General features: G+C 42.4%; 3 protein-coding genes across 3 annotated transcripts in view; 1 reads left to right on the forward strand and 2 right to left on the reverse strand.

Moving 5' to 3' along the window:
- Positions 1-470: 470 nt before the first annotated feature.
- plscr3a (phospholipid scramblase 3a) lies at positions 471-3,346 on the forward strand. The gene is made up of 7 exons (XM_029668774.1): positions 471-578; positions 999-1,078; positions 1,305-1,347; positions 1,450-1,670; positions 2,078-2,239; positions 2,457-2,618; positions 3,107-3,346. The coding sequence occupies exons 2-7, from the start codon at positions 1,022-1,024 to the stop codon at positions 3,164-3,166; spliced, it is 705 nt and encodes a 234-aa protein (XP_029524634.1). The 5' UTR covers positions 471-578; positions 999-1,021; the 3' UTR covers positions 3,167-3,346.
- A 37,762-nt stretch (positions 3,347-41,108) lies between these two features.
- LOC115134816 (transcription factor Sox-19a-like) lies at positions 41,109-43,245 on the reverse strand. The gene is made up of 2 exons (XM_029669004.2): positions 42,313-43,245; positions 41,109-42,025 (listed from the first exon to the last, which is right to left on the reverse strand). Exons 1-2 carry the CDS (start codon positions 42,966-42,968, stop codon positions 41,746-41,748), a joined length of 936 nt encoding a protein of 311 aa, XP_029524864.1. The 5' UTR covers positions 42,969-43,245; the 3' UTR covers positions 41,109-41,745.
- Positions 43,246-47,407: 4,162 nt separating this feature from the next.
- LOC115134608 (eukaryotic initiation factor 4A-I-like) overlaps positions 47,408-72,089 on the reverse strand; it is a 26,007-nt gene continuing 1,325 nt past the window's right edge. The window contains exons 2-11 of the mRNA XM_029668775.1: positions 72,000-72,057; positions 71,606-71,738; positions 70,990-71,129; positions 65,796-65,964; positions 65,519-65,628; positions 56,179-56,322; positions 55,126-55,263; positions 49,252-49,341; positions 48,762-48,841; positions 47,408-48,442 (exon numbers count right to left, since the gene is read on the reverse strand). Of these exons, the coding sequence (XP_029524635.1) occupies positions 48,298-48,442; positions 48,762-48,841; positions 49,252-49,341; positions 55,126-55,263; positions 56,179-56,322; positions 65,519-65,628; positions 65,796-65,964; positions 70,990-71,129; positions 71,606-71,738; positions 72,000-72,057 (1,207 nt within the window). The 3' untranslated portion in view covers positions 47,408-48,297. The remainder of the gene's footprint in view (positions 48,443-48,761; positions 48,842-49,251; positions 49,342-55,125; positions 55,264-56,178; positions 56,323-65,518; positions 65,629-65,795; positions 65,965-70,989; positions 71,130-71,605; positions 71,739-71,999; positions 72,058-72,089) is intronic.

Raw genomic sequence — 72,089 nt, forward strand, 5'->3', positions numbered from 1 at the left:
CTTGACAACGACAAAACAATTCTGTTTGTTTTGTCTTGAGAGACACTATTTTTGTTTTGAAAGGGCTCTTTGTGTAATTTGAGCTATGCACTAAATCACATAAGCAAATCTGGGGCTTTTGGGGCTTTTTGTCCCCCCCCAGGCAGTGTTTTACAGAAAATGTTTTCCAAAGGGTGCATTCAGATTTAGAAATATAAGTTGTCACTTGTTGCGACAGAGGAAGGCTGGTGCTTTTCTTTTGACTTTTTGGTTTGTTGAGTTATACGTCAAGCAGGTAACTGTACTCTTTTACAAAATGTTCTAACCTCACGTATACTGTATATGCATTTCTCCTGAAGCTCTTTCTGTAAATATATGTGTGTGTAAATCAAAGAGGGAAAAAGAGCTTTCAATGTGGGTGCTATTGATCTTGGACTGAAAATACTTTTTCCATCTCTCACAGTCATGTCAATAAAACACACCTTACACGCATGAATCACTTATGATTGCGTCGATTACTTAGCACATACAGAGAACAACACCAACACAGAGAGCAACACCTTCAGAAGCTCTGGCAACAGATAGCAAGGAATTTGGATGTAAGTTGATTCTCAGTACCGTTCATTGGTATTCTAAAATTGTTGTTCCATTGTAAGTTCTTACAATATATATAGTACTATTATATGCTGCATGTATTACTTTGATCGGAGCTCTGTAAAATTGCCATGACACCAAAAAAGTGGATGTAAGATCAGGGATATCTTAGCTCTAAGAGTCCATCTTCCAATATTGTTTGTTTTGGTATAGCATTTACGTAAAATACAAGGAATAGTACTAAGGAATAGTACACATGAATTGGAAAGCAACTTTGAATGGTGCTATTGACTGAGCAGTGTAATGATTAACCAGGTAGCTCAGTCCTATGGTTGTAAACTGAGCATGTAAACCACATTTCACCTAACTTTATTATCCATCCATCCACCATGGTCAATTTGTCTGATTAATGTGGGTGTGCTCAGGCTGCTACTGATCCTACCACGCCATGGAAAATAACTTTCGATCAACAGGAGTGCCCCCTGGCCTGGAGTACCTAACACAGGTAAGACAGTGAAGTCAATAGTCTTATTTACATTTACATTTAAGTCATTTAGCAGACGCTCTTATCCAGAGCGACTTACAAATCTTATATTTTGTTTATGGAACTGTGACCTCAAAAAAGTCAAATGTTAACTTTTATGGGATAAGATAATTGGTTAGGAGACGGGAGAGAGCTGGCCACGGTAGGGAACTCTGTACCCAATCCTATCTTTATCTGTTTGCTACAGATCGATCAAATCTTGATCCATCAGAAAATGGAACTGCTGGAGGGTAAGTCATGTTAATACACAGCATGCCATTAATTACTCCGACGCGATCTCTCACCTCCACCCACATCCCCCGTGACCCCTTTCTTCCTATGCTCCTCTCTAGCCATCACTTCCTTTGAGACTAAAAACCGGTACGTAATCAAGAACAGTTTGGGACAGGAAATCTACACGGCCAAGGAGGATAGTGACTGCTGCACCCGGAACTGCTGCGGTCCCAACCGCATGTTTGAGATGAAGATCAAAGACCACAGTGGCCAGGAGGTCATGCACCTGGTCAAGCCCTTCCGCTGTACCTCCTGCTTCTGGCCCTGCTGCCTGCAAGAGGTATTATAACTGTTCATAACACACATAAACATCTTATAAAACATCTTATAACACCCTTAGAACAGACACCTCCTGCTACTTCCTCTACTGTCTGTAAGATGTATTTGAACTGCTTATAATGCAGCTTATAACCTCAATCACATCACATGTATAACAGACACCTGCTACTTTCTTAGCTGCCTGAAATCGCTTATAATATACATATTATAACAGACACCTCCTGCTACTTCCCCTGTTGCTCGCAAGTGGCCACTTATAACACAGCTTCTAAATAACACCATTATAACAGAGACTGGCTGCTCAATTTTATCATTGCAAGATACTGTTTCAAGGATACTCTAACGTCTGAATTAATGTTTCTCCCTTGACCATTTTCCTCTGTATCTGTGAATGCTTGTCTGTCATAGATGGAGGTCCAATCCCCTCCTAGCACCACCATAGGTTATGTGGTTCAGAACTGGCATCCCTTCAAGCCAAAACTGTCCATCCTAGGAGCTGCCAAAGAGACTCTCCTGACGATTGAAGGTCCTTTCTGTGCCTGTAGCTGCTGTGGAGATGTTGATTTTGAGGTAAGGCTGTTAGGGAGGGGACTGTGGTCTATCTCTATTTGTGAGTGTTCAAGTTGCTCTGAGTCTGTTAAACCCTAGGTTGTCCTCATTAGGGCACACTGTAGCAAAACGGGGGGGAATGGAGTCCAGGTAACCCCTCACTATTTCAATTTGTTTTCTTCCATTTGCTGCCTAATAAACGTCACCCTGATTAGAGTCCTTTGTGTTTCTATAACAGGTGATGGGTAAGGACAGCGACCAGCCCATTGGGAGAATAAGTAAGCAGTGGAGTGGGCTGATAAAGGAGGCCTTCACTGACTCAGACAACTTTGGGATCCAGTTCCCCATGGACCTGGATGTCAAGATGAAGGCTGTGCTGATGGGGGCCTGCATCCTTATTGTAAGTGTTGCCACACGCTGTGACTTACCCAGGCAACCCAATTATGATCTGTGGCCCCATTATTGGCAAAAGATCCGAATTGGGCTGCCTGTGTAAACCCAGCCATATCTATAGAGCTAAGTCAGATTCAAGTTCATTTGGCATTTGTAGTTATTAAGAAGACATAGCCTACATTGGAATTCTTTGTAGGAGCTCTCTTATATAGTACATTACACACATATACAGTACACAGGCTATAATCCATAAGCGAATTTCTCAATCATTGTGTCAGTGACCTAGTGAAGCAGCCATTGCTGAAAATTTACCGGCAAATCAATCAATTAGTCAGTACTGACACTCCTATTGTAGTGCATCAATATAAAGCCATTATAAATCCTGTCTATTAAGATGAATCAAACAATTACGCATTTATGATAGTGTGATGATCTCCATCATGCCTATTCATTGTGTATCCATTTTCTCTTTCTTTATTCTTTGTCTCCAAACAGGATTTCATGTTCTTTGAAAGCAGTGGTGACGGTGATCAACGGTGTTCTGTATTTGGATAAGAGAGAGAGTTTTTGATCATGTACAAATTACATGATACTATAGTTGATAATGACATGGCTATTGGATGCATATGAATCACATAACATGACATTTAAGACAAAACAAACATGTGTTCTTTATTAATTCAATATATTAATCTGTATTTTGGTTGTCTGAATACAATATTCAAACATTTGTAACACTGTGTGCTTTTTCTTTTGAGAATATTGAAATGTCATGTAATAATATTGGGTATCTCATGTAAAGGATGAAGTACATTCTCAAATATAGCTGCGAGCAGCAATGAATGGGGTTCACTGGATGACAGAAAGGACACAAGATCAGTTGAATAACAAAGCAAGAACTCGATCATGTATGAATTATCATCATTCAGTAAAAGCATTACCATGTTTATCTCTCAATACCACAGAGATGATAACATAATAATACAAATATTTTACATTACATGTAAAAATCTGTTTCTGTAAATTATTTAAATCTCAGTTGGTACACTCCACATTAGCTTTCCAACGTAATTCAACACACTCTCGCAGCAGTAATATGCTGACTGCGCAAATGGCAGTTTCAAATGTTCCCGAATAAACACATGTGACCATCTTTTCACTATGTTTCTCAATGCCTTCAGAAGGTTGTCACTCCACTACTTTTTCCACATTTTGTTGTGCTACAAACTGTGATTAAAATGCATTTAATTGTGATTTTTGGTCAACAATTTACACAAAATACTCTGTAATGTTAATGTGGAAAGAAATGTGAATATTTGTAAAAAAGAAATATCAAAAATAAAACATTAATATATTTTTATTAGATACACTGAACAAAAATATAAATGCAATAGACAAAGATTTTACTGAGTTACATTTCATATAAGGAAATCATCAGGGACTGTAACGTTCTTTGCTTCACGGAAACATGGCTCACTCGATAGACGCTACCGGAGTCGGTGCAGCCAGCTGGTTTCTCCACGCATCGCTCCGACAGAAACAAACATCTTTCTGGTAAGAAGAGGGGCGGGGGCGTATGCTTTATGGTTAACGAGACGTGGTGTGGTCACAACAACATACAGGAACTCAAGTCCTTCTGTTCACCTGATTTAGAATTCCTCACAATCAAATGTCGACCGCATTATCTACCAAGGGAATTCTCTTAGATTATAATCACAGCCATATATATATTCCCCCCCAAGCAGACACATTGATGGCTCTGAACAAACTTTATTTGACTCTTTGCTAATGGGAATCCATATATCCTGAGGCTGCATTCATTGTAGCTGGGGATTTTAACAAGGCTAATCTGAAAACAAGACTCCCTAAATTGTATCAGCATATCAGCATACCGTGCCACTGACACGGCCCGCAACCAAAACATGCGGACTCTCCTTCACTGCAGCCGAGGTGAGTAAAACATGTAAACGTGTTAACCCTCGCAAGGCTGCAGGCCCAGACGGCATCCCCAGCCTCGCCCTCAGACACAACAGTGGTAGGCTTGATTACCAACAATGACGAGACGGCCCACAGGGAGGAGGTGAGGGCCCTCGGAGTGTGGTGTCAGGAAAATAACCTCACACTCAACGGCAACAAAACTAAGGAGATGATTGTGGACTTCAGGAAACAGCAGAGGGAACACCCCCCTATCCACATCGATGGAACAGTAGTGGAGAGGGTAGTAAGTTTTAAGTTCCTCGGCGTACACATCACAGACAAACTGAATTGGTCCACCCACACAGACAGCATCGTGAAGAAGGCGCAGTAGCGCCTCTTCAACCTCAGGAGGCTGAAGAAATTCGGCTTGTCACCAAAAGCACTCACAAACTTCTACAGATGCACAATCGAGAGCATCCTGTCGGGCTGTATCACCGCCTGGTACGGCAACTGCTCCGCCCACAACCGTAAGGCTCTCCAGAGGGTAGTGAGGTCTGCACAATGCATCACCGGGGGCAAACTACCTGCCCTCCAGGACACCTACACCACCCGATGTCACAGGAAGGCCATAAAGATCATCATGGACAACAACCACCCGAGCCACTGCCTGTTCACCCCGCTATCATCCAGAAGGCGAGGTCAGTACAGGTGCATCAAAGCTGGGACCGAGAGACTGAAAAACAGCTTCTATCTCAAGGCCATCAGACTGTTAAACAGCCACCACTAACATTGTGGCTGCTGCCAACACACTGTCATTGACACTGACCCAACTCCAGCCACTTTAATAATGGGAATTGATGGGAAATGATGTAAATATATCACTAGCCACTTTAAACAATGCTACCTTATATAATGTTACTTACCCTACATTATTCATCTCATATGCATACGTATATACTGTACTCTACATCATCGACTGCATCCTTATGTAATACATGTATCACTAGCCACTTTAACTATGCCACTTTGTTTACTTTGTCTACATACTCATCTCATATGTATATACTGTACTCGATACCATCTACTGTATGCTGCTCTGTACCATCACTCATTCATATATCCTTATGTACATATTCCTTATCCCCTTACACTGGGTATAAGACAGTAGTTTTGGAATTGTTAGTTAGATTACTTGTTGGTTATCGCTGCATTGTCGGAACTAGAAGCACAAGCATTTCGCTACACTCGCATTAACATCTGCTAACCATGTGTATGTGACAAATAAAATTTGATTTGATGATTTGATTTGATTTGGGTCTAGTAGAAAGCCCCTTGGTAATAACCAGGTCCAGAGTATGGCTGTGGTTATGGGTGGGCCCAGTAGAAAGCCCCTTGGTAATAACCAGGTCCAGAGTATGGCTGTGGTTATGGGTGGGCCCAGTAGAAAGCCCCTTGGTAATAACCAGGTCCAAAGTATGGCTGTGGTTATGGGTGGGCCCAGGAGAAAGACCCTTGGTAATAACCAGGTCCAGAGTATGGCTGCGGTTATGGGTGGACCCAGATGAAAGCCCCTTGGTAATAACCAGGTCCAGAGTATGGCTGTGGTTATGGGTGGGCCCAGTAGAAAGCCCCTTGGTAATAACCAGGTCCAGAGTATGGCTGTGGTTATGGGTGGGCCCAGTCGAAAGCCCCTTGGTAATAACCAGGTCCAGAGTATGGATGTGGTTATGGGTGGGCCCAGTAGAAAGCCCCTTGGTAATAACCAGGTCCAGAGAATGGCTGTGGTTATGGGTGGGCCCAGTAAAAAGCCCCTTGGTAATAACCAGGTCCAGAGTATGGCTGTGGTAATGGGTGGGCCTAGTAGAAAGCCCCTTCGTACTAACCAGGTCTAGAGTATGGCTTATGGTTATGGGTGAGCCCAGTAGAAAGCCCCTTGGTAATAACCAGGTCCAGAGTATGGCCGCGGTTATGGGTGGGCCCAGTAACATTTTGGATAAAGTCCATATTTCTCAAAAGATTCATAATTTCAATGGCCTTGGAGTCAGTCTCTTTGTCAACATTAATATTACAATCTCCCAACACAATGATTTTACCATAGTTCTCAAGGACAATAGATAAAAGTTCATAGAAGTTAGTAAAGAAAGTGGGTCAGTGGTTTGGTGGCCTATACAGGGTTATGGCCAGCACTGGTGGCTGACTTTTAAACAGTATAGCATAACAGATGCCCAATGTCGCCAAACAAAATGTCCTTACAGCTATTAGCATTAGTAAAAATAGAGGTTGTCACCCCAACTTTTTCCCCTTTTCTGATATATGAAAAGCTTTAGTCCAGGGGGGGGCTTCAATAAGAGCGGCACTACACTCTCAATACAGACATGTTTAAGTGAGAAACATGCAATCAACTTTGATTCACTGGAAAGGTTTTCACTTGTGATTGCTCTAACATTTAAAAGTGCCATATTTAATGTCTGTGGGCATCTGCCTCGAGGTAACCAATGGAATAACAACCAAATGATTAACGTTACAACCACGTTTTCTGACCGTCTCCAATCTATCAGAATGGTAAGAGAACAGTTTGTATAATTTCTTGCAACAAAAGTCTTTAAAGATATTTTCACCCTGGTTGGTATTGTCATCGGAACAAATTAGTCCTTTTTGAACAGACTACGGGTGATTTTTCTATTTGACACACAGTCTGTATAATAGAAATAAGGGACAGATAGCAATTTCCATGTGGTTAATTTTATTATAAACTGGGTGGTACGAGCCCTGAATGCTGATTGGCTGACAGCCGTGGTATATCAGACTATGGGTATGACAAAACATTTATTTTTACTGCTTTAATTATGTTGGTAACCAGTTTATAATACCAAAAATGTACCTCAGGGGGTTGTATTCAGGGGTTTGTATTCAGTATTCAGACCCCTTGACTTTTTCCAAATTCGTGAGCTGTTTCAGGAAACTAGACATATGTCGTGGGTCACTACTTCATTTGAACGTAAACTTTTTTTTTTATGCGTTTCTTTTTTTTTTGCCCCTACTGAACTAGCAAGCAAAGACAATCAGGATGCATTACAGATTTGATTTTGGCTCAACAAGTAAGCAACATCTCCTCCTTTATAGTGATTAAGGAGATAGATAGATAGATAGATAGATAGATAGATAGATAGATAGATAGATAGATAGATAGATAGATAGATAGATAGATAGATAGATAGATAGATAGAACAAAAAGGCAGGCAATTGCCTTTCACTGAGCTGTGTAAAGACAGACTGACAGGGGTGAGACATTTTAATTGATCTTAATGTTATTTTTGTTGTTCGCAGATGTACTATCCTTCTGACCATATGCAGCCAGGTCCCATCTACTTTTTAACTCCTCACATGTGTGGCTTGTTTGGTGTCTGCTGTGAAGGAATACCACAACAAGTCAACTACTTGATTGATGAAGGCAAGTCATCCAGCAAAGGCAGTTGCTCCTTTGCACCCCAGTCTCTCTACTTGCACATTCATCTTCTGCACATCTATCACTCCAGTATTTAATTTCTATATTGTAATTATTTCGTCACTATGGCCTATTTGTTGCCTTTACCTCCCTAATCTTAGCTCATTTGCACACACTGTATATAGATTTTTCTATTGTGTTATTGACTGTACCGTTGTTTATCCCATGTGTAACTCTGTGTTGTTTGTGTCGCACTGCTTTGCATCATCTTGACCAGGTCACAGATGTAAATGAGAACTTGTTCTCAACTGGCCTACCTGTTTAAATAAAGGCGAAATAAAATAAAAAATAAAATAAATATATGGCTGGCAACAACACCTGATTCAGTACTTCAGGCTGCTGCCACAGTACCAGCACTTCAGGTGAATATCATTTTCATTGAATTGTAGGAGGTTACTCTTCTTATCTAAACTTGGGGATGAATTGATGTTGTGCAAGGTTGTAATGTCTTCTCAAATGTTTTTGTTATTTCGAAGCTCTGGAGCCTGTTGTTGTTGTTGCCAAGGAGCGTTCGGACTCAGTCGGGACCAGGTTTCAGCTGCTGCGCATCGCTGACGTCCATCCTCCCATAGATGGTCTGCCTGGACAAGCACCACCTGGACTGGACACAGCTAGACAAACTTATGTTTTTGAGAAGATCAAGGGGTTTTGCGACGAAGAGGCTATGGACATCACATGCCCTGCACCAAAGTCAAGGGCAGGACAGAAACAGGCTCTCCGAATATAGATTCCCTTGTTCATGCGTGGTTCAGACAAACCAGTCATCAGCACTATCTGCAGTGCCTCTATTCAAATGACTCTCTGCTAACACACACGCCATACATTGCTGTTACTATTTATTTGTTTATCCTGCTGCTCAGCCACTTTACCCCTGATTGTATGCATATAACTACCTCATCTATCACTGATCACTTATTGACATTGTTCTTGTACATACTGGATATTATTATAAATATATATATCTATTTCTGATATTGCTACTATGCAAGTAACTATTTCGCTGTAGCGTTTACACCTTCTGTCGAGACCCATCCACTTAGCAAGATGTGGCTGGGGGTTATGGCATTTCTTTCACATGACCCATCAATTTAGTGTGTCGGGGTAAACGTCATCTAATATTGATCTAATATTTTAATCTGGACACTTTCTCTTTACCTGGAATTCTTCCTTATTGTAGGCTACTACTTTTATCACTTTTAGTCTTAATCTTTACTACACAACTCACTGTTTCGTGCATGACCTTACATGTGAATCCTTAAAGAGATGGTTGGTGGGTGTGGACAAAGGAGAGCCCTCCAGTAGTAGTACCATTCAAAGGAGAGCCCTCCGGTAGTAGTACCATTCAAAGGAGAGCCCTCCAGTAGTAGTACCATTCAAAGGAGAGCCCTCCGGTAGTAGTACCATTCAAAGGAGAGCCCTCCGGTAGTAGTACCATTCAAAGGAGAGCCCTCCAGTAGTAGTACCATTCAAAGGAGAGCCCTTCGGTAGTAGTACCATTCAAAGGAGAACCCTCCAGTAGTAGTACCATTCAAAGGAGAACCCTCCAGTAGTAGTACCATTCAAAGGAGAACCCTCCAGAAGTAGTACCATTCAAAGGAGAGCCCTTCGGTAGTAGTACCATTCAAAGGAGAACCCTCCAGTAGAAGTACCATTCAAAGGAGAACCCTCCAGTAGTAGTACCATTCAAAGGAGAGCCCTCCAGTAGTAGTGCCATTCAAAGGAGAACCCTCCAGTAGTAGTACCATTCAAAGGAGAGCCCTCCAGTTGTAGTACCATTCAAAGGAGAGCCCTCCAGAAGTAGTACCATTCAAAGGAGAACCCTCCAGTAGTAGTATCATTCAAAGGAGAACCCTCCAGTAGTAGTACCAAAACATTCAAAGGCCATTTTGTCAAAATTGAGTTTACAAGTTTATCAACTTTCAATGCAGAATTACTTTTCCATTTTCCTCAAAAATGTAGTGTATGATATACCACTTTGCAGCTCTGTGTCTCTGCTTTCATCCAATGTAAAAAAAAAAAATTTGAATTGAATATTTTGCTACATAAGACTGAATAAAGGCTGTCGGTCACATTTTTCTACATTACAGACTCTTTCTAAAATGATTAAATAAATAAATATCCTAAGCAAGCTTCACACAATACCTCATAATGACAAAGAGAACACCGGTTTTTGGAAATGTTTGGAAATTTAGCACAAAAAAACCCCTGAAATACCTTATTTACAAAAGCAGACCCTTTGCTATGAAACTCGAAATTGAGTTCAGGTGCATCCTGTTTCCCTTGATCACCCTTGAGATGTTTCTACAACTTGATTGGAGTCCAGCTATGGTGAATTCAATTAATTGGACATGATTTGGAAAGGCACTGTCTATAAAAGGTCCCACAGTTGACAATCAATATCAGAGCAAAAACCAAAGCCATGAGGTCGAAGGAATTGTCTGTAGAGCTCCGAGACAGGATTGTGTCGAGGCACAGATCTTGGAAAGGGCACTAAACCATTTATACAGCATTGAAGGTCCCCAATAACACATGCCCTCCATCATTCTTAAATGGAAGAGATTTGGAACCACAGAGACTCTTCCTAGAGCTGGCCACCCAGCCAAACTGAGCAATCGGTGGGAGAAGGGCCTTGGTCTGGAAAGTTAACAAGAACCTGATGGTCACTCTGACAGAGCTCTAGAGATCCTCTGTGGAGATTGGAGAACCTTCCAGAATGATAACCATCTCTGCAGCACTCCACCAATCAGGCCTATAATTGTAGTGGCCAGATGGAAGCCACTCCTCAATTAAAGTCACATGACAGCCCGCTTGGAGTTTGCCAAAAGTCACCTCAAGACTCTCAGGCCATGAGAAACAAGATGATCTGGTCTGATGAAACCAAGATTGAACCCTTTGGCCTGAATGCCAAGTGTCACATCTTTAGGAAATCTGGCACCATCCCTACTGTGAAGCATGTTGGTGGCAGCATCATGCTGTGGGGATGTTTTTCAGTGGCAGGGACTGAGAGACAAGTCAGGATCAAGGCAAAGATGAACAGAGCTAAGTACAGAGAGTTGTCATTGCAGGCAATCTCAACACTGTGCGTTACAGGGAAGACATCATCCTCCCTCATGTGGTACCCTTCCTGCAGGCTCATCCTGACATGACCCTCCAGCATGACAATACCACCAGCTATACTGCTTGTTCTGTGCGTGATTTCCTGCAAGACAGGAATGTCAGTGTTCTGCCATGGTCAGCGAAGAGCCCGGGATCTCAATCCCATTGACCACGCCTGGGACCTGTTGGATCAGAGGGTGAGGGCTAAGGCCATTACCCCCAGAAATGTCCGGGAACTTGCAGGTGCCTTGGTGGAAGAGTGGGGTAACATCTCACAACAAGAACTGGAAAATCTGGTGCAGTCCATGCGGAGGAGATGCACTGCAGTACTTAACGCAGCTGGTGGCCACACCAGATACTAACTGTTACTTATGATTTTGATCCCCCCTTTGTTCAGGGACACATTGTTCCATTTCTGTTAGTCACATGTCTTTGGAACTTGTTCAGTTTATGTCTCAGTTGTTGAATCTTGTTATGTTCATACAAATATTTACACATGTTAAGTTTGCTGAAAATAAACGCAGTTGACAGTGAGAGGACGTTTATTTTTTTGGCTGAGTTGTTTACTGAATGTTTACTGTTTGCTAAGGAGGGAAAGGGGGGGAGTCCTATGTGTGGAAGACATTTGACTTAGTTGTGGAAGCTTACAATACCCCCCAAAACCGGACAGTTTGGAAATGACACTAAATAAATTCTAAGTGTACTAGAGTGAATTGTAAAGCCTTTATTCCTGCAAAGACTGAAAACAGTTGCATGCAATTCCTGAATGCAATTGCCAATATGTTTCAGTTTATTTATTGACCCTTTTGTTAATTTCATTTTAAAACTAAAATGCTTGATTATTTCAAAGCATGTGCTGTGTGATGATTGATTGATGCCGTAGCCCATAGGCTGTATTGAATTATATGCCTAAGTAAGTCATGGTATTAAGACAGTTAAACAGGACTACAGCTCGATGGTGGTTATACTACATACTAAGCCTACTTGTAACGATGTGCGCTGAGTCGCAAAGCAAGTTCAGGGAGTGAGTATTATAATTAAATAAACGGAACATAATACAAAACAAGAAACACTAACAGCACACAGATATGAAACAGAAACAGAAACAATAACACCTGGGGAAGGAACCACAGGGAGTGACATACATAGGGAAGGTAAAATGACGAACAGAAGCGGACCGGTCACCTCTGCAGAGGCGCAGGAAACCTGTCAATCTGGCGGAGATGCAGGAACGTGGCGACCTAGAGCGCCGGAAAGAGAGCATAACTGACGATACCCCCTCCCCGGCGCGTTCGGCTCCAGCCGCAGAACGCCAACCCGAGGGACGATCCCGGGGATCAGGAAAAGACCGGTCACCCTCGCTGATGTGCGGGAACCTGACAGACCGGCTGAGGCATGAGAGCCTGACAAGCCAGTGGAAGCAGGGGAGCCTGTTGATCCGGCCGAGGCACGAGAGCCTGTAGCGGCTCCCAGACCCGACGTCATTCCCACCTAACCAACAACAACAAAAAAACACTCCCTGATGCTTCCCTTAGGTAAGGCAACATTCTGTAACGATGTGCACTGAGAGTCGCAAAGCAAGTTCAAGGGGTGAGTGTTTTAATAAATAAACACAACATAATACAAAACAAGAAACACGAACAACACACAGACATGAAACAGAAACAATGACGCCTGGGGAAGGAACCACAGGGAGTGACATATATAGGGAAGCTAATCAGGGAGGTGATGGAGTCCAGGTGAGTCTGATGACACGCAGCATTGTGTAACGATGGTGACAGGTGTGCGCCATAACGAGCAGCCTGGTGACCTAGAGGCCGAGGAGGTAGCACATGTGACACTACTAATGATAATGACATTACAAGTATTAGAATGGTGATCATAATAATAATTGTAATAATAACAATAAGAAAGAGATCAAGAAAAAGGAGGGTATAGGAGTGAGAGCTTCGCAGCCACGTGCGTAGCCTATTAGATTTGTGTGTGACAAACAGGTGCTGTTAGACTACAATATTATTTCTGCCTGTTTGGAACAGTGTAAACAACATGAATTATAAGTAACACCAGAGACTGTTCTAAAACATTGTAAGGCCTTTATTACAGCATAGACTAAAAACAGACAAGATTGTGAAATTGCTTTATCTGACATGTTGCATGAGGCTAAGATATCAAGGAATCAGTAAGCCATTAAACAAACTCTCAAATAGGCAACAGTATGATTTATAATGCCAGGTACAGGTACGGCTATTGAATATAAACCTAATGAAGTTGGTTTCCTCTTTCCTCACTTTTCCTGTTTTCTCATCTCCTCACTCCGCTGCTGCCTCCGCCACATTGTTCTCAACACCAATATGCTGTGTAAGAACCGACGCTGGAGTAGAGAAGCAGGTAAGGAGACTGAACATTTAATTTTGCACAGACATGGAACAGGACAGGAACAGCGTCAGAACCAGGTAACAAAACGACAAACAATTAATGCTGAAGGGGGGAACAGACAGATATAGGGGAAGTAATGACACAGGTGATTAAGTCCAGGTGAGTGCAATAAATCGCTGATGTGTGTGACGAGGGAAGCAGGTGTGCGTAATGAATGATAGTACCCCCCGGCGTCCCACCTGGACGAGCATGACTGGCCGGCCGAGGCATTGGCGGTGAACCAGCCGGCGGGGGCGTAGTAGCCCGACGAACCGGCAGAGGCGCCTGACGATCCGGCTGAGGCCTGACGTGGGATGGGCGCCCGCCAAGCCAACCGGGGCAAGGAAACCTCTCGAGCCAGCTAGGGCTTTGAAACTCGAGGAGCCAGCTAAGGCACCCCCGGTTCCATCGGCGGCGGCCCCCGGAGCCGACGTCACCACCAACCGTCACCACCAACACCCTCTGATGCTTCAAATGATTATGCTAACATAATTGCAAAAGGGTTTTCTAATGATCAATTAGCCTTTAAAATGATAAACTTGGATTAACTAACACAACGTGCCATTGGAACACAGGAGTGATGGTTGCTGATAATGGGCTTCTGTACGACTATCTAGATACTCCACAAAAAAATCCGCCGTTTCCAGCTACAAGTCATTTACAACATTAATGTCTACACTGTATTTCTGATCAATTTTATGTTATTTTAATGGACAAAAAAACGTGCTTTTCTTTCAAAAACAAGGACATTTCTAAGTGACCGCAAGCTTTTGAACAAACACAGATATATATATATATATATATATGTATGTATGTGTGTGTATTATAATCTGCACAACTAGATAACTATTGCATGTCACTGAAGGGTTTACTGGGGAATTCTGAAATCACACCAATCCACGTTATTTTCTGTTACTTTACGAGTAAAAAAACACATTCTACATTTGCATCCAGCTTTACACACAAATGCTAATTTGATTTGCAAAAATATGTATCCTTCTGATCCGGATTGTTCTCTGTTGGTCCATACCAGAGTGGAGAGTATGGTAAGTGAGAACTGTATGTCAAACTGCTAACATATCAAACTACTTTTTTAAGGAAAGTTTTACTTGCAATTGCTTTGATATGTGGTTGTCTTTGTGACAATACAGAGGCGGATGCAAGATGCAAGCAACGATGGTTTAATGAATACAGTTTACAGCAGCAACAGGACAGACAGACTGTACTCAGACGGAATCCGACCCAGGGACTAGGGCGCATCTTCCGATGATAGCGTGCTGAGAAATCCAGGGGAGTATGTCCGGATGGGTAGGAAGGAGCACAGCAGATAATCCACACAAGGGCGGCGAGAGATGAGCACGGACACACGACACAACCTCAGGGAAGTAACAACGATCTGACAACAAGAAACACTGGTTACAGAACATATAAAGGGAAGATAAGTGATTCCAGCTGGCGCAGACAATCAGGCCGAGATTGGGAACCACGCCCACACAAACACGGGAGAGAGAGAGAGAGAGAGAGAGAAAGAGAGAGAAGGAGGCAGTGGATTCATGAACCGTGACAATACCCCCCCCCTAGGAACGCCTCTTGGCGTTCCCAGGCGAATTTACCTGTCGATTGAAATCATCGATAAGGGAGTGATCCAGAATGTCCCTAGCAGGTACCCAACTTCTCTCCTCCGGGCCGTAACCCTCCCAGTCCACCAGGTACTGGAATCCGCGTCCCCTCCTTCTAGAGTCCAAAATACGATTGACAGAAAAGGTGGGTTCCCCATCAACAAGTCGTGGTGGCGGGGGAACCGGGACCGGCGGGTTAATGCGTGCCTGAAACACAGGTTTTATTTTAGACACATGAAAGGTAGGATGAATTCTCCTATACGCCGGAGGAAGCTTGAGCCGGACCGCCACCGGACTAATGATCCTGGTGACTTTGAACGGGACGATAAATTTGGGGGCAAGCTTGTTCGAAACGGATCGGAGTGGAATGTTCTTAGTAGAAAGCCACACTCTTTGGCCAACGACGTATACCGGAGGCTTCGACCGGTGGCGATCGGCCTTAGCCTTGGTGCGCGCCCCCACCCGGAGAAGAGTCTCACGGGCTCTGCTCCATGCGTGACGGCACCTCTGGATGAAAGCGTGAGCGGAGGGAACAGTGACCTCGGACTCCGTACTGGGAAAGATAGGTGGCTGGTAACCTAAACTACACTCAAACGGAGAGAGACCCGTGGCTGCCACTGGCAACGAATTGTGAGCGTACTCAACCATAGAGAGTTGTTGACTCCAGGAAGAGGGATTCTTAGAAACCAAACATCGCAACACTCTCTCCAAATCTTGGTTGGCCCTCTCCGTTTGACCGTTGCGCTGGGGATGAAACCCTGAAGACAGGCTGACACTCGCTCCCAGTAACCTACAAAACTCTTGCCAAAACTTGGACACAAATTGGGGCCCCCTGTCAGAAACTACGTCCATCGGCAGGCCATGTAAGCGAAAGACGTGATCCACGACAGTTACCGCTGTCTCCTTGGCAGATGGTAATTTAGGCAAGGGAATAAAATGAGCCGCCTTCGAGAACCGGTCCACCACGGTCAAAACAACCGTCTTGCCCTGGGAGGGCGGGAGGGCGGTAACAAAATCTAGCGCGATGTGGGACCAGGGTCTCGAAGGGACCGACAGCGGTTGGAGTAACCCATCTGGGGGTCGATTAGAAGTCTTCCCAGTGGCACAAACCGAGCAAGCCAAGACAAAACTGTGAATGTCACGAGCCATCAGTGGCCACCAAAAGCGTTGCTTAACCAAAAAGCTAGTGCGGCTGACTCCTGGATGACACGCTACGTTGGAGCAATGCCCCCACCGAATAACATCAGACCGACACCCCTCCGGCACAAACAACCGATTAGGCGGGCAACCGGGCGGAGGCGTTACCCCTTCTAAGGCCGTTTTCACCCTCGATTCAACCTCCCATGTGAGTGTGGAGACCACTAGGGTCCCGGGTAGGATGCACTCGGGAGTGGATGGGCGTTCGGAATGGTCAAAAATGCGAGAAAGGGAATCGGGTTTGACATTCTTGGAACCCGGGCGATACGAGAGAGAGAAGTCAAAACGTCCGAAAAGAGTGCCCACCGCGCCTGCCTGGAGTTGAGTCGCTTGGCGGTTCTGATATATTCCAAATTTTTGTGATCGGTCCAAACTATAAAAGGTACCCCGAACCCTCTAACCAATGGCGCCACTCCTCCAGTGCTAACTTCACTGCCAACAACTCTCTGTTGCCAATGTCGTAGTTGCGTTCCGCAGGTGATAACCGATGGGAAAGGAACGCGCAAGGGTGCATCTTGTCGTCAGAAGAGGAACGTTGGGAAAGTACCGCACCTACCCCCACCTCTGAAGCGTCCACCTCCACCACGAACTGACACGAGGGATCGGGAGCTATGAGGATGGGAGCCGAAACAAAGCGGCTCTTGAGTTTGGCGAATGCAGCCTCGGCTGTATCGGACCACCTGAACGTCACTCTGGGGGAGGTTAAGGCGGTAAGAGGAGCGACTATCTGGCTAAAGTTGCGAACGAAACGCCGGTAGAAATTGGCGAATCCCAGAAACCTCTGTAAGGCGTTACGGGAATCTGGGCTTGGCCAATCCACCACAGCCTTAACCTTGTCAGGATCCATGCGAATACCTTCAGTCGAGACGATGTAACCTAGGAATGGAACGGATTGTGCATGAAAAATGCATTTCTCCGCCTTGACAAAAAGTCCATTCTCCAACAACCTCTGAAGCACTCGTCTGACGTGCTGAACGTGTTCCTGGAGAGAAGAAGAAAAAATCAGTATGTCATCCAGGTAAACATATATGAACTGATCAATCATATCTCTCAGCACGTCATTGACGAGTGCCTGGAAAACCGCTGGGGAGTTGGATAGCCCAAAAGGCATGACCAAATATTCGAAGTGCCCTCTGGGGGTGTTAAACGCGGTCTTCCATTCACCCCCCCCCTTATGCGAACCAAATGATATGCATTACGTAAATCCAACTTAGTGAACACGGATGCTCCCTGTAACCTTTCAAAGGCTGAGGACATCAACGGTAAGGGATAAGTATTCTTCACTGTGATGTTATTCAACCCACGGTAATCAATGCAAGGACGCAGAGATCCGTCCTTCTTCCCCACAAAGAAGAACCCCGCCCCCGCTGGAGAAGAGGAAGGACGAATGAATCCAGATGCCAGAGAATCAGAGATGTATCTCTCCATAGCCTCCCTCTCAGGAACAGAGAGTGAATATAACTTGCCTTTAGGCGGAGACTCACCTGGCACTAATTCTATTGCACAGTCATAGGGACGATGCGGAGGAAGAGAAGCAGCACGGGACTTACTGAACACCTCCTTCAGGTCGAGGTATTCAACGGGCACGTTAAACAAATCCACTGCCTCTTCTAGAAACACAGAATCAGACACAGACGAACAAGCAGACACTAAACAGGACTCAAGACACTTGTTACTCCACATGGATATAGAGTTATGACCCCAGTCAACTCTGGGGTTGTGTTGGGTGAGCCAAGGGTGGCCGAGAACTAATGGTGCAAGGGGTGAGTCCATGAGTAGAAATGATAGTGTCTCAGTGTGATTGCCAGAAGTGATGAGTGTGATAGGTTCAGTGGTGTGAGAAATGTTGGGGAGTTCTTGACCATTGAGAGCGTTGACGGATATCTTGTGCGTGAGTGAGGTGATAGGAATCTGGAGTTTGTGAGCGAGCTTGAAGTCCATGAAATTACCCTCTGCTCCTGAGTCCAGTAAGGCTTGGATGTCGTGCGTGTGGGTGGCCCATCTTAGTCTTACCGGGAGGAGAGTAGATGATGAGGTCTTCTCTGTGGTGACACCACCCGATAGTAGCCTCATGCTTACTACCGGGCCTAATCTTTTACCGGGCAGGAGTGGATAAAGTGGCCCGCTCTACCACAGTAGAGACAGAGTCCTTGGGATCTCCGCCTCTCCCTCTCTTCCCGGGAGAGGCGAGCTCTCCCCAGCTGCATGGGTTCGTGAGCGGAGGCTGAACTGGCCATGTTCCCGCCGCTGGCATGCCAGCCCTCCGTGTCGTTATACGGTATGTTAGGGCATGCTCGGCGGCCAACACGACTCAGACGAGCGTCGACCCTCAAGGCTAGTTCCACTAGTCCATTTAAACTCCTGGGAAGGTCCAGAACATAAATCTCCTTCTGGATCCGGTCCTCCAGCCCATGCAGGAACATGTCCCACTGCGCCTCCTCGTTCCACTGACACTCTGCGGCCAGAGTGCGGAATTGGATGGAGTATTCCGATACTGAACGGTCTCCTTGGCGAAGGTCAGCGAGTAGTCTGGCCGCCTCCCTACCCGCCACGGCCCGATCGAAGACCCTTCTCATCTCCTCGGAGAGTGTCTGGAAAGAGGTGCAGCATGGGTCCTGGTTCGCCCACACCGCCGTTCCCCAAAGAGCCGCTTTGCCTGATAGCAGTGTGAGTACGAATGCTACCTTAGACTGTTCACGGTTGAAGGTCCGTGGCTGCAACGAGAAATGCATGGAACATCTCGTAAGAAAAGCTCTGCAATAGTCAGGATCACCTGAATAACCCTCTGGTGTCGGTAGCCGTGGCTCTAGCTGGGAATCCGGCTCTGGCGGGGCGGGTTGAACTGCCGGTGTAGGTGGCGCAGCGAGACCCCTCAGATGTTGTAATTGTTGGGTCAGCTGGGATACCTGCGTCGCAATGGCTTGTACTGCCCGACCTGTGCTGGAGATGTTCTCCTCTTGTTGATCCATTCTCTTGATACTGCGGGAAATGAATTCGGTCAGACTCGTTGAACTCGCTGCATCCATGGTCTGGTCAGATCGTTCTGTGACAATACAGAGGCGGATGCAAGATGCAAGCAACAATGGTTTAATGAATACAGGTTACAGCAGCAACAGGACAGACAGACTGTACTCAGACGGAATCCGACCCAGGGACTAGGGCGCATCTTCCGATGATAGCGTGCTGAGAAATCCAGGGGAGTGTGTCCGGATGGGTAGGAAGGAGCACAGCAGATAATCCACACAAGGGCGGCGAGAGATGAGCACGGACACACGACACAACCTCAGGGAAGTAACAACGATCTGACAACAAGAAACACTGGTTACAGAACATATAAAGGGAAGATAAGTGATTCCAGCTGGCGCAGACAATCAGGCCGAGATTGGGAACCACGCCCACACAAACACGGGAGAGAGAGAGAGAGAGAGAGAGAAAGAGAGAGAGAGAGAGAAAGAGAGAAGGAGGCAGTGGATTCATGAACCGTGACAGTCTTACCTGCTTCCGTTGAATGCACTGACTGTAACTCAGTCTGAATAAGAGAGTCGGTTAAATGACTTAAAATGTACATCTAGAAGGGCATTTCATATTGAAAAAACTATGTGCGTGTATCACATTACAAACAAATTGACCTACAGTAAGTGAGAAGGGTGTGTTTAGAGGTAGGTGAAGGAGTCAGGCGCAGGACAGCAGAGATGTCCGAGATGCATAATTTTAATGGGCAAGTCCACCAACATACAGGTAATGTCACGTTCGTCGGACGGAGGAGACCAAAGCGCAGCGTGATTAGAATACATACTTTTTAATGAAGACGAAGAACACTTAACAAACTATACAAAAACAACTAAATCGACCGAGACGCTATATAAAACTATTGCAGACACAGGCAACTAGACATAGATAATAACCCACGAAATACCCAAAGAAGATGGCTGCCTAAATATGGTTCCCAATCAGAGACAACGATAAACACCTGCCTCTAATTGAGAACCAATCTAGGCAACCATAGACATATATAAACACCTAGATGAAAAACAACCCCATAAACCTACAAAACCCCATAGACAGTACAAAAACACATAAATCACCCATGTCACACCCTGACCTAACCAAAACAATAAAGTAAACAAAGAATACTCAGGTCAGGGCGTGACAGGTAAGGTACAATCACAAAATCAAACGCCCTCGACTACAGAGAAACCCTTTACTCACGAAAGGAGGAACAAACACAGCTCCTAATATTATACACACTCAGTATAAAATATGTAAAGCAACATGGGTACAACCTAAACGAGCAACATCACAATAAATAATCCCACACAAACCTAGGCAGGCAACAGGGTTAATTACACACACAGAAATGAAGACAAATGAAACCAGGTGTGAAAGAACCAAAGACAAGTCAAACAGAAAAGGAAAAAAGGATCGCTGATGGCTAGTAGGTGACGCCGACCGCCAGCCGATCAGGGAGAGGAACCACCTTCAGTGGAAGTCGTGACAGTGCTTCACACTGCAGAAAGGCCACATCCAAACAGATGAGTGAGGAAAAAATCAATTAAAGAGAAATTGCAGAAAAGTAGAGCAGCAGTGGAGAAAGTAGAAGTTGCAGGTCTATTAGGATATCTGAGAGAGCAACTTGGCTTATAAAACAAGGCAATTAAAAATGCCAGACGGGCTCATTTTTCTAACTTGATCACCAATAATCAGAATAATTTGAGGGTGCTCTTCTCAACCATTAATGACCTACAGAATCCTGCCTCTGCAAACCTATGTGAACTTTCCTCCACATCTAAATGTGATATGTTTGTGGCATATTTCAGAGATAAGATAATCAACATAAGGCTGGGTATCAGTCAAGCAAGACCTGATGATAAGTTTGATGATATGTGCCCTAGCCTGTCATTCAAAGCCACTGTGGATTTATTTTCCCTGGTTGACACAGACATACTCAGGAAAGTGATTTCACAATTTAAGCCTTCTACCTGCCTTCTTGATCCTATCCCCACCACCTTCTTCAAAACAGTTTTTAATGGCACACCTGAAGAAGCGCAAGCTATTGTTAATCACTCAATATTCACAGGCACTTTCCCCACAGCACTAAAAACTGCTAATTTTCAGCCATTCTCCAACCTTTGATGCTTAAGCAAAATTCTGGAGAAATTGGTGTTCAAAAAGCTAAATTAATTGTTAAGTGCCAACTGTATTTCTGAAAAATTCCAATCTGTTTTTCGGGCCCACCACAGCACAGAGACAGCCTTAGTTAAAGAGGTAAATTATTTTAGAGCCAACACAGATGCCAAACAGCTCTCTGTCCTTGTTCTTTTGGATTAAACCTTTTCATACATGATTTCCAAATATCTCTAATGCCCCAGTGTGAGTTGTTTTATGCACGTGATGTCAGAATGCACTCACTGTTCCAAAATGTGATTATTACGCACAGGACAGTTAACACGTGCTGCCTGCTAATTATCTATAGGCTATAGATAATTTGTCAATTTCAAATGATTTTCTAACAGGTTGTATTTTCTAACAACACTTTGATTTGAGGTGTGTTGCACCTCCTCATTAATTGAGTGAATGATCGTAGCCGGCACACCCCCTCCAACAGACCAAACGCATCTTGTCTCCTCTTATTATCTTTGGGTGACGGGAAAAATAAACATGACGGCGCAAATTCCTACCCATCGACCGATTACTTTCGATTTCTAGAAAGTGTTTTACTCAATTATTTCGATCAATGTTGAGCTCACCCGTGAATGTGATTAATTACAAATAGTCATTGCTATTAGCTAATTCATATTGTGGTTTCTGTCAGCCTAGAGTTATCTAAATATGACCGCTTGTGTTACGTCAATCTTTCCTCAGTTAGCGCTAAAACTAATGTACAGTATCTACATTTTCCGGTATGGATGATTGTGTATGCTGTTGCTACTTCTCTGAATGTCTGAACATTGCATCCACAAATGAACTGGTCACATTCAGGACGTAACTTTGTATGGACTGTATTTGTGCAAAAGTTTTATGTGAAAAAACTGTCTAGCTGAAATGCTGACTCTTGCGTCAATCGAAAATGGACGTTCTAAATAGGCATTCTAATCAAACCAGTTTGAGCTTACGCTGCAGGGACCACTGTAGAATGATCACACCCGTTTGTTGGTATGTATGAAAAGGTTAAGTGCTGCATTCGACACTGTTGACCATGATGTCCTTCTGGACAGACTGGAAAGGTGGGTTGGACTCTCAGGTCCAGTTCTAAATTGGTTTAAGACTTATTTAACCTGTCAAGAATTTGTCACCCTTTGTGAACATAACTCAGAGAAAATACATCTGTTCCACAAGTTTCAATTTTGGGTCCAATACTGTTAAGTTTATATATGTTAGCCCTTGGCAACGTGATCAGAAAGCACAGAATTGATTTTCACAACTTTACATTTGTGTCACCAGAGGATTTATCTCCACGGATAAATTATTAGATTCTAATAGTGATTTAAATACTTAGATGGCTTCCTCATGCTAAATCAAGACAATACTGAGGTACTTATTTTTGGAGTCAAACCATAGAGAGAGAGAATCTGGCCGCACATTTTAATTCATAGGTAATAAAGATAAACACCGGGTAAAAAAACAAGGTACAATTTTAGATTCTAACGCAATTTCGAGTCACATATTAGGAATGTGACCAAAATAGCTTTTTATTATCTGAGGAACATTGCTAAGGTGCAGCCGTTTCTCTCTCAGGCTGATACTGTCACACCCTGATCTGTTTCTCATGTCTTTGTGCTTGTCTCCACACCCTCCAGGTGTCTCCCATCTCCCCCCATTATCCCCTGTGTATTTATACCTGCATTTTCTGTTTGTCTGTTGCCAGTTTGTCTTGTTTCGTTATGTCCTACCAGCACGTTCCCGTGTTTCCTGTGCTGGGAGAACACCATGACCAAGTATTTGATACATTGCTGAAACAATTCCCCAAATTCCCAACTAGGCAGCAAGCCACAAAAGTAATCTTCCAGACTCTAAGCAACCCCGCCACCAGTGGCACTTCTTCCCAGCTTATCCCGGTGCCTCATGAACCTTGCTTACCTCCTCCGGAGCTCTACGCTGTGGATTCTGGAACCTGTCGGGCGTATCTCTCCCAGTGCGCCCTCATCTTCGAGCTGTAGCTTTCTTCGTTCCCCTCGGACCACTTGAAGATAACTTATTTGATAACTCTGATCCACGGAGAACACTCCCTGGGCTACGGCGGTGTGGGAGCAACAGTCCACCGTTATCCTCAGTCTGGAGGGGTTTGTGGCGGACGTACGTGAAGTGTAAGATCCTCAGTTGTCCGGGAGAAAGGCTGCTCATAAGCTGCTCCAACTTTGTCTAGACTCCCGTAGAGTGGCAAACGATACAGTGGATTTTCGCACGTTGCTGGCTGAGAGTGCCTGGAACCCGGAAGCCCTATTCGAAGCGTTCCTTTGCGGATTATTGAAGGTGATTTAAAGACAAGCTCGCAGCCCAGGAGCTGCGCAAGGACCTCAACTCTCTCACAGCATTGACCATCCGGATTGATGGGCAGCTGAAGGAACGTAGGAGGGAGAGGGAGACTGTTCCCTGTCGCCCACGCTGTTCTCTGTCACCCAGAAGGCTCCATTTCCGAGTGAAGCCGATGTTTCCAGAGTTCTCTCGGAAAACACCAAGGGCTGTCGACTCGTCTCCTCCAGAGCCCAAGCTACTGCGAAGAGCCAGACTGTCTCCAGATGAAAGTTTACGCAGGTTGAGCAGGACTACAGATTCTATCATGAGTTGGAGCCCATTCTGCCATGGACAGTGTCTTAAGTCGTCACAGCCACACCCGTGACGTCTGCCTGCAGGCTTTGGAGAAGCCTCGGATCTCTCCGCCATTCCCGCGTAGTACTTGGACCTCCGTGAGGTCTTCAACAAGCATTGGAAAACCTCCCTGATCTTTGTGGTTGAATCTGTGTTTGAAATTCACTGCTCGACTGAGGGACCTTACAGATAATTGTATGTGTGTGGTACATAGATAAGGTAATTATTCAGAAATCATGTGTAACACTTATTGCACACAGAGTGAGTCCATGCAACTTATTATGTGACTTGTTAAGTACATTTTTACTCCTGAACTTATTTAGGCTTGCCATAAGAAAGGGGTTGATTATTTATTGACTCAAGACATTTGAGCTTTTCATTTGAATTAATTCATAAAAACAAAATTCCACTTTGCCATTATGAGGTGTTGTGTAGGCCAGTGACACAAATCTAAATGTAATTGATTTTAAATTTGGGCTGCAATACAAGAAAATGTGGAAAAACTCCAGGGCTATGAATTCTTTCTCAAGGCACTTTAACTACCTCCATTACCTCGTATCCCTGCACATCGACTCGGGACTGGTACTCCCTGTATAAAGCCAGGTTATTTTTTACTCGTCATTCTTATTGGTTATTCACTGTGTATTTATTTGTTGTGTCAATATTTCTTTATATTTTTTTATCTTTATCTTTACCTCTGTATTGTTGGAAAATTACCCTAAGTAAGCCTTTCACTCTGCGTCTACACCTGTTGTTCATGTAGCATGTGACAAATATGTATACAGAATCTTTTTATTTTTTGATCTACTGGCCCGAACAGAATTTCTACAAGTCCGGACATGGTGTGGATTTTAAATGCATTGGGGTATTGCAGCTTTTAGGTTCTATTTGTCGATATGTATTAGAAAACTGTTTAACAAACTATAGTTTTTGCAAGTCGACTTGCAAGAAAAACAATTGCTCACAGACAGATTATTTCACTTATAATTCCAGTGGGTCAGAAGTTTACATACATCAAATAGACTGTGCCTTTAAACAGCATGGAAAATTCTAGAAAATTATGTCATGGCTTTAGAAGCTTCTGATAGGATAATTGACATCGTTTGAGACAATTGGAGGTGTACCTGTGGATGTATTGCAAGGCCTACCTTCAAACTCAGTGCCTCTTTGCTTGACATAATGGGAATATCAAAATAAATCTAAATCAAAAATCAGCCAAGACTTCAGAAAAAAAATGTGTAGACCTCCACAAGTCTGGTTCATCCTTAGGAGGAATTTCCAAATGCTTAAAGGTACCACGTTCATCTGTACAAACAATAGTACGCAAGGATAAACACCATGGAACGACACAGCCATCATACCGCTCAGGAAGGAGACGCGTTCTGTCTCCTAGAGATGAACGTACTTTGGTGCGAAAAGTGCAAATCAATCACAGAACAACCGCAAGGGACTTTGTGAAGATGCTGGAGGAAACAGGTACAAAATTATCTATATCCACAGTAAAACGAGTCCTACATCGACCTAACCTGAAAGGCCGCTCAGCAAGGAAGAAGCCACTGCTCCAAAATCGCCATAAAAAAAAGCCAGACTACGATTTGCAACTGCACAGGGGACAAAGATTGTACTTTTTGGAGAAATGCACTCTGGTCTGATGAAACAAAAACAGAACTGTTTGGCCATAATGACCATTGTTGTGTTTGGAGGATGGCACACTCTTTCTAGTAGGCTTGTTTACTTTAAATTATAATTTTAAAAAGTATATTGTCCTGCCACTTACATGGGATTTCCTCAACATTCTAAAGCTCCACATTGTGACATCATCACTTCCAACACTCAGTTTACTATGAATGCAACAATACACCTTTTGACACAAATCGGCTTCTTTGACCCCTTTGTTAAAACTTAGACAAAAAGTTAGAGCATATGACATCTTGGTCAACTTCTCTGCTTTTAAATCTGAAAGACGAAACAAAAATATATTTTTCTGATCAAAAGTTAAAGCTGTTTTATTTACCGCATCAACATTTTCTGTAACGTTTTCGTAAACACCTGCAATTTTAACCAAAAAAGTTAAACAATAAGTTATAGGGTATGACATCTTTGTCTACTTCTCTGCTATTTAATTCTGGGATGGAACCAAAATACTGTATATTTTACGGTTCTAGTGAATAAATTTAAAAAATGTTTTCCTAACAACTGCCATTTTGACCACTCACCCAACAAGTCAGACAAAAACTTAGTGTATATGAAATCTTGCTCTCTATTTCTCTGTTTTTCAAAGCAAAAACCAACAAAAAGTTAGCTGTTTGTCAGAGTTTAGAGTGACAAAAAGTATGTAGCTAACGTCAGCTAGCTAGTGTCTGTCTCATCATTGAGCAGCTCAAATGAAGGCGTTGCTATGGATACTCACAGACACAAAGGGCAAGCATTATTACAAGGGTGAAGAGAGTGACCAAACTTACTGATCACAACCACACAACTACAGACCACACCTACTTACTACAACCACACAGCTAATGACCACAACTACTCAACAACTAACAATAACTACTGACCAACATTACTGACCACAACAACAACTACAGATCACTGTGCTTCTTGAATGTCCTTACCTATAAGCGTGCTGAAAGTCTGTTGTCAATTTATTTACTGTAAAATAGCCTTGTATCTGGTCAAACAGATAGTTTACTAAGGGTTGGTAACAGGCTGATTGGTCAGCTATTTGAGCCAGTAAAGGGGGCTTTACTATTCTTAGGTAGGGGAATAACTTTTGCTTCCCTCCAGGCCTGATGGCACACTCTTTCTAGTAGGCTTAAATTGAAGATGTAGCAAATAGTAGTAGCAATATCGTCTGCTATTATCATCAGTAATTTTCCGTCCAGATTGTCAGACCCCGGTGACTTGTCATTGTTGTTAGACAACAATACTTTTATCACCTCTTCCACACTGACTTTACGGAATTCATAAGTACAGTTCGTGTCTTTCATAATTTGGTCAGATATACTTGGATGTGTAGTGTCAGCGTTTGTTGCTGGCATGTCATGTCTAAGTTTGCTAATCTTCGCAAGGAAATGACGAAGGAGCCATCTGGTTCAATGAATGGTGGAGCGGTTATTGCCTTTTTGCCTCAAATTTTATTTAAGGTGCCCCAAAGATTTTTGCTATCATACTTTGTCATTTATCTTTGTTTCATGGTGTCATTTCTTCTTCTTTTTATTCAGTTTAGTCACATTATTTCTCAAATTGCAGCTTGCCAATCGATATTAAAGCCAGACCTATTTGCCATTTATTTTGCCTCATCCCTCTCTACCATACCACTTTTTAATTCCTCATCAATCCACAGGGATTTAACAGTTTCTAGAGCCATTTACTTAATGGGTGCATGCTTATTAGTAACTGGGATAAGCAACTTCATAAATGTGTCAAGTGCAGCATTTGGATGCTCCTCAAATATTGACCATACAACTAAAGAACCACACTACTGACCACAACAACACAAATCCTGACCACAACTCCTGATCACAAATCCTGACCACAACTACTGATCACAACCACACAACTATTGACCACAACTACTGACCATAACCACATCACTACTGACCACAATTACTGACCACAACTCTCAATTACTGAACACAACTACTGAACCACAACTGTTGACCACAACCACTATCCAACTACTATCCACAATCAGAACTTTTTCCATTACCACAAAAATACTTTATAAAGTTAAACCAAGCCTCACAACTCTTCTTGTAAAGTTAGCATTTAGTAATATGTATTATTATTTAGCACGGTGCTCCTCTTACGAAGTTTAAGATAGAAACGCTGCTCAAACTTTGAAATATGTAAATGGATCAGCACCAGAGTGCCTACATATAACTTTTTGATATCTTTAATACTTTTCAGTTATACATTTTGAGTTCTTCTTTTTGTCCTCCATCTACTTTCATGGCATTTAGTCAATATTCTAATGCTCCCCATTGTGGCATCATCACAGCCAACAGTTTATTTACTGTAAATACAATAATACAACGTTTGACAAAAATGGGCTACTTTGAGATATTTGGTAATAACTTAGACAAAAGTCTTCCTCTACTTCTCTGCATTTCAAATATGACAGCGGAACAACATCTTATTCTGATAAACGTTTACAGCCGTTTTAGTAACTTCATCAACAACATTTTCTGTAACTTTTTTGTAAGCAACTGACATTTTTACCACTTCCCCAACAAGTTCGACAAAAAGATTAACATCTTCGTCTACTTCTATGCTATTTAAATCTGGCAAAGGAATCCAAATATATTTTATGGTTCTAAAGATACAGCTGTTTTAGTAATTTATCATTTTAAAAATCCCAATTTCTTTCCAAACAACTGCGGTTTTGACCACTCCCCCAACAAGTCAGACACAATCTTAGAGTGTATGACAAAAAATAGTTTGAGGCTAGGACATCTTTGTCTACTTCTGTGCTATTCAAATCTGGCAAAGGAATCAATAGCTTCTACGGTTCTAACGATACAGCTGTTTTAGTAAATACTTTAATAAATGTTTTCCCACCTTTTGCAAACAACTGGCATTTTTAACACACCCCAATAAGTCGGACAAAACCTTGGTGTATGAAATCTCCCTCTACTTCTCTGCTTTTCAAAGCAAAAATGCAAACAGAAATATCTTCAACCAATTAAATGTTAAAGCTGTTTGTTGTAGTTTAGAGTGACAAAAAGTATGTAGCTAACGTCAGCTAACCCCTGTATGTCTCATCAATTAGAAGCCTAAACAGACCATTGAAAAACTTTGAGGGTGACCACAACCACACAATTATTGACCACAACCACACAACTAATGACCACAACCCAACTATTGACCACACCTACATAAATATTGACCACACAAGTAAAGAACCACACAAATACTGACCACAACCACTCTACTGACCACAATTACTGACCACAAATACTGACCATAACTATTGACCACAACACTACTGAATCACACAACTATTGAGCACAACCACAAAAATACTGACCACAACTACTGACCACACAGCTATTTACCCACACAACTACTGACCACAACCACAAAACGACTGACCACACAGCTATTTACCCACACAACTACTGACCACAGCCGCAAAACTACTGACATCACAACTACTGACCAGATCCACTGACCATAACTAATGACCACAACCAATCAACTACTGACCAACACTATTGACCATGACTACTGACCACAACCCCACAACTACTGACCACAACCATGCAAACTACTGTCCACACAACTACTTACCACAACCACATAACTACTGAACACAACCACACAGCTACTGACCAAAGTTATTATTAGTAAGGAAAACAACTACCAAGGCAATGCGGGCGGCAGCCGGAAAATGTGCCAGGGGGAAATGCTTTACGCAGAACTTTAAGTTCTGTTCTGACTGGAGATGCATAGATGTCTGTGTACATGATCTGGGAAACACTGGGGAAGTGCTTGAGCTCTCAACGAAGAGAGAAGTTTCTCCGGCTCAGTAATGCCTCAAACGTAAATTGTCCGCAACAATGAAATTGTTTACTTCTATGTGTATTAATGAGGAGGCGGAACACACCTCAATTCAAACTGCTGTTGAAAAATACAACTTTGAATAATTAGAAATTGACCAATTGAAACATTGCCTAGAGATAATTAGCATACAGCGTGTCTTGGTTTGAGGGCAGTGTGGGTTAACTATCCTGTTGCTTAAAAATCACATTTTGGAACACTGAGTGCATTCTGACATCAGGCAGCTTCATTAAATAGCAGAGTTGCAAAGAAAAAGCCATATCTCAGACTGGCCAATTAAAATAAAAGATTAAGATGGGCAAAATAATAAAAACACTGGACAGAGGAACTCTGCCCAGAAGGCAAGCATCTTCACTGTTCACTGTTGCGGGTACTATTTAATAATGAAGCTGCCAGTTGAGGACTTGTGAGGCGTCTGTTTTTGAATCTAGACACTCTAATGTACTTGTCCTCTTTCTCAGTTGTGCTTTCTCAGTTGTGCACCGGGGCCTCCCACTCCTCTTTCTATTCTGGTTAGAGACCGTTTGCACTGTTCTGTGAAGGGGGTAGTGCACAGCATTGTACGAGATCTTCAGTTTCTTGGCAATTTCGCAATTTCGCATGGAATAGCCTTAATTTCTCAGAGCAAGAATAGACTGATGAGTTTCAGAAGAAAGTTTTGTTTCTAGCCATTTTGAGCCTGTAATCGAACCCACAAATGCTGATGCTCCAGATACTCAACTAGTCTAAAGAAGGCCAGTTGTATTGCTTCTTTAATCAAGACAACAGTTTTCAGCTGTGCTAGCATCATTGCAAAAGGGTTTTCTAATGATCAATTAGCCTTTTAAAATTATAAACTTTGATTAGCTAACACAACGTGCCATTGGAACACAGGAGTGATGGTTGCTGAAAATGGGCCTCTGTACTCCTATGTAGATATTCCATTAAAAATCTGCCGTTTCCAGCTACAATAGTCATTTACAGTATTAACAATGTCTACACTGTATTTGTGATCAATTTGATGTTATTTTAATGGACAAAACATTTACTTTTATTTCAAAAACAAGGACATTTCTAAGTGACCCCAAACTTTTCAACGGTAGTGTACATTTCAACCATTTGCATAAAAGAACCCACCAGCATTAACTCTTGAACAGTTCAACCTAGATACATCAAATCTACTTTCAAATGTTCAGGCTATCCTAACTTTTCATCTAACTAATTCTCTGTAACCAGTCACCACCATGACTACAGCAGACATTACCACTACCATAATATATTTCCAAACCATACATACTTTAACCCTTGTGTGGTGTTCATGTTTTTGTTATTCACCCAATGTTCGCGGGTCTGATGGACCCACAACATTTGGGTTTTTAATGTAAATCATCAGAGCCCTCTTCCTTCAATCCTGTCTCTCCTGAGAACCATGTAGCCAGGCACAATCAAAGCAGCAGATGGAGAGTTTTTATGGAGCCATGTCTCTGAGAGGCAGAGGAAGTCAAGGTTGGAGTCTGTGAGTAGATGTTGAATTTGATCACTTTTTGGAATGACACTGCGAATGTTCAAGTGCCCCCCTAGTAGTTCCCTGGGCTTAGATGACTCGATAGTGACTGACACATTAACAAAATAAACATTTTCTGATGGTTTAGTTCATGACGTTTTGTTTAGTTTTGATTAGGGGCAGTTCGGTTGTGCAATTAACTGTCCCTTCCCTCTTGCTCTGGATGCGGGGAACAAATTCTAAAACGCTTGCGTGCCAGAAGCAGAGTCTGAGATTGCGTATAGCGACTTGGATATGTTTGGAGAGTCAAATCTATTCTTGGAGCTGGGTGACTCGAGAGAAATCATGGGACCATAGACAATATTCCGAACATTATGGTATGCCGTGTACTGTCCTCTCCCGTGGAACGGTGAACCAATGTGTTTGTCTGGGATGTTGGTTGATTCCCCAACAGTAAATTGATTGCGTCATGCCTACAAGGACGCACTAAGGTTATCAGTAGAGCAGCTACATAACTGACAATAATGGCAAAGTACTGGAGATAAAACACATAATTGTGTTTTAAATCTTTGCATGAGTTACTTAGCTGGGGTCGGCGTACACCTGATGTTTTAGATAAAATAACAGCATCTGGAGGAGAAGTGGCCACACCACCCTCCCTTCCATCTGCCATTGATAGTTTCCAACAAATACATTTTGTGGTTCAGTAGTTGTGCAGGTCACTAGCTGTGTGGTCAGTAGTTGTGTGGTCAGTAGTTGTGGTCAACAGTGTTGGTCAGTAGTGGTCATTAGCTTTGGTCAGTAGTTGTGTGGATGTGGTCAGTAGTTGTGGTAAGTAGTTGTGTGGTTGAAGTCAGTAGTTGTGCAGGTCACTAGCTGTGTGGTCAGTAGTTGTGTGGATGTGGTCAGTAGGTGTGTGGATGTGGTCAGTAGTTGTGGTCAGTAGTTGTGTCTTCAGTAGTTGTGTGGTCAGTAGTTTGTTTAAATAGTTGTGTGGTCTGTAGTTGTGTGGACGTGGTCAGTATTTGTGGTCAACAGTGTTGGTCAGTAGTGGTAAGTAGGTAGGATCAGTAGTTGTGTGGATGTGGTAAGTAGTTGTGTGGTTGAAGTCAGTAGTTGTGCAGGTCACTAGCTGTGTGGTCAGTAGTTGTGTGGATGTGGTCAGTAGTTGTGCAGATCACTAGCTGTGTGGTCAGTAGTTGTGGTCAACAGTGTTGGTCAGTAGTTGTGTGGTCAGTAGTTCTGGTCAACAGTGTTGGTCAGTAGTGGTAAGTAGGTAGGATCAGTAGTTGCGTGGATATAGTCAGTAGCTGTGGTCAGTAGTTGTGTGGATGTAGTCAGTAGCTGTGGTCAGTAGTTGTGTCTTCAGTAGTTGTGTGGTCAGTAGTTGTGGTCAACAGTGTTGGTCAGTAGAGGTAAGTAGGTAGGATCAGTAGTTGTGTGGATGTAGTCAGTAGCTGTGGTCAGTAGTTGTGTCTTCAGTAGTTCTGTGTTCAGTCGTTGTGTGGATGTGGTCAGTAGTTGTGTGGTTGAAGTCGGTAGTTGTGGTTGTGGTCAACGGTAGTAGTGGTCAGTAGTGGTCAGTAGTTGTGTCAGTAGTTGTGATCTGTGGTTGTGTGGATGTGGTCAGTAGTTGTGGTCAACAGTGTTGGTAGGTAGTGGTCCGTAGGTATGGTCAGTAGTTGTGTGGTTGAAGTCAGTAGTTGTGGTCAACAGTGTTGGTCAGTAGTGGTAAGTAGGTAGGATAGGTAGTTGTGTGGATGTGGTCAGTAGTTATGGTCAGTAGTTGTGTGGTTGAAGTCAGTAGTTGTGGTCAGTAGTCGTGGTCAACAGTGTTGGTCAGTAGTGGTAAGTAGGTAGAATCAGTAGTTGCGTGGATATAGTCAGTAGCAGTAGTTGTGTGGTCAGTAGTTGTGTCTTCAGTAGTTGTGGTCAGTAGTTGTGGTCAACAATGCTAGCCAGTAGTAGTCAGTAGGTATGGTCAGTAGTTGTGTGGATGTGGTCAGTAGCTGTGGTCGGTAGTTGTGTGGTTATGGTAAATAGTTTTGTGTTCAGTAGTTGTCGTGAGTGGTTGTGGTCAACAGTGTTGGTCAGTAGTAGTCAGTAGGTATGGTCAGTAGTTGTGTGGATGTAGTCGGTAGCTGTGTTCAGTAGTTGTGTCTTCAGCAGTTGTGTGTTCAGTAGTTGTGATGTCAGTAGTTGTGATGTCAGTAGTTTGTTTAAATAGTTGTGTGGTCTGTAGTTGTGTTCAGTAGTTGTGTGGATGTGGTCAGTAGTTGTGGTCAGTAGTTGTGGTCAACAGTGTTGGTCAGTAGTGGTCAGTAGGTATGGTCAGTAGTTGTGTGGATGTGGTCAGTGGTTGTGGTCAACAATGTTGGTCAGTAGTGGTCCGTAGGTATGGTCAGTAGTTGTGTGGATATGGTCAGTAGTTGTGGTCAGTAGTTGTGTGGTTGAAGTCGGTAGTTGTGCAGGTCACTAGCAGTGTGGTCAGTAGTTGTGGTCAACAATGTTGGTCAGTAGTGGTCCGTAGGTATGATCAGTAGTTGTGTGGATGTGGTCAGTAGTTGTGGTCAGTAGTTGTGTGGTTGAAGTCGGTAGTTGTGCAGGTCACTAGCAGTGTGGTCAGTAGTTGTGTGTTCAGTAGTTGTGATGACAGTAGTTTTGATGTCAGTAGTTGTGTGTTTAAATAGTTGTGTGGTCAGTAGTTGTGGTCAGCAGTTTTGTGTTTGTGATCCGTAGTTCTGTTTTTCAGTAGTTGCGGTCAGTAGTTGTGGTTGAGGTCAGTAGATCAGTAGTTATGGTCAGTAGTTGTGTGGTCAGTAGGCATGCTGGTCAGTGTTGATCAGTTGTGTTGGTTAGCAAGTGTGTTTCTGTTATGATCAATAGTTGGAATGTCAGTAGTTGTGTGGTTGTGGTCAGTAGTTGTATGGTTAAATAGTTGTGTGATTCAGTAGTTAAGTGGTCGGTAGTTGTGGTCAGTATTGTGGTCAGTTGTTGTGGGCAATATTTGTTATCCAGTACTGACCAATCTTCGTTTTGAGCTCAATTTAGAGTCGCATAGCAAAGGGGCCTCCATCATTCTTAAATGGAAGAGCTGTCCGCCCGAGCCAAACTGAGCAATCGGGAGAGAAGCGCCTTGGTCAGGAGGTTGAGAAGGACCTTGGTCAGGAGGTTGACCAAGAACCCGATGGTCACTCTGACAGATCTCCAGAGTTCCTCTGTGGAGATAGGAGAACAGTCCATAGGGACAACCATCCCTGCAGCACTCCACCAATCGGGCCTTTAATGGTTGAACGGCCGTGAGAAAAAAGACACTGGTCTGATGAAACCAAAATTGAATTCCTTGGCCTGAATGCCAAGCGTCACGTCTGGAGGAAACCTGGCACCAGCCCTACGGTATAGCACGGTGATGGCAGCATCATGCCGTGGAGATGGTTTCAGCAGCAGGGACTGGGAGACTAGTCAGAATTGAGGGAAAGATGAACGGAGCAAAGTACAGAAAAATCCTTGATTGAAAACCTGCTCCAGAGCGCTCGGGACCTCAGACTGGGGTGAAGGTTGACCTTCCAATAGGACAACAACCCTAACGCTTCGATCACACCAACAGTGTCATTGCACAAAATAGTATGCAACATCATCTGGATATGTATGAAACAACAGTTCAACATTCACCTTCTGCTACCATTTCGGTCAAGCCATCTACCATACAGTTTGACACATATGTTCGATAAATCCAATTTATGCACCACACAGAACACACTGCAACTGCCTCTGCAACGCAATGCTGCAAGGTAAACACAGTGTTTCATTGGAAATGAATGTGATTTTGGTGTACCAAAATGCAATGACGCTGTCGGTGTGTTTGAAGCATAAGCACACAGCCAAGACAATGCAGGAGTGGCTTCGGAGCAAGCCTCAATGTCCTTGAGTGGCCCAGCCAGAGCCCGGACATGAAGCTGATCGAACATCTCTGGAGAGACTTGAAAATAGCTGTGCAGTGACACTCCCCATCCAACCTTGAGAGGATCGGCAGAGAAGATTGGGAGAAACTCCCCAAATACAGGTGTGCCAAGCATGTATAGTTATACCCAAGAAGAATCCAGGCTGCAATAGCTGTCCAAGGTGCTTCAACAAAGTACTGAGTAAAGGGTCTGAATACTTATGTAAATGTGATATTTCAGTTTTTTCTTATTCATAAATTAGCAGAAATTTCTAAACCTGTTTTTGATGTATGATTATTGGGTATTGTGTGTAAATTGATGAGGGGAAAAAAAAACAGTGCCTTGCGAAAGTATTCGGCCCCCTTGAACTTTGCGACCTTTTGCCACATTTCAGGCTTCAAACATAAAGATATAAAACTGTATTTTTTTGTGAAGAATCAACAACAAGTGGGACACAATCATGAAGTGGAACGACATTTATTGGATATTTCAAACTTTTTTAACAAATCAAAAACTGAAAAATTGGGCGTGCAAAATTATTCAGCCCCTTTACTTTCAGTGCAGCAAACTCTCTCCAGAAGTTCAGTGAGGATCTCTGAATGATCCAATGTTGACCTAAATGACTAATGATGATAAATACAATCCACCTGTGTGTAATCAAGTCTCCGTATAAATGCACCTGCACTGTGATAGTCTCAGAGGTCCGTTAAAAGCGCAGAGAGCATCATGAAGAACAAGGAACACACCAGGCAGGTCCGAGATACTGTTGTGAAGAAGTTTAAAGCCGGATTTGGATACAAAAAGATTTCCCAAGGAGCACTGTGCAAGCGATAATATTGAAATGGAAGGAGTATCAGACCACTGCAAATCTACCAAGACCTGGCCGTCCCTCTAAACTTTCAGCTCATACAAGGAGAAGACTGATCAGAGATGCAGCCAAGAGGCCCATGATCACTCTGGATGAACTGCAGAGATCTACAGCTGAGGTGGGACACTCTGTCCATAGGACAACAATCAGTCGTATATTGCACAAATCTGGCCTTTATGGAAGAGTGGCAAGAAGAAAGCCATTTCTTAAAGATATCCATAAAAAGTGTTGTTTAAAGTTTGCCACAAGCCACCTGGGAGACACACCAAACATGTGGAAGAAGGTGCTCTGGTCAGATGAAACCAAAATTGAACTTTTTGGCAACAATGCAAAACGTTATGTTTGGCGTAAAAGCAACACAGCGCATCACCCTGAACACACCATCCCCACTGTCAAACATGGTGGTGGCAGCATCATGGTTTGGGCCTGCTTTTCTTCAGCAGGGACAGGGAAGATGGTTAAAATTGATGGGAAGATGGATGGAGCCAAATACAGGACCATTCTGGAAGAAAACCTAATGGAGTCTGCAAAAGACCTGAGACTGGGACGGAGATTTGTCTTCCAACAAGACAATGATCCAAAACATAAAGCTAAATCTACAATGGAATGGTTCAAAAATAAACATATCCAGGTGTTAGAATGGCCAAGTCAAAGTCCAGACCTGAATCCAATCGAGAATCTGTGGAAAGAACTGAAAACTGCTGTTTACAAATGCTCTCCATCCAACCTCACTGAGCTCGAGCTGTTTTGCAAGGAGGAATGGGAAAAAATTTCAGTCTCTCGATGTGCAAAACTGATAGAGACATACCCCAAGCGACTTACAGCTGTAATCGCAGCAAAAGGTGGTGCTACAAAGTATTAACTTAAGGGGGCTGAATAATTTTGCACACCCAATTTTTCAGTTTTTGATTTGTTAAAAAAGTTTGAAATATCCAATAAATGTCGTTCCACTTCATGATTGTGTCCCACTTGTTGATTCTTCACAAAAAAAGACAGTTTTATATCTTTATGTTTGAAGCCTGAAATGTGGCAAAAGGTCGGTCGCAAAGTTCAAGGGGGCCGAATACTTTCGCAAGGCACTGTATCTAATCAATTTTAGAATACGGCTGTAAGGTAACAAAATGTGGAAAAAGGGGTCTGAATACTTTCCCAACGCACTGTATACATTTGTCTAGTCCTAGAGACAATCTGAGAATTCATATGAGAACTAAATATATTGGCTAATACAAGACAAGCACGCAGTCCTTTCATGGTCCCACTATGAATGCATTGACCACTGGGGTGTTCCAGAAAACAGGATAATTATGTCGATCTGGTTCATTTAGAAAGCTGAACTTGAATATGGATTTTGGTTGTCAAGTAACCCATACCATGTACATTTTACACATCTGTATTGCTCAAAAATATGAATTAATTTCAGGGTCATCTGGCCAACTCAATGATCTTGCATTCTGAAACAGACAGACCACATACCAACTCAGCACTGATGAGAAACACTGAGTACAATAGGAGATAAATAACTGGCAAAACAAATGCAGGATTTTATTAGTTGTGGTCAGTAGCCGTGTGGTCAATAGTTGTGGTGAGTAGTTGTGTGGTTGTTGTTGTGGTCAGTAGTTGTGTGATCAGTAGTTGTGGTCAGTGGCTGTGGTCAGTAGTTCTGTTGCTGGTTCTTTGGGCCCTATAGTATGGACGTGATCAGCAGTTGTGTTGTGGTCAGTAGTTGTGTTGTGCTCAGTGGTTGTAGTCAGTGGGTGTGTGGTTGTGGTCAGTAGTTGTGTGGTTGTCGTCAGTTGTTGTGGTCTGTAGTTTGTCAGTAGTTGTGTGTCACTGGTCAGTTGTTGTGTGGTTCAGTTGTTGTGTGGTTGTGGTCAGCAGTTGTGGTCAGTATTTGGGTGGTTCTGATGCTACTTTTCTGGGCCCTACATTATGGACATGGTCAGTAGTTGTGGTCAGTAGTTGTGGTTAGTAGATGTGGTTGTGGGCAGTAGTTGTGTGGTTGTGGGCAGTAGTTGTGTAGTTGTGGGCAGTAGTTGTGTGGTTGTGGGCAGTAGTTGTGTGGTTGTGGGCAGTAGTTCTGTATTTAAATAGTTTTGTCGACAGTATTTGTGTGGTTCAGCAGTTGCGTTGTTCAGTAGTTGTGTGGTTATTGTCAGTAAACAAGCACACCATTCCAGACCGGTCTGCCTGTTTTACAGTTTGAATTGTTCTTCTAGCTAAAATGGTTGAAGACTTGTAGTGACCAGAATTTTCCCATTCTAGTCTTTGGCTCCTGAAATGCATTGGGATTCATGCAAATATCGTAATAGTGTGAAAAGTATTATTAGTAGTATCAAAAAACATTTAAGCACACTGGCCAGTGGTGGTCTGGACATTTGACAGTTGTTTTGGTGTTGGTAACTTTGGCGGTTTTGGCAGCAGAATAATATTATTATTAAGTATGAACAGTTCGTAATGTTGTGCTTTGCTTTAAGCAAGCACACCTAATTATTTCAGGCCACTAATTCAGCTGATTGGCAAGGTGAGCATCAACAAGCCCAAGTTGGAGATGTGCTGCCACAAGTAGGATCCAAAACTGGTGGCTGACTTGTTGGTGGCCCTTCTGCCGAGAACTGTGCTGGCGAGCACCAACCAACCATTCAGCATAAGGAAATGTGTGTAAGGAGAAGCTGGACGATTACATTGTGGAGGCTGTCCCCGGTAACATTTTCACTCATTTTACCTCATGTTACCAGTTTCATGTACAGCTTCTATATGCGTTCTCATTGTGCTGGAAGATTATTATCTATTGGAAAGTCTGGTAATAACTTTGTTTGAGCAGATCCCTACTCATCAGCCACTATTAATGGTCATAATTGTTATTTTTTCTTCTCTCTTCCTTTCACGGCTCCTTTCTTCTTTCTTTTATCTCTATCCTATCATTTTCTTTTTATCCTTATGTTGCCTTTTTTCTCAACATTTCTCTCTTTTCCCCTTGCTCTCTTCTCTGTCTTTATCCTCTCACTTTCCCCTCTGTCCTACTTTCTGTCCATTTTCTCTCTTTCTATATTTTTCTCTGTCTTTATCCTCTCACTTTCCCCTCTGTCCTACTTTCTGTCCCTCCATTTTCTATATGTTTCTCTGTCTTTATCCTCTCACTTTCCCCTCTGTCCTACTTTCTGTCCCTCCATTTTCTATATGTTTCTCTGTCTTTATCCTCTCACTTTCCCCTCTGTCCTACTTTCTGTCCCTCCATTTTCTATATGTTTCTCTGTCTTTATCCTCTCACTTTCCCCTCTGTCCTACTTTCTGTCCATCCATTTTCTATATTTTTATATTTTTTCTCTTTCTTTTTCATCCTCTTTTTGTATTGTTTCTCCTCTCTCGCTTTACCTTTCTCTCTATCCTTCTCTCAATTTCTTCATCTCTCTTTCCCCCTTCTTTCTCGTCTCTCCTTCCCCTCTACCTCAATTCTCTTTATCCTATTTCTAACTTTCTCTATTCTCTCGCATTCTCTTTTTCTCTTTTAATACCCATTTCTTCAGCAATTCCACACCTTTTTTTCAGGGAATATACCTTTTCCATTTTTTTTCATATACACGGCAGCTTTTGATTAAGTTTTTGGGGTATGTTTTGTGTGCGCACAGGCTTGCTTAATTAAGTTTGTGTGATTCTTGAGATTGTTGAAGCTTGAGCTTTTTATTGATCTAATTCAATGTTGCATTATGTCAGTACCATAAAGCATTAGTTTTTTGGTCACTTCAACCAAAAAAGGGGATGACAAAGACCATAGTATCATGGTAATAATACATTGTAAACAACTACCATGCTTTCCTGTTTACATGCTGCTAGTACTAAAACACATGCAGTCACTCCACCTGTGGTAGTACCAATCAACAAAATACATGGCTTTTTGGTCACTAGCATGGCAGGAACATACTATGGTATTTGCACCATGAAAAATATGAAAGGTCCATGGTATTATTTTCCATTGTACTACCATGGTACATGTTTGTAAGGGCTGTCTAGTTCTTAACCGTACATCCCACACACACATTAGGTTGTGCTTTAGCATCAGTTTGAAAGGCTCACAGATCAATGCTAAGCTATCAATTGCCTGTAATAAAATTGTTGAATTGTGCTGTGTAGGCCTCTATTTGACATCTACAAAAGACTGTTGGGTGGGATGAAGGTGTTTTGTTGAGATACAAGAAGACAGTGTCTTAGTCATTTAACTGGAGGGGGTAGTTAGTTTGACAGGGGTATCCCTTGGCAACAACAACATGTGGAAGACAGCCTTTTGCTAAGAGATTTCTTCAACCAGAAAAGTGGACCCCCCTTCCTTTCTCCTAAGGAGATTATAGCTTGCAAATGCAGGTACTCTCACTCTATCCGTTAGTTTACATGTTCCGACTTGCCCTAATCAGAAAAGACCCCACCTCAAAAACAATATGAACTTTGTGAAATAGTTTTGGTAGAAACGTTTGTTGAGTTCCGTAAATATCCATCCATGGCCTGCCCTATGACATTCCCTAGCCTAGCTTGACTAGTCAGTCAGTGATAGCAGACCTTATTTCCATGAGAATGGCGAGGGGCATGGAAAGGGTTAAGCCTGGACTGTGGGATAAGGAAGAATAGGCATTCAATGCAACGCTAATTTTCTGCCCCGTGGGACACACCAAGAAAAGAGGACAAAGCCCAGCATAAGACATGCTGAGAACCACGGTATACTGTGTGCACCTGCATGCTCTAAAGCAGTGAGGGGAACAATGAGATTTACCGAAACGGGCAATTATGCTCTGAAGTCCACTCTCCTTTTCTGTTGGCAAAGAAGCGGGCAAAGGTCTGGAGAAAGTGAGATATTATCGGTGGATGTAGACCTATATAGGACTTTTACTTATGCCAGATTTTCTCAAGCTACAAATAAATAAAAGCAATGTATATGAAAATCTGTCTCAATGTTAATCCTAAAGCTTAGCTACATTGTATGTAAATGGTGTTTGTTTAGGAATTTGTCATAGAAAAATTGTGACGGTAAGAAAATAGAAAAATTATAAAACAAATCTTTATTTCTTTTGTTTTTACATTATTATCGTCAAGTGACTTGAAATAACAATACCCTTACTATAAGGGCATTAATAAAAACATTATTCAATACATTTCACAACTCTAAATAAGGCCTGAACCTTAGAAAGCAGCATTGATTTAAACTAAACAATAACAAAATCCTCAAACATTTGTTCAGTTTTGTTTCAAAAAGTTGTGAAATAAAAAACCAACTGCCGTTAACTTGAATATAAATCAAAGTGTATAGACCCATTTAGATGTACATTTGTTTTCTGAACAGACAGAATAGGCAGTCTGAGAGAAAAACTTGGGATTGTCAGCGTCGAAGCCATTTTGTTCAGAATTCATCAAAATAAAGTCCACTTCAACTTTTTGAGATCCCATTTCAGTCCTAAAAACTATTTTCAAATGAGGGGGTTTAGAGAAAGGCCAGAATGGGACAATATCTGGGGTTTGCAATAACTCATAACCATTGAGGCGTTCCAACTAAAATGTACACTGAAACCAATCAATGACATCATCTTGCCACAAAATAGTGTTTGTGTCAGCGACCGATCGCATCGTTGTATTAAAATTACGTTTTTCTTTCTTCAGTCCCTACACATTTACTAACCACATCAGTCTACCACCAGTCAATCCCAGCAGACCAAGTGAGATCAGGTTGTGGGTAAGAGTGAATTCAAAGGTGGGTGAGTGGAGCTGACCCTCCCAGGTAATGCTGCTGGATGTTAGCTGCCGAGGCAGAGTACCCCCTCTGGGCATCTGAAGCATCTCCCCCAGGCATGTACATGCTGATCATGTCTCTGAGATGGTCCCCCTGGACCTGGGGACCACGCTGGGCCTGGTGGTGGTTGTGGGTCCCCGTAGGGGAGGGGGACATGCTGTGGCCATCAGACTGCTGCTTCACCATAGACATCACTGGGCTGACCTGCTGGGGGCTGCTGCTGTAGGACATGGGGCTGGATGACAGAGATTGGAGAGTGAGTTACTAATCAATTGAGGCAAATAAATGAGAGGAACTATTGGACTTGAAAAAGTCACAAAATAACAGAAAACAAACCTACAACCTACATTAACAAGGTGGGAATAGGCTACCAGCATCCTTAAAACAACCTGGCCATTGGGTTGGTTGTTCCAACATATCAATGACTGTTGATTAGCAACAGTTTAGGCCTATAGCTCCCATTGGAAAGGAAATATAGAATACACAGCAATTCCATTCACTGACAAAACCATCTAAATTCACCTGTATGCGTTGGCACCATTCATGTAGGCCTGCGCCTGGGCCACGCTGGACTGATACTGAAGTGCTGACAGGTCATAGCGGTGAAGTTGCTGACTGTAGCCGAGCGCCTCGCTCTGCATCGCCGCTGTGTAGCCCCCGGTGTGGCCCCAGCCATAACTGTCGATTCTGGGGTTTCCACCTTGTCCCTGAGCCGTGGACGCACTCAGCAGGTGGTTACCAGCCGACATCTGATACTGCGCGGCTAGAGTATTGTTCTTCGGCATTAGTTTGGTTTTACGACGGGGTTTGTATTTATAGTCTGGATAATCCTTCATGTGCACCGCGCGGAGGCGCTTGGCCTCGTCAATGAAGGGCCTTTTCTCTGCGTCTGTCAGAGATTTCCACGCGACACCCAGTCGTTTGGATATCTCAGAATTGTGCATTTTGGGATTCTCCTGGGCCATTTTCCGTCGCTCACCGCGAGACCATACCATGAAGGCATTCATGGGCCGCTTGACTTTGTCCATCGGGTCGGGTTGGATTGCCGGTGGTTTGGATCCTGTGTGGCCGCCCCCGTGCCCCCCTCCTCCATTGGCAGGTGGCATCCCTGTTCCAAGATGATGCGAGGGACCAGTGGACTTGAGTTGGTGCTCCATAATGTTATACATATTTACCATAAACGAAATATACAATTTGTGAACAAAGTTTTAAAAGTACGCCTGCTGTCCTCGCAGTGGTTGACCAAACTTCCTTGGTAAAAAGTCGGTGAAAATGTCAACCAAGCATCCCAAGCATTAGTTGAAAACAATACAATTAAAATGTCAGCGATGTAAATAAAGTCGTAGCAAAAACATCCTGCTACCAACTCACGATTCAGATGCAGACCTTTAGGCTACTCTGAGAATTGAGATCAAGAGATACTGCTGTAGAGTTCCTTCTTGAAATCAAAACTCCCTCTCCCACTGGTAGCTTGGTGATTATAAAACGTATTCTCCAGTAAATCCGCTCTTAACTTCCCTCCCTTCCTCCACCCTACTAATTTACATCACTATAGAAGGGGTGCGGTGAATTTGGAATGCACTTGAGTGAATATGAAAAGAGGAGGAATCGCTGAGGGAGGGAAGGAGGGGGCAGGGGGGATCCCTCACCCACCTCTCTCTTTCCAATAGCAAAGACAAACTTTAGTTTCTTACATGTATGATATAGTTCATGTTTATTTCCATAACATTGGCCACCACAGAGACATGTTTAAGGCAAGGGAGGGAGGAAGGAAGGATGTGGAAGGGGTTCACCTCACTCAGTCTCTCTCCAATAAAAACTTTTAAACTATTTTAAATGTTCAGATTCATTATTTTTATTTACTGAAGATATAGAATCATTTGGTTTCCGATTTTTTTTTGGCCTAATATTGACCACCAAACTAATGACACTTGTTGACAATAATCCAAGTTTAGGCTTTTCAAATAAATGTCATATAAGAATGAAATCTGTAGTGTTTTTGAATGACCTAATATATGACAATATACATTCCATTGCATTCCATTGTGGAGTGCCTGGTAGACCTATGTTTTCAGAGAGAAAGGATGTCAACAAAACAGGATCCATTTCCCAATATAGCCCATGATCCATGCCCCCTCTACCCAGTAGCAGTTCCCTGCTGTTCTAAAATCAGGCTAGGTGTGATATTATTCGTAGCTACCCATTGACACCCTTTTCTAGATTACATGGTCATCACTTTACACCTCCATTGTTGGTTAGGTGTTCACCCATAGCCATCCATCAGTAAATAACAAGACTACTGGACCGGCATCATAACCGAGTGCTAACTGGCACCTAGTTAGCACTCATTCATAACTGAGTGCTAACTGGCACCTAGTTAGCACTCATCATAACTCAGTGCTAACTGGCACCTAGTTAGCACTCATCATAACTGAGTGCTAACTAGCACCTAGTTAGCACTCATCATAACTCAGTGCTAACTGGCACCTAGTTCACTTCAAACTGAGTGGAGTGATACAAGCAAATAGGTTGATTACAATAGCTAAAAATAGACCACAATGTGCACAATAATCCCAGTCCCCCTCAGCTACGGGGAGATTTGGTTGGTTGAGAGGTCAATCTGTTGATTTGGACTTGTCTAAAAGTCCACAGAAATAGACACATTATTTTCCTAGCCACCGTGCTTCTACATCTGCATTGCTTGCTGTTTGGGGTTTTAGGCTGGGTTTCTGTATAGCACTTTCAGCTGATGTAAAAAGGGCGTTATAAATCAATTTGATTGATTTGGAATAGGAATAGTTCCAATCGCCACAGTAATACAGCCATTATGCAATTTATTTGGACTGATTCCAATGACCAAGGCAATACAGCCATTATCCAATTCATTTGACTTTATTTGTACTTATGGAGTGAGTGTTCGTCTCCTATTGTGCCAGGGTCATTCTTATTGTGAGCATAATATAGGGGAAGTAGAGGAAACACATTTATGTCTCCTGGTGTTGTGATGGTGACAATCAATTCAGCATTAAAGTGGACAAATAAAAGACAGACTGGGAGGTTTGAAAGCCTCGAGCATTATATACATAAGAAAAAAAATGATTGGCAATGACAGATTTGAGGCAATGAAAATCAAGGCAAGGAAAATGAAGTGAAGAGGTTGAGGAGAAGAAAGAGGGAAGAAAGAGAGGGAGGCAAAAAAACAGAGTTGCACAAAGAAAGGGTTGGTGATGGGGGGTTGGTGGTAAGGAGAGAAAGTCCTCAGAGACAAGCAGATTGAAAGCCGCTCTATTCATCGCTCTCTCCTCCGGCTCTTCTCATGTAAATGGCCCTGCAGTCTCCCAGCTATCCGTCACAGGGCAGGGGGACCCAGGCAGTGCCCTTTACGAGCCTCCCGCACACACAATTGCCCTGCCAACAATTGGGGTGCCAGTGGGGGGTGGGCGGTCACGGTTGGGAGGCCAATCCTAGTGAGAGAAATACTGGAGGATGGATACCGGAGGGGATAGAAATTAGAGGAATGGCCACCGACATTGAGCCAGAGAAGCATACATTGGTTTAGGTTGATTGTGTTAAATAACATAAGGAAAAGCAATGAAATTACAAGAGAAACAGTGTGAGAAATACAAGAGGCTGCTTGACGTCATTCTCAAGTGTAAAAAAAACGTTTTGGGTGAAGATTTGTTTCTTATTGAGAAAGAAATAGGATGCCGACATGCTTTTATTTCCTAATAACTGATTCATTTAAGACTTGCTCAATTGACACGCAGAGATATTTAGAGGGGGAAACCAGTTTTGGGTGCCTTCCATGCAGTGGTGCTGCTTGACTCAGCAATGCTATACTAGACATTTAGATCTTTAGAGGGGGCTACCAGTCTTGGGTGCCGTCCATGAAGTGGTGCTGCTTGACTCAGCAATGCTATACTAGACATTTAGATCTTTAGAGGGGGCTACCAGTCTTGGGTGCCCTCCATGAAGTGGTGCTGCATGACTCAGCAATGCTATACTAGACATTTAGATCTTTAGAGGGGGCTACCAGTCTTGGGTGCCTTCCATGCAGTGGTGCTGCTTGACTCAGCAATGCTATACTAGACATTTAGATCTTTAGAGGGGGCTACCAGTCTTGGGTGCCTTCCATGCAGTGGTGCTGCTTGACTCAGCAATGCTATACTAGACATTTAGATATTTAGAGGGGGCTACCAGTCTTGGGTGCCCTCCATGAAGTGGTGCTGCTTGACTCAGCAATGCTATACTAGACATTTAGATCTTTAGAGGGGGCTACCAGTCTTGGGTGCCTTCCATGCAGTGGTGCTGCTTGACTCAGCAATGCTATACTAGACATTTAGATCTTTAGAGGGGGCTACCAGTCTTGGGTGCCTTCCATGCAGTGGTGCTGCTTGACTCAGCAATGCTATACTAGACATTTAGATATTTAGAGGGGGCTACCAGTCTTGGGTGCCTTTCATGCAGTGGTGCTGCTTGACTCAGCAATGCTATACTAGACATTTAGATCTTTAGAGGGGGCTACCAGTCTTGGGTGCCTTCCATGCAGTGGTGCTGCTTGACTCAGCAATGCTATACTAGACATTTAGATCTTTAGAGGGGGATACCAGTCTTGGGTGCCTTCCATGCAGTGGTGTTGCTTGACTATAGCAATGCTATACTAGACATTTAGATTGAAAGAAATACAGATCACTTTCTTCAGTAAAAGGCATAACAGCCCGCTTAGAGATGGCCAAAAGTCATCTAAAGGACTCAGACAATGATTCTCTGGTCTGATGAAACCAAGATTGAACTTTTTGGCCTGAATGCTAAGCATCACGTCTGGAGGAAACCTGGCACCATCCCTACGGTGAAGCACGGTGGTGCCACCATCATGTTGTGGGGATGTTTTTCAGCAGCAGGGACTGGGAGACTAGTCAGGATCGAGGGAAAGCTGAACGGAGCAAAGTACAAAGATCCTGTTCAGTACCTCAGACGGGGGCGAAGGTTGACCTTACAACAGGATAACGACCCTAAGCACATAGCCAAGACAATGCATGAGCGGCTTCGGGACAAGCCTCAATGTCCTTGAGCGGCCCAGCCAGAGCCCGGACTTGAACCCTATCAAACATTTCTGGAGACCTGAAAATAGCTGTGCAGCGACACTCCCCATCCAACCTGACAGAGCTTGAGAGGATATGCAGAGAAGAACGAGAAACTCCCCAAATACAGGTGGGCCAGGCTTGTAGCATCATACCCAAGAAGAAAGGCTGTAATCACTGCCAAAGGTGCTTCAACAAAGTATTGAGTGAAGGGTCTGAATATTTATGCAAGTGTTTTTTTTTTGTAATACATTTGCAGAAATTTCTGAACCCGATTTTGCTGTCATGGGATAGTGTGTAGATTGAAGGGAAAAATATTTAATCAATTTTAGAATAAGCCTGTAACGTTTTGGTTGTCAAGTAACCCATACCATGTACATTTTACACATCTGTATTGCTCAAAAATATGAATTAATTTCAGGGTCATCTGGCCAACTCAATGATCTTGCATTCTGAAACAGACAGACCACATACCAACTCAGCACTGATGAGAAACACTGAGTACAATAGGAGAGAAATAACTGGCAAAACAAATGCAGGATTTTATTTGGTAACTTTATTGAAGTCATTCCCCTCCCCCAGTTTGTAAAATGAAACCAAACTAATGAATAAAAAAGGGGTGGAAAATAAATAGTTTGTACTGGATGTTGATTTGCCTATAGGGTTTGTCGAATCCAAATATCTTTGCAACCAAAAAAAACCTCCCAATACCCCCCTCTGTACACAGTCATGCTCTCCCCCAAAAATGTCAATGAACGTTTAGAACAAGGGTTCAATGTCAACCCGTGTGAAATGTCAATTATACACACTAGAAATATCTACCAACATGTTTGGAACACCACTAAGTGTATTCAAATAATTGCTGTACTTCAAGGGGGCACATGGAACAAAAAAAAAACTATCAAACAGATTAACAATGTCATCCCTTGTTTCTGTTTAAAAACACTCCTGCAGAAAAACTACTGCATATCAGCAATGGATAGTGATACAATATAACTTTGATGCAAATAAAGAATGGAAATGAATGATGCAATCCCCCACCCCCCAAGAAGTCACAATTTCCTATTGAAATGGAGTCGCAAGGGTCCTTGTAGACCACAAGGATATCAAGTCTGCTGCTAATACAAACAAAGCAAATCTCATCTGTGGCCAAGTAAAATACAATTCTTGATTTTTATTAAGCAAGGCGATCCATAGAAAAACAAATGAGTGGGGCTGAGCTGAGGGACCGCAGAGGGCATGGAAGAGGAGGAAAACAGGAGTTCCCCTAACCCATTTAAGAGCGCAAAATTGGGATACGTGGGAGGCTTGTTTAGGTGGGTGATAGGTAGGAAACGGGAGATGTTAGAGAATGGGGGGGGTAGTGGGATGATGATGGTCTGTAGAGTGTTAAGGTATCAGCAGCAGGCAGGGTGCCAGGGGTAGTCTAGATCAGATCAGCCACATTCATGGGCATCTCTTCTACTGTGGTGTTGTAGAACGTCTCAATGTCCCGGAGTGTGCGCTTGTCCTCTTCAGTCACCATGTTGATGGCAACACCCTTCCTGCCGAAACGGCCTCCTCGCCCGATCCTGGCACACAACAATTAAAGACCAGATTAATACGAACCCTGCCGATCGGAATTTAGAATCAAAACGGTAGGGAAATAAATACGATTTGAATTAACAAACCAGGAGGAACGAGACCAGGACATTATAGAACAAGTCAGAAAAAGTAGGATATTGGTTTGTGGTTAGCTAGTTACATTTCGAAAATGTATGAAATGGAGGATGTCAGAAAAGCAGAAAATTCACACCCCAATATGAACAATGTTGATTGCCATAATAAAAACAGTGACATAAGTTGTTCCTATGGAGCTTGGTTTTTAATATAACTCAGGGTCCCTCCTACCTGTGAATGTAGTTCTCACGATTGGTTGGCAGGTCATAGTTGATAACCAGAGACACCTGCTGGACATCAATTCCTCGGGCCTGAAAGCAACATCATGATCAGCACCCCTGCACTGACCTCTAGCTGCCATTGCTTTATTACCCTGAACCCTGGTGCAGGCTAGCTTGGTTCCATGTGAATCCGCTGGTAAACGTGTAGCACTAGCAACGCCAAAGGTTATGGGTTCGATTCCAGAGATAACATACAACAAATGTGCCACTTGACTAAAACTTTGGCATTACTGAGAATAGGCTAATTCAATAGATCATAGAGCTCACTTACACATTTAATATCACTGTAAAGGAAGTCACTTTGAATAAAAGGGTTTGCCAAGTTGATTAACATAATAAGAAAAATGATATTTATTACATTCAACGACTGAAAAGATTCAGGCCACAGTGTGCTCTGCCCAGGTAGTAGGGTGCTGCTTCGTCTCCTGAACTCAACTCACCAGCAGATCTGTGGTGATGAGGACACGGCTGGAGCCAGAGCGGAACTCCCTCATGATTAGGTCCCTCTCCTTCTGGTCCATGTCACCGTGCTGGGGAGGAACGAAGGTGTCACATTTTACATTTAGTACTCTTATGCAGACCCACTTATTGTCAAACAAGACAGTCAGCCTGGATCTGTGAACACCACAAGCACTTCATTTTCACATTACGGAAATCAAAAACCAAGAAATGCTGATCTAACCAGATCGACAGTATGTTTTCCGCACAAATAGAGGCACTAAGAAGCAATGGAGAAACTTAAGATTCTGCAGATAATGTAAATTAATGCTGCCACCTCAATACAATTATAAGGTGAAAGCACCAATTTGTAAGTCGCTCTGGATAAGAGCGTCTGCTAAATGACTTAAATGTAAATGTAATTTATAACCTCTGCGGGATCGGTGACACCCCCCACGGGACAGTTGAGCTAACGTGCGCTAATGTGATTTGCATGAGGTTGTAAGTAACAAGAACATTTCCCAGGACAGAGACATCTGATATGGGCAGAAAGCTTAAATTCTTGTTAACCTAACTACACTGTCCAATTTATGGTAGCTATTACAGTGAAAGAATACCATGCTATTGTTTGAGAGCACAGTTATGAACTTAAATTTATCAATAAACTAATTAGGATTTTTTTTTTAAAAGCTAGCCTTAGCTTTCCTGACTGAGTATATTGGTTACAGACTTTCCTGAAAAGTTGCATATCGCAGTGGCTATTCGATGCGAATGCAGAACGCCACAGGATGTTTTTGTGCTGGTCAAGGGCAGTCAGGTCTGGAGAGAACCAAGGGCTAGATCTGCACTTAGTTCTACATTTTTTGAACAGGGCATGCTTATTTAACCTTTTTGGGGTAGGGGGTAGCATTTTCACTTTTGGATAAATAGCATGCCAAACTGAACTGCCTCCTACTCTGTCCCAGATCCTAATATATGCATATTATTATTAGTATTGGATAGAAAACACTCTGAAGTTTCTAAAACTGTTTGAATCATGTTTGAGTATAACATAACTTATTTAGCAGGCGAAACCCCGAGGACAAACAATTCAGATTTCTTTATTTATTTTTAAGTCAGTCTTTTCAATATGTTTTCATGGGGAATCCAGAATTCTAATCGACTTTTGTGCAGTTCCTACCGCTTCCACTGGATGTCACCTGTTTGTAGAAATTGGTTGAGGTTTTTCTTTGTGTAATGAAGAAGTACCATAGCTCAGAACAAACGTCACTTCATGTGTACCTTTTGATAGAGGCGCGTAACCAGAAAAGTAGCGTCAGTTTGTTTTGCTCCTGTCTTGAACACAGATCATCCAGTCTTCAATTTGATCAATTATATACGTTTAGAAATACCTAAAGTTGTATTACAAAAGTCGTTTGAAATGTTTTGGCAAAGTTTACAGGTAACGTTTGAGATATTTTGTAGCGACGTTGTGTAAGTTGTAAGCAGTGTTTTTCTGGATCAAACGCGCCAAATAAATGGACATTTTATATACATGACGGAATTAATCGAACAAAATAACCATTTGTGATGTTTATGGGACATATAGGGGTGCCAACAAAAGAAGCTCATGAAAGGTAAGGAATCATTTATATTTTATTTCTGCGTTTTGTGTCGCGCCTGCAGAGTTGACATACTACTCTCATTGTTTACTGTTGTGCTATCATCAGATAATAGCATCTTATGCTTTCACAGAAAATAATTTTTGAAATCTGACATGTAGGCTGGATTCACAACGACTGTAGCTTTAATTTGCTATCTTGCATGTGTAATTTAATGAAAGTTTGATTTTTATAGAAATGTATTTGAATTTGGCGCTCTGCAGTTTCCCTGCCTATTGGCCATGCAAGCGTCCCATCTACCCCAGAGAGGTTAAGATGGCGAGGAAAGCACTTTTAAAGAGCAACCAGGCATCCTCTACTGACGGGATGAGGTCAATATCCTTCCAGGATACCAGGGCCAGGTCGATTAGAAAGGCCTGCTCACTGAAGTGTTTGACAGTGATGAAGGGTGGTCGTTTTACCGCGGACCCATAACGCACGCAGGCAATGAGGCAGTGATCGCTGAGATCCTGGTTGAAGACAGCAGTGTATTTAGAGGGCAAGATGGTCAGGATGATACCTAAGAGGGTGCCCATGGTTACAGATTTAGGGTTGTACCTGGTAGGTTCCTTGATAATTTGTGTGAGATTGAGGGCATCTAGCTTAGATTGTAGGAGTGATAAGCATGTCCCAGTTTAGGTCACCTAACAGTACGAACTCTGAAGATAGATGGGGGGGGCGATCAATTCACATATGGTGTCCAGGGAACACCTGGGGGCTGAGGGGGGTCTATAATAACAAGCGGCAACGGTGAGAGACTTGTTTCTGGAAAGGTGGATTTTTAAAAGTAGAAGCTCGAATTGTTTGGGAACAAACCTGGACAGTATGACAGAACTCTGCAGGCCATCTCTGCAGTAGATGTCAACGCCACACCTTTTGGCAGTTCTATCTTGATGGGAAATGTTATAGTTAGGGATGGAATACAGTGTCATCTGTATGTGTGCAGCGCACGCATGTCTACGACTATAACCGTTAGCTATGCTAAGGATAAGACTTCTGGTTGATGGAGAAAGGCTTTCCCAAAAACCTTCATTAACTAGAAAAATGTGCAGTTTTGTCACAAAACACAATGTGCAACTGGCATGCTGACTGCCGGGATGTCCACCAGAGCTGTTGGCAGAGAATGTAATGTTAATTTCTTTACCATAAGCCACTCCAACGTAGTTTGAGAGAATTTGGCCATACGTCCAACAGGCCTCACAACCAGACCTTGTGTATGGCATTGTGTGGGAGAGAGGTTTGCTGATGTCAATATTGTGAACAGAGTGCCCCACGGTGGGGGGTTATTGTATGGGCAGGCATAAGCTGCAGGCAACAAATAGCATTTTATCGATTGGCAATTTGAATGCACAAAAATACCATGAAATTCAATTGACTGATTTCCTCATATGAATTATAACTCCGTAAAATCTTAAATTGTTGCATGTTGCGTTTATATTTTTGTTAAGTATATAAAGGAGGCACATTTTGGTCAATTTTGCCTGAAACTAACCAACATTGAACACGCAACTCCTGTAATGAAGCAGCTACTAAAACGCCATTTTCAGACATTTGCCCAAATGCAATTAGCGGAAAACAGTTCTAAACGGCCTACCTAATGTAGCATTTCCATTCATATGTGACCGAGACTCAAATCTGTTAGAAACTTAAAGGGAATCTAGTAGCAACTACTATGATGGGTTTCTAATATGACTAGGATTGTGCTTTTGGCTTCTGGACAATTAAATAATGTTGATATGAAAACCAATAGAACCAGGGTTGCAAACTGGCGAGGGCCCAAAAAGGTGACACTTTTTTTTGCGCTGAAAAAAAAAAAAATCCCTGCTACGGGGGATAAAAATAAAATATCAGCTTTAAAATCCTAATTTCTAGTGATTTAGTCTGGATCCCTTCTTGAAATGCAGGTTTTTACCTTATTAAACAACAAAGAATACAATCTACATGATCAATCTGGGTAAAATAAGTGGTTAATGTGAACCTAACTTACAGCTAAAAAATGTAAAGAAAGAAAAATAATGTAAACGTTTCCAATGTTATTTGTTGCCTAGACTTTACTGCAAATGACACTCTTGAGAAAGTCTTTAAAAAAATGACACTAATATTGCAGTAAGCCATGACAGCCTTTATAATAGAATGCCTGTGACCACACACACATCTAAATATTGCACTTGGGAAAAAATCTTAAAGGAGAAACAGAATTTAAAAAACTTAGTTAGTGGCCACTATAGTAGACATTGATCAAGTGCACAAGGCTAAATAACATTCACTGAGTAAAACATTAAATAATCCCCCCCTTACTCACGTGTTACTGTCAAGTTCAACACAATAAAAACAATATCTTTGGCCTACACTGCACATTATTACATTGTTAGTTCGTTAGCTACTTAAAATTTCTCAGAGATTGCAAGGGTCCACTAAACAACTAACGTTATAACTTGAACGGCAAGGAGTCATATACCAGTTAATACTATAGCGAATTGGTTGGGTTACTAATGTTAGCTCATCTGATGTTGTAAGCTATCGTTAGCTGTCTGACTTTATGAGCAAGCTCATTTTCACGCCATAAACTCAATTTTTTGATCAGATAAGTTGGCTAATGTTGCTTAACATTTCTCTGGCTAGCTAACGGAGAAGTCGATGCAGATAGCAAGATACTTAACGCTAGCAATTCTTGTTGCGCCACACTTGCACCCTCATCTCAAACTTTACAAATGCCAGTTGTTTATCGGTTACAGTTTATGAAGTAGGCTTCATCACGTTCCCACCCGTCTCCATCGTCAGGAGTCTCACCTACCTCTTCGTTATCATGCAGGGGACGCGCTGCTGTAACTGGCAAACTGCCTTTCCACTCTTCCGTTGTCTAGCCATTGCGTGCTGCATTCTCAAAATCAAATCAAATGTATTTATAAAGCCCTTCTCACATCAGCTGATATCTCAAAGTGCTGTACAGAAACCCAGCCAAAAACCCCAAACAGCAAGCAATGCAGGTGTAGAAGCACGGTGGCTAGGAAAAACTCCCTAGAAAGGTCAAAACCTAGGAAGAAACCTAGAGGGGAACCAGGCTCTGAGGGGTGGCCAGTCCTCTTCTGGCTGTGCCGGGTGGAGATTATAACAGAACATGGCCAAGATGTTCAAATGTTCATAGATGACCAGCAGGGTCAAATAATAATAATCACGGTGGTTGTAGAGGGTGCAACAGGTCAGCACCTCAGGAGTAAATGTCAGTTGGCTTTTCATAGCCGATCATTCTGTTATGTCAACGATTGGCTGAGCCTTGGATACAGCCAGTATTGCTCCACACGCACATCACTCATTCACATATAACCAGTTGTGACCTCTTGGTCGGATCTATATTGAATCACGTAGGTAACTTATTTTGTATTCAAAACTAATTGTTAATTCAAAGTTAATTGCACGAGGAAGTATTTATAAAATCTTTGCCATTTACTTTACGGTTGGACTTTTGCAAGGCTACTTTAGAGCAAAATAAGATATCACAATTTGAAGTAAAACATTCAGGTTTTAAACAATTATAGTGCCTCAAGCTCCCAAAGTGGTGGGACACTGAAGGTCAACAGTAGGCAGGCGATAGTCTACGCAGCCGAATGGAAGACGCGCTTTACAAGTTGAGAAATAAAAAAAGAGCTCCTTTCTAAATTGTGGCCACTAAAGTGAACACGCGATTGTGTTTAGAATTGTTATTTGTTCCGCAATGACTGGGCTTACAAAAGCAGGTTTCACTCCAGTAGCCTACAGGCTTTTTGAGGACCTAGTCTTGACAGACGGTAGGTAGGCTATTCCAGCCTACTTCTCAAACTAGGCTCTGTATGCTGTGCGTGTGATAAATAAAATGCATGCCGACTAACAAAAATACACGGGACAATTGAATTCCACAAAATTATGCAAATTAACAGACCGATAAGCATGACTGGTCAACTGTATTTTCGGCGGATAACCAATTAGCATCTATCGGTATGACAACACATTTAAGTCATTTAGCAGACGCTCTTATCCAGAGCGACTTACAGGTAACGAGTTCAAACAGGTGCAGTTAATACAGGTAATGAGTGGAGAACAGGAGAGCTTCTTAAAGGAAAACTAACAGGTCTGTGAGAGCCGGAATTCTTACTGGTTGGTAGGTGATCAAATACTTATGTCATGCAATAAAATGCAAATTAATTACAAATCATACACTGTAGGACATGGACAGCGAGCTGGAAGTGCAGGAGCTCTTACCAGGGCAGAGACTGTGAAGTCCCTGGCATGCATCTTCTCAGTCAGCCAGTCCACCTTTCGGCGGGTGTTGATGAAGATCACAGCTTGGGTGATGGTCAGGGTCTCATACAGATCACACAAGGTGTCCAGCTTCCACTCCTAACAAAAGAAAGCGGGTTGAATTGAGTCTGAAGACATGGGAAAACTTCAAGCCTAAGACCTGGTCAAGAACACCGATTTCAAGCTATCGTGCCAACCCAAATTACACCATCCATGCTATGATATTTTGTTTGAATATTTTCCTTATCCAGCACAGTTCCAGGTTCGTAACCTGGCTAGTGCAGTAAATATTGTCTCAGCTCAGTAGTGTGAAAGGGGTATCTACACAAAAGGTTGATATTACAGTATTAGCAAACGTCTAAATTATGAAGAGGTTGCTTTTAAGTTAAAGCTGTGGAGAGGGACAAAGACGCCAGCCATAGTGGAGAGCAGTCGACTTCCCCTGCCAAAGAACATTGTTCCTCCAACAGCTTGGGAGAAGCCATAAAGAGGCCAAGTGAGAGGATTCACTCTAGCCTACATCTGTCCAAAATAAGCCCAATGTGTTTCAATGGTCTTATTTTGGACCTAAGCCTGTCGCCCGCCTTCGGGACAACTCCCATTGTTAGGGTGGAGACATGAGCATCTCTTAGTTATATACAGATATGGAGACGCGGAGGGAACTTGGGACCCCAACAACATTTCCAAAGTGCTCAAGAGGATATAGCTAAACTCATCATTAGAATCACTGTAGCAAGCTCTTTCATACAAAATCAACCATCTTCATAATGAAATACTACAATTTTAAGAAAGGAAAGGCCATTTCTAAATGTCTCATTGATTATCATTCCATGTTAACAGGACAGTTACTGTGTTGTATTGACCAAATGAGGCTACTTCATGACTTGACTTATTCCTGTTAGTAGAGCAAAGGGCCTCACAAGATTCTAATAACGAGCATATAAAAAGAGCAATACATTCATTATACGGGTGCGCACACACACGCACTATAACATGCATCCATTACAGCAATACCTCTTTCTCCACGTTGATGTAGAACTGGCGGATACCCTCCAGGGTGAGCTCTTCCTTCTTCACCAAGATACGGATGGGCTCACGCATGAACTTCTTGGTGACCTCCAGCACATCCTGAGGCATAGTGGCAGACAGGAGAACCACCTGGAAAACAGGGTTGAGAAAAGGTATTAGCTCTATAGAGCAATCACTTGACAAAGGAATACATGGATCATTGAAGATTACTATGGTGTGCTCAGCTGTTCATCTCCCTCTTGCTAGCTCTTTCTCTAGGAACACTACCAGGGAGGAGGGTTGGGACAAGTACTAGCTAACATTGAGAAAAGCACAGTACATTCTACTTGAAAAAAATAGATTCTATATTCCCAGAGATTATGCTTAATTGACCCTTTGCTATGCCCCGCCCAAGAATGTGGGGAACCAATCGCAACGCTCCAATGGATAGCAACTGCCGTCGAGTCTGACACCTGGGACAAGATCACGTTTAAGTCTCATGAAAGCCAGCGGCAAAAATAGTTTAAAAAATGTATTGTTTAAATGGCTAAATAATCGAACAGTGCAGCAGAAGTTACTACTGTGATTCCTGAAATGCTGAGCATGTTGGGCAGGTAGGAGCGCTGGGCCAGTAACCTGAAAGGTTGGATCAAATCCCCGAGCTGGTAAAAATCTGTCGTCCTGCCCCCGAGCAAGGCAGTTAACCCATTGTTCCCCGGGCACCGATGACACGGATGTCGATTATGGCAGCCCCCCTGCACCTCTCTGATTCAGAGGGGTTGGGTTAAATGCGGAAGACATTTCAGTTGTTCTGAGTAGGTATTCCCCTTTCCCTAATCCAAAATTAAAAACTTGTTACAATATTTGCTAGCTCAGCTGTCTAGACAGTCTCATTAAACACCAAACGTTGCTTACGCTAGCTAGGCACGTAATACAACTTCTTCTCGAAATGTGTTAGCTAGCTAAGTTATGAAAACAACTCCCATCTGCTGTACACATCCGGATATGATGAGAGCACTAGTGAATTCAGAGTATTTCAGTGGCTAGCTACACTGCAAAGCAATTGCAACAGTTCACAACATACCCAAGAGTTTCCTGATTAGCATGGGGTAGTCTGTAGGGATGTGCATCTTTCCCTTTCAAGACGATTCGATACGCATCTATACTGAACAAAAATATAAAACGCAACATGTTAAGTGTTAGTCCCATGTTTTAAGATGAAATAAAATATCCCAGAAATGCTTCATACGCACAAAAATCAATTCTCAAATTTTGTGCACAAAATTAAAACAGTATGATCATTACACAACTTGTGCTGGGGACAATAAAACAGCACTCTTAAAATGTGTAGTTTTGTCACACAAGACAATGACACAGATGTCTCAAGTTGAGGGAATGTGCAATTGGCATGCCGACTGCAGGAAGGTCCACCAAAGCGGTTGCCAGAAAATGTAAATGTTTTTTTTTTTTACAATAAGCCTTCACCGTTTTAGAGAATTTGGCAGTACGTCCAACCAGCCTCACAACCGCAGACCACGTGTAACAACGCCAGCCCAGGACTTACACATCCTGCTTCTACACCGGTGGAATCGTCTGAGGGGAGTGCTGAGGAGTATGTGTCTCTGTAATAAAACGTGTTCTGATTGGCTGGGCCCCACTCCCCATTGGGTGGGCCTGCAGCGCTCCTGCCTAGTCATGTGAAATCCAGAGATTAGGTCTTAATGAATTGATTTAAATTGACTTGATTTCCTTATATGAACTGTAATTCAGCAAAATCGTTTAATGTTGCCTTTATATTTGTGTTCAGTGTGGATACATGGGATCCAATATGTTTTCACTTTAAAACTACTACGTTTCATTAGAGCAGGGATCTGGCGGCCCCGGATCAATCTCTTTATTTTGTTACTCAGTCAGGGTCTGAACTTACTGTTGAGCGTTAGAATAGTAGAATACACAATGTGAAATGTAGTTTTTATTTCATTTGCAAATTAGTCTACTGGGCAGTTATCTAAAATTGTAAACATTGTTGAATTACCAACCGGTGAGCCCCTGTCGATTTTGATAGTCACTCACTCAGATACCATATTTAAAAAAAAAAGGATAACATTTTCTCTGCACCCTGTAGGTCTACAGACCTGCATGCCATTGCAGACTCAAGAGTTCAGATTGTGGCCCCCACCCCATCAAAGTTGCCCATCCCTGGATTAGAGGAATGAATTGATGCACTAACATTTGCTGTAGATCTAACCCCATTTTGACGACTGGTCAGTCAATAGGCTGTTGGTCGACCGAGATGTCTTTAGTCGCCTGTCTGAGTGGACTGATCCATTGTGGAGGCCGTGTGGATGGAACAGTCCATCATTAAGTCACGTGCTATTGAAAGTGAATATGGTTATATTACATAAAAAACAAATGGGGCGCTTTCTCCCTCGTTGGATAGCGGTCGCTGTCCGTGGTTCTGAAACCTCAGTGAACTGTTGAATTGACGCCTTTTCCTAGACCATGTTGTGATTTGCATAACAGCAAAAGTTAATCAGCATATTGGTGTTGAGAACGATACGGAACAATTAGGAGACGAGAAAATAGCTTGCCTTAATTGTCCAAGAAAAGTGAGGAGGAAACAAACTTAATTAGGTCAATAATTAATAGCCTAATTTCTAAAATGTGCCTGGCTTTATAAATCATCCATATATATCTACAGAAATAAGACAGATCCCGCTTCTGTTGCCTGTTTGTTTAATAGCCTGATTCCGTGAGCATCTAGCCTCACGCAACCACACGATCTCCAGATTGCTCCCGAGTGGCACAGTATCTCAAGGCTAGAGGTGTCACCTTAGACCCTGGTTCGATCCCGGGCTGTACTACAACTGGTTGTGATCGGGAGTCTCAGAGCGGCGCACAATGAGAGCTTGGCCGGGGTAGCACGTAAAATAGAATAGCCAATATGGTATTAGAATGTATTTAAGTGTCATTTACACTGTTCCAAATTGTCAGAAACATATTAGCTGTTGATCTCCTTGTTAATTACTATTATGATCATTATAATATGTAATGTCATCATTAGTAGGCTTAGTATAATAGCCTTCATTAACCGTGACTTACTCAGGATTATATAGGCTACTGTTTCATTCAATCATTTGTTCATGTCATCACACAGCATACAAGTCATTCATGATTGGAAACCCAAATCAAGCATTTTAGTTTGATAATCAAATAAAGCAAACCTTGAATAATTAGCTTACACTAAAACCGTCCCATTTCGAAAATTGCATTCAGCAATGAACGCAAATGTTTAGTCTGAGGTTACAAAGGCTTTACAAAAAAATGTTAGACTCCGGTACGCTTAATTTATTTAGTGGTTTACATTGTTCCAAACGGTCAGAAAAATTATATTGTAAACTAACAGCAACAGTTTTGCAACACATTTATTTTCCATTCTATACCGAACAAAAATTAAAAAACAACTTCAAAGACTACTGAATAGCAGTTCATATAGGGAAATTAGTCACCTGAAATAAAATTCCTTAAGCCCTAATCTATGGATTTCACATGACTGGGCAGGGGGAGCAGCCATGGGTGGGCATAGGCCCCTTGGCAGCCAGGCCCAGCCAATCAGAATAAGTTTGTCCCCACAAAAGGGCTTTATTAGACAGAAATACTCAATGAGCCCGTAGGTGAAGAAGCTGGAAGTGGAAGTCCTGGGCTGGCGTGGCCACATGAGGTCTGCGGTCGGAAGTACTGCCAAATTCTCTAAAACAACGTTGGATGTAGCTTATGGTCGAGAAATGAACATTACATTTTGCTCCTTACCTTGATCTCCAGTATTTTCCACAATGAGTCAAATTTATTCCACACATCTGAATTATCCTTTACCTCCTGAGCAACCAGTAAACATTCCCATTTTGAGTTCACCCGTCATGTCCTCTGCATCCACTTAGCTGTCACGTATGCAGTGTTTGTTATAACCAAGTTATTGATGTGATGATATGCTACAAGTCAGACCCCATTGGTCATGTGCATGAGACGCATATACGCGTTACGCAAAGAGAGTAAGGGTTGAGAGAGTATCCCAATTGCACACTCACCCAACTTCAGACATCTGTGGCATTATGACAAAACTGCACATTTTAAAGTGGCCTTTTGTCCCCAGCAGAAAGTGCACCTGTGTAATGATCATGCTTTTTGATTTAACAACACCCCCCCGATTGATGAGGAATTGAAAAATTGTATGGTTCAAATGGGATGAGGAAAAAGGAATGGCAAATAAGTTTGGCTGCAAAACCGATTGGCAAACATACTGTAAATTGAGGAATGTGACTAAACTGAATAAAATAAGAAACTACACTATGAAAAGAAAATGTAATTTATGGTGCTCCAGTATAATTTTGGAGCAAGAAGGCAAACTCGATCATTCATTGAATCAGATGTCTCATTCATTACATAACCCACTGATATTGCTAATTAGTTTAATGATAGTTTGCTAATCTTGCCAATGAGAAAAGGCATGACGTGACAGCAAAAAACACTGACACTACAAATCCAAGTATATCTGACCAAATTAGTTAAGACAAGCATTGTAATTTTGAATTCTGTAACGCGAGTGTGGAAGAGGTGACTAAATTGTTGTCTATCAACAATGACAAGCCACCGGGGTCTGATCATCTGGATGAAAAATATACTGTGGATAATAGCGGACATTATTGCCAGATCTTAAATTTCAGCCTACTAGAAAGTATGGGCACTCAGGCCTGGAGGAAAGCTAAAGTAATGCAGACACCCAAGAATAGTAAATGCCGCTTTACTGACTCAAAGAGCAGACCAATCAGCCTGTTACCAATACAGTGTAAACTTTGGGGGGGAAAAAATTGTGTTTGACCAGTTACAAAGCTATTTTATTGTAAACAAATTGACTTTCAGCACGCTTATAGGGAAGGGCATTCAACAAGGACGGCACTTACACAAATGACTGATTGGCTGAGAGAAATGGATGATTACGAGATTGAGGGAGCTGTTTTTTTAGACTTCAGTGCGGTTTTTGACCTTATCGATCAGTCTGCTGCTGGAAAGACTTGTGGTAAGGCTTTACAACCCCTGCAATATGGTGGATAAAGCATTACCTGTCTAACAGAACAGAGGGTGTTATTTAATGGAAGCCTCTCCAACATAATGCAGGTAGAATTAGGAATTCCCCAGGGCAGCTGTCTAGGCCCCTTTTTTCAATCTTTACTAACGACATGCCACTGGCTTTGAGTAAAGCCCGTGTGTATGTATATATGCGGATGACTCAACACTATACGCATCAGCTACTACAGTGAGCAAAATCACTGCAACACTCAAAGAGCTGCAGTTAGTTTCAGAATGGGTGGCAAGGAATACTTTTGTCCTAAATATTCCAAAAACTAAAAGCTTGGTATTAGGGAGAAATCATTCACTAAACCTCAACTAAATCTTGTCATAAATAATGTGGAAACTGAGCAAGTTGCAGTGACTAAACTGCTAGAGTAGACCTGGATTGTAAACTCATTGTCAAAACATGTTGATACAACAGTAGCTAAGATGGTGAGAAGTCTGTCAATAATAAAAAGCTCCTCTGCCTAATTAACACTATCAACGAGGCTGGTTCTACAGGCCCTAGTTGTCGCACCTAGCCTACTTTTCAGTCGTGTGGTCAAGTGCCACAAAAAGAGACCTCTGAAAATTACAATTGGCTCAAAACAGGGCAGCACAACTGGCCCTAAAATGTACATGGAGAGATAACAATAATATGCATGTAAATCTCATGGCTCAAAGCTGAAGAGACCGACTTACACACTACTTGTTTTGTAAGAAGTGTTGACATGCTGAACGCACCGAGGTGTCCGTTTAAACTACTAGGACACAGCTGACACCCATACAAAACCCACAAGACATAAGAGGTCTCTTCACAATCCAAGTCAAGAACAGAATATGGGAGGTACACAGTACTACGTAGAGCCATGGATACATGGAACTCTATTCCACATAAGGCAACTGATGCAAGCAGTAGAATCAGATGTAAAAACAACTGATAAGAATACACCTTATGGAACAGCAGGGACTGAAGAGACACATACTTACACATGGATTTTGTGTTGTACATGTGTGGTAGGGAGTATTGGCCTGGGGGAACACAATGTGCTATGAAATGTAATCTCTTAAATTGTACTACCGTAATGTTGCTGGACCCAGCTAATAGGGATCCTTAATTACAAAAACAAACGTGACTGGGGAACTATGCAAACTTCATAATGTAAAATAATGTGACCGGTGAAATTAAAATACCATCTGCTTTATCTGCACAGGTTGGCTGCAGGTAATTCCTTAAATAGCTACAAATATTAATATGTATTGAAAAACAGATATATTAACGTTATTGAAAAACCATCCCGTTGCCATTTCCAAATACCCCGGTACATACAGTATACCGCCCAAACCTAGTGGTAAGCCTAGCTAACTCTGGAAAGTGGTTTAATCTTTGAAACAGAATTGTAGTGTTTTTAATAACCATTTTGCTTCAGCTGGCCACATGCTTGAAATGAATCTCATTCCACTGGAGGGAGTCCTTTAGTCACCTCAGAACAGATTGTAGAGAATGATGCTCTAACAGACTCAAATACCTTATTTGAATTTCAACCATTTGATGTCTCCGATGTATTAAGTGCCTTGCTAAAGATCTGGGGCTGATTCACTTCACCTCTTCTTACTACAGCTATCTGCCCCACTGTTGAACCTTTAAAACTTCTTAGAGCTAGGGTCTATTTTCCTGACTGACGTGCCCAAAGTAAACTGCCTGTTTGTTGCTCAGGCCCAGAAGCCAGGATATGCATATAACTGGTAGCATTGGATAGAAAACATGTTTTTGAAGTTTCTAGAAATGTTAAAATAATGTCTGAGACTATAACACAATTCATATGGCAGGCAAAAGTCCAAAGAAAAACCAACCTGATTTTTTTGTGTGTTTTGTTTTTTTTTAGCTCCCAGGCTCTTAATGGAAAGCTTTGGGTTCTATGTAATTCCAGCTCCCAGATTGCAATTCATATGGCTTCCACTAGATGTCAGTCTGTTCATTGTTTCAGGCTTGTCTCTGCAAAAACAAGCAAGAATTTTGAGATGTTGTACAGACTCCCAGTTCAAAATATATCTGTAGGCGCGCGGTGAAAGAGGACACGGGCTTACTAATTTTACTTTTCTATTGAACATACTTCTTTCCGTATGAAATATTATAGTTGATTTAAATTTTAGGATACCCGAGGATTATATAGAAACGTAGTTTGACTTGCTTGAACAAAGTTTAGCGGTAGCTTTTTGGACTCCTTTGTCTGCATGTTGAATGAGTGGATTACTGAAATCGATGGAGCCAACTAAACTGACTTCTTGGGATATAAAGAAGGATTTTATCTAACAAAACGACCATTCATGTTGTAACTGGGACCCTGGGGATTGCAAACAGAGGAAGATTTTCAAAAGTAACTGATTCATTTAAATCGCTATTTGCGATTTTTATGAAGCCTGTGCTGGTTGAAAAATATGTGGGGCGCAGTCCTCAAACAATCGCATGGTATGCTTTCGCTGTAAAGCCTATTGTAAATCTGGCAACGCTGTTAGATTAAGAATTTAAGCTTTTAAATGATACTTGTATGTTTAATATTATTATTTATTTGAATTGCGCGCCCTCCAATTTCACTGGATGTTGTCGACTGGTGTTCCGCTGACGGGATGCCTATCCCTAAGAAGTTTTTAACCTGTATTTTTAACTTGACAATTGCTACCGGTGTTATCCCTAAGAATTGGGAAGTTGCACGTCCTCCCCCTACATAAAGGGAGGGATCTTTCTGACTTCGATAATTACCACCCAATCTCCAAGTTAAAGCATGTTGCCTAGCCAAGGTATTAGAATCCTTGACAAACTCCCAGCTAAGGTGTTCAACTTCTCACTAATATAAATATGCACCAGTTTGATTTTAGATATGGACATCGTATGGTTTCAGCCACTGAAACGGGCATGGACAAGGAGTCTTGCAAATGGCTGAAGAGCCATCTGACCGACAGGACACAATGTATGCCTTCTGATGCTGTCTAGTTTCCTGGATATTACGAAAGGTGTACTGCAGAAGTTGGTATTGAGACCTGTTCTCTTTACTGTTTATATAAATAATATTGGTCTATCTATTAAATCCTGTAATATTCATCTGTATGTAATACGTTTTTGTATGCTATTGATCTGACTTAACCAAGCTATGTTAGAGCTGCAATCTGATTTTGTTGCATTACAGAAAGCCCTGGATTTAAAACTTGTAGTTAATGCAGGCAAAACTAAATACATGTTCTCTAACTCACTGAAAAATGTCTCAGATGGGCTAGTCTTTCATTGGAAAGCTCTCATTGAGCGGGTTCCTGCCTATAAATATCTGTCCGTTTGGATTGATAAAGAGCTAACGAACAAAATATACTGATGACCTAGTTAAAAAGCTAAGATTTAAAGAGGGCTTTAAAAAAAATTGATCTCGCCTCTCCATTAACAGCAGGAAGCAGATTGTGCAGTCAAATTTCCTGACTATGGTGACACCATTTACCAGAATGCAGCAGCCACTACTCTCAAACCATTGGATGCAGTCTACCATAGAGCCCTATGGTTAATTACAGGTGACAGTTTTAATATTCATCACTGCATCCGAAGGTCAGCTGGACCTCACTAAAGTTCTGTAGACCACTTCATTACTCCCACAAGCTTCCAACATAACTCACTTCACTGTTGAAATACAAAAATATGAGCTACCACACTCATTCACAGGGTTAGTTAACTCAAGTTCCCACTTGTCTCCACAAAATTAGGTAAATCCGTATTTAGTTTTAACGCGCCACAGTTAAGGAATACCTTACAAAACAAATTACACCTGGATTCCCTGGTGCCGATGGGGTAGTTTAAAGCGGTTTAATGAAGTGTGCAATTATTTCAATTGACGATTCTAACTTGTAATAACCTGATGTAATGTATTTTTTTTTTTTACCTTTATTTAACCAGGCAAGTCAGTTAAGAACAAATTCTTATTTTCAATGACGGCCTAGGAACAGTGGGTTAACTGCCTGTTCAGGGGCAGAACGACAGATTTGTACCTTGTCAGCTCGGGGGTTTGAACTTGCAACCTTCCGGTTACTAGTCCAACGCTCTAACCACTAGGCCACCCTAGTTTATATTTTTGTTGCAAATGAGACATGACAATGGTCTCAATTGGGATACATTGAATAAATAAAAGTAAATAAAAATTGCAAAGGCTTCAGGTAGAGCATAACTTCCTAACGTACTGTTAGACACAATCTGTCTTCATACCTGCGTGCTAGTGCCAAGCTTTTGGAAAATCTCGTAGATCTGGTCTTTGAAACCCCGGCTCAACATTTCATCAGCTTCGTCAAGGACAAACATCTTGATGTACTTAGCAGCTGAGGGGGGAAGATGAGTACTTGGTTTAGACAAAACTTGAACACAAAATGAAATGTCAATACTCTTCAGTAAACAAAAACATACAGCTGTAAACAATGTTGAGAAAAGTTTGACAAACGGTTGTTATCTGAACAAATCTGGTAACAAAAAGACAGACATCACTCACAGAGGAACTTGCGGTTCAACATGTCGAACACGCGGCCTGGTGTTCCAACCACTATGTTGGGAGCCTCAGCCTGGAGCTTTGTCACCTCGTTGCGGACGTTGGTTCCGCCAATACAGGCATGGCACGAGGCTCCCATGTAGTCGCCGAGGGCCAGGATCACCTTCTGGATCTGTTGAAGAGGGGGAAGTCAATCAAACTCAAAGCCAGCAGTTGTCACAAAGTACTTTTACAGTAACACAGCCTAGACTAGGGAGCAAGCAGAAGCACAGTGGCCAAGGAAAGCTTCCTTTGGCACGTATTTGTTTACATGTCCATGGTCTCTTAGCAGGGCAAACCCATTTTGGTGATTTTTGATATATCATTCAAATCAATCACAGCATGTTTTGGACTCATTCAGCAGTTATTACCCGATTAAGAACAATACAAAATGTTGAAAGTTCAATTTATATTTTATAAAACTAACGTTGAAAATGATGCTGTCACTGCTTCCTGATAAAACATTTCGATAAAATAGCCCAATGTCAAATCACAGCTTGAAAGTGTCCAAATCAATAACCAATATGCAGAAACAGTTTGTGATATTTGTATTTATTATGGATCCCCTGAATGAGTCCAAAAACATGCGGTGGTTGATTTTGATGACCAGAAATCACCAAATTGGGTTTCCCTACCTACTAAGAGACCATGGACATGTAAACAAATATGTACCAATGGAAGCTTTCCTTGGCGACTGCACTTGCTCCTTAGTCTATGGCTGTGTTACTGTAAAAGTACTTTGTGACAACTGCAAAATTATGGGGATCCATAATAAATACAAATATATCAAACTGTTTCTGCATATTAAGGCAGATATATATTTATATTTCACAACACATTAAGTGTGCCCCCAAAGGCCACTACTCTACTACCACACAAAATCCATATGAACATGTGTATAGAGCATATGTTGTCATGCGTATGCATCTTCACAGTCCCCACTGTTCAATAAGGTGTGAAAAACTAAATGTACCATCTACACATACAGTGGGGAGAAAAAGTATTTGATAACCTGCAAAATCGGCAGTGTTTCCTACATACAAAGCATGTAGAGGTCTGTAATTTTTATCATAGGTACACTTCAACTGTGAGAGACAGAATCAAAAACAAAAATCCAGAAAATCACATTGTATGATTTTTAAGTAAGTAATTTGCATTTTATTGCATGACATAAGTATTTGATACATCAGAAAAGCAGAACTTAATATTTGGTACAGAAACCTTTGTTTGTAATTAGAGATCATACGTTTCCTGTAGTTTTTGACCAGGTTTGCACACACTGCAGCAGGGATTTTGGCCAACTCCTCCATACAGACCTTCTCCAGATCCTTCAGGTTTCGGGGCTGTCGCTGGGCAACACAGACTTTCAGCTCCCTCCAAAGATATTCTATTGCGTTCAGGTCTGGAGACTGGCTAGGCCACTCGAGATGCTTCTTACGGAGCCACCCCTTAGTTTCCCTGGCTGTGTGTTTCGGGTCGTTGTCATGCTGGAAGACCCAGCCACGACCCATCTTCAATGCTCTTACTGAGGGAAGGAGGTTGTTGGCCAAGATCTCGCGATACATGGCCCCATCCATCCTCCCCTCAATACGGTGCAGTCGTCCTGTCCCCTTTGCGGAAAAGCATCCCAAAATAATTAAGTTTCCACCTCCATGCTTCACGGTTGGGATGGTGTTCTTGGGGTTGTACTCATCCTTCTTCTTCCTCCAAACACGGCGAGTGGAGTTTAGACCAAAAATATATATTTTTGTCTCATCAGACCACATGACCTTCTCCCATTCCTCCTCTGGAACATCCAGATGGTCATTGGCAAACTTCAGACGGGCCTGGACATGCGCTGGCTTGAGCAGGGGGACCTTGCGTGCGCTGCAGGATTTTAATCCATGACTGCATAGTGTGTTACTAATGGTTTTCTTCGAGACTGTGGTCCCAGCTCTCTTCAGGTCATTGACCAGGTCCTGCCGTGTAGTTCTGGGCTGATCCCTCACCTTCCTCATGATGCCCCACGAGGTGAGATCTTGCATGGAGCCCCAGACCGAGGGTGATTGACCGTCATCTTGGGACTTCTTCCATTTTCTAATAATTGCGCCAACAGTTGTTGCCTTCTCACCAAGCTGCTTGCCTAATTGTCCTGTAGCCCATCCCAGCCTTGTGCAGGTCTACAATTTAACCCTGATATCCTTACTCAGCTCTCTGGTCTTGGCCATTACGGAGAGGTTGGAGTCTGTTTGATTGAGTGTGTGGACAGGTGTCTTTTATTTACATTTACATTTAAGTCATTTAGCAGACGCTCTTATCCAGAGCAACTTACAGGTAACGAGTTCAAACAGGTGCAGTTAATACAGGTAATGAGTGGAGAACAGGAGGGCTTCTTAAAGGAAAACTAACAGGTCTGTGAGAGCCGGAATTCTTACTGGTTGGTAGGTGATCAAATACTTATGTCTTGCAATAAAATGCAAATTAATTACTTACAAATCATACAATGTGATTTTCTGGATTTTTGTAAGTAGCAAAACCTGCAAAATCGGCAGTGTATCAAATCTCCCCACTGTACATGTGCAACAATAGTGATATTACTTGCATTTTTTCTTCTTCTGATGAGCACTTTATAAAACATGCCCACACAACAAAAACACTTGTTTTGACAAGTGGCAATAAATAACTAATCGATGAGGGAGGGGTATTTTCACGTCACAGGTTGGAGGACAATCAGCAAAACATGGCTACATTGAGACGGGAGTCACAGAAACAGAAAAGCAACATGGTCAATCACTCAAATAGATTATCATGTTGAAATCAATTGTGCTCGAGATGAGGTTACACATTCTGTTCAAACTAACAGCTCAAAAACCTGAGGAATCTGTTTAATTTAAACTATACCATTCAAAGGCCACACGGAAACCTGGAATAATAACCTAGAAATGGTTGGTTAGATGAGAACTTGTAGAAGGCTTAAGATCTGCGTTTTGGAACGTTGGAGGTTTATTTCAGGAGGCTGCCATCATGGAAAAGCGAACAAACCACTTTTTCTGGTAGCTTCAACTAATCACAACGCTGCTATTTAAAGCCAGGTGTATGCTACATGACTTTTAAAACCCTAACACCGCTGAGCCTCTCACATTAAAAACTACCGTCTTTCCTGTAGTGTTTAGCCAACGTAGTGGTGCACACTAAACGACGTGGCACAGATGGGGGTCACACACTACAAGATTCTTGACTTGGTTGTGAGAATTCTCGACACCACGTCGTCTCACGAAAACAATCATGGGATTAGATTTAACACAGCTACAATGAGCTGTGGCTCAAAGCAGACTCAAACGTTCTCATTCAGACATTCACGTGTCCCATACAGAGTTGAAATATCTAGCCAACATTGTCAACTGAACAACATTGCTTGTGAACTTCAGAGCTGTAACAATGACAATTTGGCTTTTTATTTTATTTTACCTTTATTTAACTAGGCAAGTCAGTTAAGAACAAATTCTTATTTTCAATGACGGCCTAGGAACAGTGGCAGAACGACAGATTTGTACCTTGTCAGCTGGGGGATTTGAACTTGCAACTATTTGGTTACTAGTCCAACGCTCTAACCACTAGGCTACCCTGCCACCCCTACCCTGGCTAAAGACAACTACAAATGCATACTAGTAGTAGTCATTGCACCTGCTCGAGAGTACACATGCTGGGTGACGCGAAACAACGACAACTCCCTGACGAGCTCTCATTGGCTATAGCTGATGACCATTCTCAAAACGTGTCCTTGCACATCTCACACTAAAAGAGCATTGAAAATTGTGCCAATAAAAATCAAACGTGTCTGGAAATATCAGGATGTCTGGGACTGCTCAAAGACTAGATCGGTAGCCCTCAGATGGTGCCTGACCTGTTCACATTAAACGAGCCTCGGCGACAGCTGCACCCCCCAAGTAGGCAACGACATGGGGATTTGGTTTCTCCAATCTCAAAAACTTCTGGGACAGCTAAATCGTGGCCAAAAATCGTGTAATGTACGCCCGGCTTAAGTGATCATTTTTCTGTCACATCTGTGTATTGGTGTGTGGCCAGTGACTTTTATAGAGAGAATGTCCTTAATTGTTTGTGTCTTATGAGAGTTTGAAAATGAACTCAGTTCCAAGTCCTGCACACCCCATTGGTGTTATACAGTTGATTATGCAAAGTTAATGATCGGTTTTAAGCAATTGATCTTATGTCACCAATTGATCTTATGTCACCAATTGATCTTATGTCATTGTGATGACTAAAGTTTCATACCATCACCACCAATCTGAGCAAAAAAAAGGATGTGGATTTCCACTACATTTTATGGGGTGAAAATACAAGCTTGTGTAAGGCAGTAAAATCTGTCCACATTAGGGAAATTTGCACAATATAAAGTAATCAAAATGTCAATTTCAGATGTTACGTTGCCCACTCTATTGATCACAAATTGAACCATTCAGAGAGTTTAAAAGGACACTTCAAGATTTTTCAGAGTATTCTTTCTTCATACTGGATGCAGACGTAAAAATGGTATCCATGAGTTCATCCGACTCTGGGGAAGTAGATAAAGCGCCTCACTGCCAAAATCCCAAAGTATCCCTTTGAAAATGCTCTCAAACAATTTAACCAGGCGCTCTAGAGTCTCCATAGTGTTAGTGCAGTAGGCTGAACATTTGACTTCCCTATTCTAAGTCACATTTTAAGTACTTCCATGTTCAAGATAATTTTAGCATACATGTTCATTAGTTTGCTAGTAGTCATCGGACAAGGAACAGTACTTTTGTAACTCATGAGTTTGAGCCCTTAACATGTTGCTCACTGCACAGGCAGGCAGTTGGGAAGAATCTCTCTCATCCTGACAGACACAAGACTCAGTCCCACTCAAACACACCGCCTTGCCCAGTGACAGGGGTGGCACATTACAGCATCAGGCTACAGGGTTTGATTCACACTATAGAGCAGAGTGAAGCCAAGCTGTACTGTGCTGGCTATTCATCCACCATAGGTTGCTAGAACACTGCTGGAAAGGCCCACGTGATATCAAAAATATCAGATCCAGCATGGTACGTTTGAGTTGGCACGACAGTGTGTAAAGGGTATAGAAGTTGCATTTAATGTGGACAGTTTTTAGGGCAATTTAAGTGTGTGTGTAACCTGCCTGCTGAGCCAGCTCTCGGGTGGGGGCGAGGACCAGGGCCTGGGTGCCCTTCAGCTCGATATCAATCTGCTGGAGGATGGAGATGGCGAACGTGGCGGTCTTCCCTGTGCCGGACTGGGCCTGTGCAATGACATCATAACCTGGTGGGGAATGAAGGGTGGTATTCATTAGTGGACACCATAACAAAACACTAATACCAAGTGTTTCTTATTGGACAAATTCAGACTGGTCCTTCCCAGTTTCATCCCAGTTGGTTCCTAGTAAATATGACCATGGATAAGTTTGATAGGCATTTGGTTCACTGTTTAGACTCATGATTGAGAAAGTCTCCAAACCTGACATGTAGGATACGATGGAATAAATAAAAGCCTGTGTACTATGATCAAGGATACCAAATGTTCCACATAGGAATGAAGAGGATTAATTAAGTATAGAAGCAACTTCCGTCAGCGACAACTTAGGCTAGATATTGACAGAAAAAGACCACAAAAATCAACACTATTGATATTAAAGTTATACCCATCTTCATAAGTTGATGGAAACGAACAAACATGCAGAGGTCTCCCACACACAATATCCTGTGTGTGGGAGTTGATTTTAGGAAACTTGAACTTACCCTTGATACAAGGGAGGATGGCCCGCTGCTGAATGGCAGATGGTTTCTCAAAACCATAGGCATAGATTCCTCTCAGGAGAGTCTCACGCAGGGCCATCTCATCAAAGCTGTCCACAATCTCATTCCAGTTACTCTGTGGAGAGAGAAAAATATCAGACCACGGTTAGTGTATATAGTACCCAGATACTGTAGTCCTTACACAGACTCCCAGTATTGTTGAACTACCAGAGGAGAGATGGAAAACCAAGCAAGACCCTGATTGTGGGCGTGAGATGTACGCATCTTCACCTCCACCCCATTGGACTACATGCCTTTCAACTATTCAACAATTTAACTGGTCCTTCATCCAACTTTTGACAAACTTGCCTGACACAAACAAAACATTTAACTTTACCTCAATGATGCCATCTGGCTCCATGCCCTCAGGGCCATTGTCTCTGTTGGAGAGGTCTCTGGGGGAAAACGTCCACATGTCAATACTAGA

Source organism: Oncorhynchus nerka, linkage group LG9a, assembly GCF_034236695.1.
Source record: "Oncorhynchus nerka isolate Pitt River linkage group LG9a, Oner_Uvic_2.0, whole genome shotgun sequence".
NCBI classification, from domain to species: Eukaryota; Metazoa; Chordata; class Actinopteri; order Salmoniformes; family Salmonidae; genus Oncorhynchus; species Oncorhynchus nerka.

Bases quoted from the DNA above. Each gene is read 5' to 3' on its own strand.
- plscr3a (XM_029668774.1), top strand. From the start codon at position 1,022: ATGGAAAATAACTTTCGATCAACAGGAGTGCCCCCTGGCCTGGAGTAC. The intron at 1,671-2,077 runs GTATTATAACTG...TGTCTGTCATAG, and splicing joins GGCCCTGCTGCCTGCAAGAG to ATGGAGGTCCAATCCCCTCC. The intron at 2,240-2,456 runs GTAAGGCTGTTA...TTTCTATAACAG, and splicing joins GTGGAGATGTTGATTTTGAG to GTGATGGGTAAGGACAGCGA.
- LOC115134816 (XM_029669004.2), bottom strand. From the start codon at position 42,968: ATGGTAAATATGTATAACATTATGGAGCACCAACTCAAGTCCACTGGT. The intron at 42,026-42,312 runs GTGAATTTAGAT...TCTGTCATCCAG, and splicing joins AATGGTGCCAACGCATACAG to CCCCATGTCCTACAGCAGCA.